Source organism: Arachis ipaensis, chromosome B7, assembly GCF_059453495.1.
Source record: "Arachis ipaensis isolate K30076 ecotype BB chromosome B7, ASM5945349v1, whole genome shotgun sequence".
NCBI classification, from domain to species: Eukaryota; Viridiplantae; Streptophyta; class Magnoliopsida; order Fabales; family Fabaceae; genus Arachis; species Arachis ipaensis.
The window spans coordinates 69281274-69353362 of NC_142442.1; the positions used below are offsets into that span (position 1 = coordinate 69281274).

Genomic DNA, 72089 nt, shown 5'->3' on the forward strand with positions numbered 1-72089 from the left:
GTTCAACCAGTAACCCAACAGTTGAACCAATAATCCAGTGACCCAGTAACCTGACCGGTTTGATCACCGTTTCGGTTCTGACAACTATGCTCATTCTCGCAGAAATACGCATCCACACACTCCTCAACCCAGTCACTCACCTCATGCACTTTTCCGTGCACTTCCTCTCTCAGTCACCATTTTCATCCGCGATTATATCTTCTTTTTTGTGTTCTTTGCTGCATTTGCATCTTCTTCGTTGTTCTTCGCGCTTGTTTTCTTTGGTACATTCACGCGAAGAAGTCACTACTAAACAAACAAAATTTTGGTTAGCTTCTCTTCTCTTCTCGTTATTTGATTTTCATGCATTTTTTCTTTCGTAATTCTCCTTAGTTGTTCAATTTTTGTTGTTTTCCCTCTCCCACATTTTCGATTATGTCTGATTTACTGTAGTTTGATCATAAATAAAAATAGAGAAAAATAGAAAATGTGATGTAAAAGTTTTAACTATGTTCGTTATTCACACTCACTGTATGATGCTTACAATATATATACATATAAATCTATTCTATATTTTATACAGCTAAGTAAAATTATGATGCAATATTCCAAGTCTTCACAATAATTTTTATGCTAACAGAATGTTGAGTCACATAACTAACTTATTTTAGAAGGTTTGAGGAAAAAGACAAAATAGTAGAATGAACTGTCACTTAATTGATTGGACTTTTATAGTATGAGTGGGCTAATTTGATTTTGTTTAGTTATCATTTTGGGTTGAGTTTTGCTTGTACTCTAATATACTCCGCAAGCTAGAGGATAAAAAATCTCAAGAATTTTCATCTTGAATAGTGGTTTGGTTAGAATGAGAGCCAATTGGTTGGAAGAGGTGACGGGTAGCAGTTTCATAACACCCACTTATGTTTTTTTGATGCACGATATGGCAAACAACTTTCAAGTGTTTAGTATGTTCATGATAGATAGGATTCGCAGCAATATGAAAGGCGCTTTGATTATCACAATAGATCCAAACATCCGACCCAATCGTTAGAATCACTAAATTATTAAGTTAAATAGTGGAGTTTTTGAGAAAGAAGAGTCTTTTTTCTAGACTTCCTTTTAAGTATCGTAGTACCCGAAAAGTAGCTTTGTAATGATTTTAGATGGGAGAAGTCATAAACTTAGTTGCCGAGTGATATAGGTAATGTCCGATAGTGAGATAAATTAGGCAATCAATAAGACGACGATAGACAAATGGATTCGGAAGAAGAGAACTCTTATCTTGATATAATCGGGTAGCACTATTCATTGGGACCGAAGCTGGCTTTGCCCCCAAAAGACCAAAATGATCAAGGAGATTTAAACAATATTTGTGTTGTGATAAAGATATATCCTTATTAGAATGAGCAACCTCAATTCCTAAGATGTATTTAAGAGTATCCAAATCCTCTATTCTAGAATTTTTATCTAGTATTCGTTTGACATTAGCTATTCCAGACAAAGAGTTTTCAGCGACTATAATATCATCCTAGGCAAGGTTCTGAGAACCGAACTGGTCATCGAACTACTCTAGTCACTGATTCACTTGTTCACTGGTCTAACCGGTCCAACCGTGATTCAACCGAAAAAATCGTTTTAGAATAAAATAATAAATAAATTATAAATATACATCCTAAAATATAATTATAGCTTTTGGTGAAGATTTTCCTACTAATCTAGTACAGTCAACAAGCACCAAACTAATAAGATGTAAAACTGATTTCACTTCAAAATGGCTTCTTCTAAACTAACATCAAGTACCAAACTAACATCAAGTGAAATGGCTTCTGCTTTGCATTTGTCCAATCCAAAATTCCAAATATATTTCTCAATTAATTTAGTGCAGCAATCTGAAATAAGTTGTAAACATATTAATAAGTGTTTACACAGATCAAGTTTCCATCTCAAAGCAATAACAACTTTTAGAGCAATGAATATCATGCTTTTTAGGACAAAATTATGTGGCTTTGCTTGAATAAATGCTAATTCATGAAAACAAGAGACTAAACAGAGCCAAGAATCAAGAACAATCAGCATCCAGCAACAAATATTATAAAACAAGCATAAAGTAACCACACTAAACCTGAAATCAATAAAGATAAACAAAAATAAAAAAATTTCAATAATGATTTGATTTCTAATTTTTGCAACAGCAAGAATATTTTAACAAAAATTTTAGAAACTGAAAAAACAGCAGTAGCACAAAATCAATGAGCAGAAGCACAAAATCAGTAAAACACTATCAGAGCCATCAAGCAATTATAAACAGCCATAGCACAATGAAAAATAAAAAAATATGAACCAGTAAAAACAGCCTAAGCCACAGAAATTAAAAACAGCCACAACCACAGACATGAGCAAATATGAACAAAAAAATTAGGAGCCATCAGCAACTGGTGAACTAGTAAAACACTATCAGAGCCATCGAGCAATCAGAAAACACTAAAACAGAGTAAAAGAGTAAGTATTAGGTGTTCTGGTTGATACAAATGATATAACAGAGTAAGTTTATTTTAATACACATGATTTAACAGAGTAACAGAGCAATCAGAAGTTCAAAACCATACGATACAAATTTTCAAATTTGTAAAATTTCAACCATCAGCAACCAGCAAATTCAAGAGTATAAGACAGATCCATCAACAACAGGAAATTACAATTTACAAAACATTCAGAACCAAAATTCAAACCAAGATCGAAGAAGAAGAATTGAAGAAAAATGGAACAAAAATTGAAGAAGAATACCGAAGAAGAAGACCGAAGAACAACAATTTCGGAACTTCAAACCAAGAAGACCGAGCCCTCAGTGAAGATGAAGACGAGAAGCCACTAACCTGGGTTCCATGCCGAGAAGCCACTGAAGATGAAGAGGACGTGCTGAGCAACTGGGTTCTGGACACGGAAAAGAGGAAGAAGCGGCGGCGCTGAGGACCTGGGGACGGCGGCGGCGCTGACGACCTGGGACCGGCGGCGGTGAAGAAGGGCTAGGGTTCCCTTTGCTTTAGAGTTCAGAGTTCTCCAGTCCAGGGTGTGAGTGAGTGACGAATGAATTGGGGGAATAAGGAGGGTTGGTTCACACTTCACGGATCTGTTTCTTTTTTTTTGGCGTCGTTTTATTCGAACCGGCCGGTTACCGGTCCGGTCCAACCGATCGGTTCTTAGTCAGTTCGACGGTTTTTGAACGGTTTTTCTTCTAGCGGGTTTAGATAGTGGACCGGACCATTTGTAGCGCCGGTTAAACCGGTTCAACTGGCCGGTCCGGTCCGGTTTTCAGAACCTTGATCCCAGGTGATTTAACAGTTTTTTATCGATTTTTTTTATCACCAATTATTTTTCACAGACCAAAATGCTAATGTTGCTGATTTCTGGTTGGACAGGCCAGTCCGATCCAATTTTCAGAACCTTACATTTTACTTGATTTCTCCTCAAATAATCTCAATATCTTTCCATGTAAAAGTCTCATTATTTGTATGCTAATTTAGTATAAAATTATACATTTTACTATAGTCCGAAAGTTATATATGTCACCACCGAATTGGCAACATTGTTGACTTGTAACAATCTTGCTACATACAAGGCATTTATATTATATCAATCATATAACTTTAATTTAATTAAAATCATATATCACGTGTATAATCAAAATTCAATTATAATCAACATTCTTAAGATTCCTGTTAGTTTTATGAAATAGTTTGATGTTGGTTTAATGTATGATAGATTTAAATATTGTAGTAAAGATAATTTTGATAAATAAGTACTTTGGATGAATGGTTTGAAAAAATTGATAGTTATATTATTGATGAATTAAGGAGAGAGTACAAATACTAGAAAATTTTGTGTTTGTTAATTAGTTACAATGGGTTTCATAATGGCCTATTTATAAGCTTCACAAGTTGGTTCATTATTCTAGATCTAGTTCTTGGATATTATAAATATTTCTAGATATTATCTTCCTAAAAAATGTAGATATTTATTTTAATGAAATAAGATCATGAGAATTCTATAGAATTCTACAAATATGTAGCATAGTCAATACTCCTCCTTGATGCACATTTGTGTAACTCCAAGCATTTCTCGAAATAATTCGACCTTTGATCTTAGTAGTGCCTCGTTAAAGATGTTAGCTAGTTATTCATCTGTGTTGCAATACTTGATCTTTATCTTTTTCTCTAATATAGCTTCTCGTATAAAACGATACTTGATAGCTATATGCTTGGTCATACTATGATAGACTGGATTGTTTACCATTGTTATTGCTGACTTGTTGTCGCACAATATAGTTGTTGATTCTTCTTATTTCTCTCATAGTTCTTCGAATATTTTTCTTAACCGTATTGCTTAACTAGTAGCATTTGCGGCTGTAACATACACAGCTTTAGTACATGATTGAGCCACAGTTTCTTATTTTTTTTATGCCCAAGATAATATTTCTGATCCTAGTATGCATATCCAGAAGTAATTTTTTATTATCAATTGATCTTGTCCAATCATTATCGGTATATCCAAGTTGTTTTGGATCTTCAGTAGATTTATAGTGAATGCCATAATCCTTTGTGCTTTGTAGATATCTTAAGATTCTTCTTGCAGTCCCATAGAATGCTTTTGACTTGTCTTTTGCATAAATCTTTAGAGTAGACTTGTTGCATACATAATATAAGGTCTTGTTGTAGTTAGATAAAGGAGGCTTCCAATAAGACTTCTATATTGCGAAGCATCTGCCTTTCCAGATCCATCTTCTTTTTGTAATTTCTCATTATGGACTAGAGGAGTAGATATTGCTTTCAATTATTCATCTTGAACCTTTGTAGTAAATTTTGAGTGTATTTCTTTTGCGAGATAAAAATTTCGGCTTTATTTGGTTTATCTCAATGTAAAAAAAAATAGTGCATCAATCATAAGTCAGTCATCTCAAATGTTTGCTTCATTTCTTCTTTGAATTCTTTGATCATCGTCTCATTGTTTCCTATGTAAATAAGATCATCCACGTACAAGGAAACTATGAGAGTGTTTGAATTACTTTGTGTCTTGATATAGAATTTGGCTCACTTTTACGCCTCCTGAATTCATGATCAGTGAAATATTTGTCAATTCGACTGTACCATGCTCGCGGAGCTTGCTTAAGTCCATAGAGTGCTTTCTTTAGTCTTAGCACCTTGTTTTCATGCCCTTCTACAACGAACCCTTGTGATTGATTAGCATATACTTCTTTAGTCTTAGTAGGTATACTGATGTGTATATAACTTCTGCCTAGAAGATGTTGGGCAAATTTTTCTCCTTAAGGATCGAGCGTGCCATTTTGATCACAGTGCTATTTTTCCTCTCAAATACTCCATTTTGTTCAGAAGCATATCCAACTGTGAGTTGACACTTGACATCCTCTTCTTCGCATAATTTATTAAGTTCTTTGGAAGTGTATTTAGTTCCTCCGTCGCTATGAAGTACCTTGATGCTACGACCACTTTGCTTTTCTACATGTTGCTTGAACTTCTTGAAGATGTCAAAAATATCTGATCTTTCACGTAGGAAATATACCCACGTCATTCTAGTATAATCATCAATGAAAAGAATGAAGTACCTATTGTTATTGAGTGATAGGGTCTTCATTGGACCACAAATGTCAGTGTGAACTAATTCAAGCATCTCCTTGGCTTGCTAAGCTCTTCTAGAAAGAAATGGTTGATGATGTTGCTTGACATGTAAGCATCCTTCGCAGGGTTGATTAGTCTATGTTATGCTTGGTAGATCTCTCATTAATTACTTTTTGTGTAGCAACCTTAATCCATGAAAATGAAAATGGGCAAATCTTTGATGCTACAGCTATGAATTATCTTCTTGTGCCTTTAATGCAGTTTCTATGATATAACTCCATTTGAGTGGAAAGCTCTTATTTTTCATTTTGGCGATTGCTATAAGTCTTTTAGTTTTTCTTTCACTTATGGTGCATGAGTCTTTTTCAAAGTGTAATATGTAACCTTTCTCCATCATTTGACCAATACTAAGTAGATATGTGTTAGTTTAGGAACTAACAGAACATGATGAACATTCTTAGTTCCTATCTTAGTGTGGACAGTGATTGTACCTTTGCCATTCGCCTACACGATCGTTCCAACTCCAAGTCTGATGCTAGATCGAACAGATTTATTGATGTCACTAAATAGGCTTTGATCACCTCTCATGTGATTACTGCAACCACTATTGAAATACCATATGTCATCTTTCTTCTTGCACTCTTCTTGACATGATGCGTAGAAGAGGTACTCTTCTCCCTCCTTTTCTTTAGAGAAGTTCGCACGATGATTGATCTTCATCCTACCGTCTTTCTCCATATGTCCAAACCTAGGGCTGTCAAACAGGCTAGTCTGGCCCATTTAGGCCCGACCCGTTAAGCCCGTGGGTTAAATGGGCTGGACCATTTAAACCCGCTTTATTCGCGAGCCATAATTTTTCAGCCCAGACCGTTTATGGTCAGTCCGATGGGTTAAACAAGCCAGCCAGTTTATCCTTTTATTTTATTTTTTAAAAAATATTTTGATAAAAATTATCACTTTTAGGTAAAAAATCTTTAAAAAATAATATTTTTTTAGTTGATAGGTCGGATTTTCGGGTTGGATCGGGAGAAATATCGGCTAAAAGTGCTAATTTTTTTTGAAAAAATGTAAAAAAAAAAAAAAACGGGCCACCTATTTAGCCCGCGGGCTAGCCCGTTTAACCCGTCATTTTTTTTGGGTTAATCGGGTTCAGCCCGTTTAGCCCGAAATTTAAACGGGCTTAATTTTAGAGGCAAAGCCCACCCATTTAAATGGGTAGACGGGCTTCAAATTTACATATTGCTTCCTTAGAGATTGGAGGAGGATTGTACGTACCTTTGTGTCACCTCTGAACACTTGCTCCAAATTTTTTCATACTTTTTTAGTTGACGATATTCCTCTTATCCTTGAAAAGATTGTCTTTGTTACAGGTTGTTGGAGGAAGTATAGAGCAATATAATTTCTTTGTTGCTCTTCCTTCAATTTCTTCTTTTCTGCAGCAATAGTGTGGCTGATTCTCTGGCATGATAAACCCCTCGTGGACAACATCCCACAAGTCTTGTACTTATAGAAAAAAAGGTTTTCATTTGAGCATGTCAGTCCTTATAATTATCTTCTGACAATATGGGAACCGAATATTTATAGTTGAGATTATCATGGTTAAGGAGAATTTTTTTAGTGGGTTATAATTTGATAGATATGTATAGTTGATAGGTTAGAAGAAAGATTTTACATCCAGTAGATGACCGAACATAGCTCTGATGCCACTGTTAGTTTTATGAAATAGTTTGATATTGGTTTAGTGTATTATGGATTTGAATATTGTAGCAAGGATAATTTTGATGAATAAGTAGTTTGGATGAATGGTTTGAGAAAATTGATAGTTATATTGTTGATGGGTTAAGGAGAGAATATAAAGGCTAGTGAAATTTGTGTATGTTAGTTAGTTACAATGAGTTCCATGATGACCAATTTATAGTCATAAGTTAGATTCATTACAATTTCTAGATAATTCTAATTCTTGGATATTAAAGATATTTTTAGATATTATCTTTTTAGATCTTTCTAATTACTTAATTTATTTATTTATTTTCTAGAATTCTCCATTATAATATCTAGATATTTATTTTTATGAAACAAAATAATAAAAATTTTAGAGAATTCTATAAATATATAGAATAATCAATAATTTCAAAACCAAAATCAAACTTGAAAATTCAGTTATTATACAATAGTATTATAATATATGTTTTTTGTCATCCAGTTTTACAAATTTCACTTGAATATTAAAAGAAAAAAAAGTTTGTCTAAAATATAATTTGATGTAATCTCAATCTTATCCTTGAAAAATGATTTTTTGCATAAACAATATTGCAAAGAAACTTTAAAACCACAATGTAATGAATAGAAATGCCTACAAATAATGTAGATTATGTAACTGAAAATCAATAGAAAAATGTAGGACAATTACGAGAAAATTGTTAAATACCGTCGAATTTATCAGTAGGTTTACCAAAAAAATCTGATGATAATATGTTTACTGTCAAATTTAGCGACGGAATAAATTCGACAGTATAAATTTTGCCGGTAATTATTTACCAATAGATTTTTTCATTCGCCGCTAATTACTTGTAGATTTAGTGGCGGATATAAATTTTCATTTGGCAAAATTGAGCTTGTTACCGTCGAATTAATCCCCTGATAAATTCGATGGTAAACTTAAATTTTAAATTTTTTAAAAAAATTTTAAATGATAATATTTTCTTTGATGGTAACATTTCTTTTGCAATCTTAACACCCAAACAATTGCACTAAATCACACTTGTATTCTAATATAAAAAAAAACCTTCTATTTTATTTCTCTCCAACCAAACAAAGCTTCATTTCTCTCGTTAGTACACTCTCTATTAAGTAATAATATGAACTATAAACGGGAGGGTTAAAGTAAAGTATCATGAATATATATTTTTTTATTTTTCTTTATCCTATATCTAATTTACTAACTTTGTGATATTATATTATTACTCATAGGTAATTGCTCTAATACAAATGAGGGAGTCACTAATCAAATAGTGTTTCAAGATCCAATGGTGATCACCAGCAAATGTGGAACAAATTGATACTCAGTATTAATCACTATAGCAACAACAATAACTTATGTCATTTTAAAAAAAAAAGCAACTAGCTCACATTTGTCAATTCATTCAATTCATTTGTCTAAATTCGGTGAATTTTCATTTATTGAATTCCAAACTAAAGTAATATGAACCTTTTCTGAAATAGTATGAATAAAAATAAATTAAATAAATTATCAACAATTTATTTAACTCTATCAGCAAAATAGTATCAATTCAATTTTTTGCCACATAAATGACATAATTCAATATCTGCAAGGAACCATTCATATATCTTTCCATATCCAAAACTTTAACGATCAATTGAACTAAAAAAAACTAACATATTCAATATTATTATATACCGTTTACCTGAACATATCACAATTTTTCAGTACCCTCATCTTCAACATATGGTTCAACATTCAATTCAATAATACCTAGATGACATTTAGAGATAGACCAAAAGAGCTTAACAAAAAACTAAATTAGAATAATCTAACAAACAAATAGCTAACAAAAATGACAAAAAATTACCCTATCTAAGCAGCTCAACAACAGCTTATGTCAATGAATAAAAACACTAAATTAAAATTTAGTACGATAATAATAAAGAAAAAAATATAAACATACATTAATAAAGAATAAATGACCATTTGTACCTATGGAAGATGAAAACGCTGACATATGTACCCACACTAGATTGAAATTAAACTTGTACCCACGCAAGATGCCCTCCGTGTGACAAAAGTAGCCTGTCTTGGATCTGCACTTAGTTCGTGGTTATCTGACTCTACGTGGCTCTCCAACCCTCCAAAAGCCCTATCTATGTGGAAGTGAACGTTTATTTTCACCAAGAGTTTGGAAAAAGAAGCACATTTTGTAGGAGATTTGTAACACCCTAGTTTTTAGCACCTCATGATCGTACTAAAAGCCCAAGCGCCACTTACCTTTAAACCACTATATTTTATATTATCTTTATTTAATATTGACCTTTGCGAATACGAATCAAAATTTTAATCAAGAAATCGAAAGGATACTCTATTTTAAATCACTTAACCAAAGAAGTATATATTCACATAGCTTTATATACATAGACTTATTCAAAGTTTATCAAATACAAGTCCTGCCCTTCTAAGAAATCAAAACAATAAACGGCGAGAGGAAAATAGAATCTAGGACTACACCAAATACAGGAAATACGAATACATATTTACATAAAGCTCCGATGCTCAATCGCGGCTCCACGCCAAAGATTCCTGAACCTGCTGCTGAAAGAAAAATCTGTAGGGGGTAAAAATATCATCCTCACATGTTCTCAGTAGGGGAAGTGAATGCCGTAAAAGTAATGAACAAAATGCAAATAATTGACTTTACTCAATAAAACTGTTTTGATCAAGCCTTTAAAAATACTTCTTAATTTTACTTAGATACTCAATTACTTTCCTTATATTCATAAGCTTAGAACAAATCTCAATCACAATATTAGTACTTAATCGTCTCAACACACAAATTAGTAGCACAAGAGACCCACTTAGACACACAAATAAGGCAGAATAAGACAATCAGTGCAATCACAGAGAAATAAAATAAGTAAACACAACCAAATGCAAATGCGCAAACAATATGATGCATGTCTAGTCCTATCGCAGGTAATGAGCTCATTTGTCGGTTTCGACCCGCACCCGACGCAATCCGACTCGCAAGTCAGATAAGGCATTCCAGCGGTATAACCTCTGCAAGGTTCCAAACTCTTGCAGCGCTGATTCTCCAAATGAAGTATACCGAATATGACCTCTGCAAGTACTTGTAGGCGCTTATTCTTCAGCTGAAGCATGTGCCCTTTTCTCTTGGAAGCCATTCTGTAACACCCTAATATTCACATCCTTATGCTCGAGTCATAAGTCAATGATATTATGGTGGTACGACTCTCAGGTGGATTTTTAATATATAGATATAGGTAATTTTCGAAAGGAGTATTAATCGAGAAGCCTGAAAAGAGTAGAAATAAAATCGCGAAGACGTATCACTCACGTTTCGACAACGAAAAGTTAAACTGCTAAGCCAAACGCGATATACGGACAAGGCATAAAGGAGATTAAGAGATAGATAACAGATAGATATATATATATATATATATATATATATATATATATATATATATATATAAGTAAATAGCCACTAGTCGCGACCCACAAAGTTTAGGCCGGCTAGGGTACAGTATGAAAATAGTTGACAACAGTATGTCAGGAAACATGAGAGCTTCTAAAGGCAAATTCAAAGAGTTCAATACATAATATAACCTTTCCAAAACAAAGGTGGAGAGATTCTAATCAAAACACAAGGTAGAGGAAATAAAGACCTTCGCCGTCTCTCAGATGACCCACAACTCACTTCTGAGCACCTGGACCTGTATCTGAAAAACAAGAGATATATACGGAATGAGAACCCCGGGCCCATGGGTTCCCAGTATGGTAAAAGTGCCAAATAAATACAATGCACTGCAATAAAAACTCACTAAGCATCCTAAACTTCTTCACCAAATATCCAGCCTAGATTCTCACTAATCCATGAATAGGCAACTGTCATAAGGGAGTGCTAAATTTAATTCAGGTTTCACATGTTTTCCAACTCGCTAACTCTTCCACGAATCAGACTCAGAATTATAAGCAAAACCATCACCAGTTGTTCTGCCTCCGCAATTCTATATCAATACATCATACACTCGCCTGGAGCTAGTGAAACCACATCACTGCGTCTACCCAGGGAGCTCCAGTTATCTCATTCAATAATCATCATCATCATGCAATCGCATCATCAATTCATCCCATCAAGAACAGCCCTCACACCCACCGACACCAGCATGAGGGGCCTCTCAGTTGTACAAACACAAGCAATACAAGCAAGTAATACACAAATATGGTACAAGTAGAACAAGTAGCATATAGTCAGGTAACATGGCATATATGATGTAGAAATCTAAAACAAATGGCAAACCCAAACAATTCAAACATATGCAAATGATGAATGCCTGCCCTATGGCTGATGATATCATCTGTCGGTTATCAAGCCAACCCGACATGTCCGGTAGCTAACCCGGGCACAGTCTCTCTGTTGCGTATTAATATCATTAGAGGGAATATGTGCCCTGTCACCATTAGAGGGTATCTGCGCCCTGTCGCCATTAGAGGGTATCTGCGCCCTGTCGCCCTTACAACCAGAGAGAAAACACAAACATGCTTACATTCAACATTTTTCATCATTATTCATTTATCATATGCCTTTATACTCAGCCATAATCCATAATGGCTTTGCCGTAACTCGGCAATAACTCAGCCATCCGGCTCACAGTTCAATCCAGAACTAGCCAATTTATCAACATGGCTCCGCCGTATCCGGAAATAACTCAGCCATCCGGCTCATGGTCCAATCAAGAACCAACCATTTATCAATAAATATAGCCCTTCGGCTCATGGCATACACGGTACTTCCACCGCCATCCTCCATATCTCATATAATCATCTTTGATCATCATTGATCTTACCCTTTCCCCTTGCTTCACTCGCAAGTTACCACATCCCCTAGCTCCTTTCTCATTGCTAGGCATATCATAATGATTTAATACATAAGGGGTGAAATCGGAGGCTTAGAAGTATGAGATTTGGCTTTTAAAACTCAAAAATCAACTTTGGCATGAAAGCAGGGCCACGCGTACGCGCACTCCATGCGCACGCGCGGATGGCCAAGAACTCATCGATGCGCAAGCGTCATACGTGCGAACGCGCGGGTTGAAAAATATCCAAACGGCGTGCAAGCGTCAGCCACGCGTACGCGTGGTTGCTCTTGCGCCCAGGCACAAAACTGGCACAACCCTGGCACAACTCTCTGGAAAAATAGCTGGGCAATTGGTGCAGTACATCGACGCACCCGCGCACACCACGCGCACGCGTGGATGGTGTTTTCTGGAAGAACGGCGCGTACGCGCCAAGTGCGCCTACGCGCGGAGGGTCGTTCTGCTAAAAATTTTCTAAGTTAAAAGCTGCAGAATTTACAGATTCAACCCCCAATCTTCCGACGGTCATAACTCCCTCATTTTAAATCATTTTTCACCCGTTCTTCGAACGGCATGGACATCCCGGATCCAATTTCATTTCTAAATAAATTCGGCACAAAACAGAGATCCGTAGTCCAAGTTATGTCCCGTCAAAATATGCCCAAAAACCATGTTTTCATACAAAACCACAAGGTGCCATTTTCAAAACAAGCAATTCTCAACTATTTGCAAAATCAACCAAAACATGCCAATTTCAACCCTTTCTTTGAAATCAATCAAAATATACCAAAATCAACATCAAGCCTCCTCAACTCACACATTGACACTTTCTCAAACTCAAACACATTTACATATCATATACTCTTCCTCATGCCAAATTTCAACAACACTATTTCCAATCAACCATCATTATACATAATCAATATCATACTCACTATCACGTGGTTTCACCCACAAATCAACCTTAATCATTCCTCAAGCATATATCACAACATACATATATCTAATGCATCATCATACCATCAAGGCATCAATAGTCATAATCACATGTATGACCACATAATATGTCTCAACCAAAACCAAATATACCTCATCTATATAATTTCACCCAATTCACCAAATTCCACACTTCAACTCCTCAAACCTTATTATTCAATAACCAACTCAATCATTCATATATTCATTATCGGAAATTCATCCAATCACTTGCGTCATCATACAATGCACACAACACTTACCTTTCTTACCTTCTTCCGGCCTCCGGCCCAAAATTTACGGCCTCCGGCCCAATTTCAAAATTTAAATGCATAAACCACAAACCAATACTCATTACCCAGTACATCAAATTCTCAATACACCAAACATACAAGGCTACACAATTCTCAACCCAATCATTAATTCACATTACATACCAACTATGCATATTAGCACCAACCATTTACACAATCCAAACTTAATCCTAGGGGCATCTAGCCTAGGAATTCTCATCACAACACACGGTACTTAAATGAAACTTAAACCGTACCTCTTGTAGCCAAACCAATTGAGCCTCTTCTTTGGAAGTCTTCACCAACCTTAGCTCCAAGCCTCACCAAAGCTCCTCAAGCAATACCAATCTCCCAATTGTGCACCAACATCACCAAATACACTCAGCCCATATGAAGTAGGGATAGAACTCACTTAGAATCCATGTTGGAGTATCCCACAAAACTTAGATAGAATTGTAGAGGATGAGAAGAGTGACGCGTAGCCACAAACGGCTCGTCAATCGGAGCTCCGTAGCTCAAGTTATGGTGGTTTGAAGATCAAAGAGAGTTAGATTTTCTCTCTTCTCTTCTCTCTTCCCAATTTCAGCGCCCAACACCCCTTCTTTAGGGCAAGATGAGCTGAAATGCTCATAACTAATGTTTATATATGTTGGGTCTTGGGCCCACTTAGGCCCGGTTCACTTATTTTTGTTCGTTGGCCCAATTTTGGACCAAAACCTTTAAGATTAGCGCTCTAAATCGCACTTCAAATATTTCTACCTCCCTTAATTATAATTCCTCATTTCTTAATCCTATTTACTCATAATCAATTTTCTCAGCTGCAGTACCAGACAGGTCTCAGCCGGTATTGCCGGTCAAAATTTCACTGCGCGCTTTTACGCAGAAAACTATGTTTTCCTACTCGGAAAAATTCACTGAATCCAAATATCATATTTAAATCATCAAATTCCAATTGCTAAATCTTCCAACCATATTCGCTCCTATTTAACTTATTATTTAATTGATTTCAAAGAAAGGGTTGAAATTGGCATGTTTTAGTTGATTTTGCAAAATTGTAAGGCCCACATCGGTTGGGGAGGGGAACGAAACATGCCTTATAAGGGTGTGGATACCTCTCCCTAGCATGACGCGTTTTGACGAGTGAGTGTGGGGGGGCTTTGGCCATCATCCCTATCGTCAAAGACAAAACCGTGAGGCCTTGTGTGCCAAAGCAGACAATATCGTGCTAGCGGGTGGTCTGGGCTGTTACAAATGGTATCAGAGCCAGAACCCGGATCGATGTGCCAGCGAGGGCGCTGGGCTCCCTTAGGGGGGTGGATTGTAAGGCCCACATCGGTTGGGGAGGGGAATGAAGCATGCCTTATAAGGGTGTGGATACCTCTCCCTAGCATGACGCGTTTTGACGAGTGAGTGTGGGGGGCTTTGGCCATCATCCCTATCGTCAAAGACAAAACCGTGAGGCCTTGTGTGCCAAAGCGGACAATATCGTGCTAGCGGGTGGTCTGGGCTGTTACACATTCCATATGCATGGGCGTTCCCGCACAATTATTCTCCTTCTTTCTTCTTCTTAACAAACCGAACTCAATCTTAACTTAAAACAAAATCTCTCCTCAAAAGATTGAATTTAAAATAGAGACTCTTTCTTATTTAAATCAAATTTGCTTTTAAATAACGTTTTAAATAAAGTCTTAGAGTTTTATAAAAATTTGGCAGCATTTCTTCTAAAATTTAGACTATGCCACCCTTCCGGGGTCCCTACCAAACCATTTTCAATTCTCAAAAATTATTTATAAATCCAACAAACCATATCCATTATCAAAGCATTTATAAATCTGAAAGCTAACTAGTTTCAATATCAAATTATTTTCAACTCTTCATTTGTTACCAATAAATCAAACCAACACTTTCTCAAACTATTTCCAACAGTTTTAAACCCAAGTCATTCCTTACTTTAGAAATATAAATCAAACCTTTCAATATTAAACCATTTTCTCAATATGTGTAAATATGTAAACCTATTCTTTTCTCAACATAGAAATTATTTTAATTCTATAATTATTGATTCCTGTGGTTCATGTTGAATTTACGATGACTACTTTTTTTTTTGGGTTTTGTTACTGTATAGAAAGGAGATTCTTTTAACACATGTAGAAACCACGTGTCAATCAATGACATAGGTAACGAAAATAACATACCAATGCATGATAAAGCAACAACGTCAGTATGAGATCTACATATTTTTTACTTTATGTCTAATAATGTTAATACCAATGACTACAATTAAAAAGAAAATTTATATATACATAAAAATACAAAAAAACTTTTAAAAAAGTTATAAAATTTTAAATAAATTTCACTATTTTATTTATTACTAATAAAAAGTTACAAATAGAAATTAATCATTTTTTTATCCCTGCTAATGATAACGAAATATAAGTTTTTTTAAAACAATTATATTCTATATAAACGATATACTTATTATCAAATTCTTAATATATATATATATATACTAAACATTTTATTTTAGAGAAATAAAAATATATAAGAAATAAAAATATACTTATTATCATATTTTATAAATAAGAATATATAACTTTTTAATTAAGACTAATAATATGTATTCTATTTGCGGGTATATAACCCTACCCAATTTGATTGGGTAGAGTTGTCTATCCAATTTGCTGCGAATAGGATAGAGTACGAATAGAGTTTGCTTGTGGATATGATCGAATGCAAATTCAGAATATACTCTATCTTGTTCTACCAGCATTCTTAATATATTATATAACATATATTTAAAATTTATAAATTATATTTGTAGTGAATAAATATTAAAGCCAATACTTTTTTCTTGTAAAAACTCAAGATAATCACTAAGTTAATAATTTAAATTATTAATTTAATATATTTGTTATTTAAAGAATAATGTTGTAAGAACTTAGAATTAGAAGAAGAGTGATTAGATATTTATCTTTATTTATGTTATTTTAATTTTATTAAGAATTTGATGATCATGTTATTTATAATTTTATTTTATTATTTTTAATTTTAATTTAAACTTAATTTTTTATTTTCTATTTTATTAATATGTATGAAATATAGAATGATTGAATTTTATATTTACTTAAAAAAAATTTATTTTTCTACAAGTAGGGTTAAGTAAGGTAGAATTGAAAACTTTAGGATGCGGGTAAGGTTAAAGTTGAGTTTTAAAAAATTTTTAACTCGCAGATAGGATTAGGGTAGAGTTTGGATAGGATTAGGGTAGAGTCTAAACTCTACTCTATCTTATCCTTTGCCAGTCCTATAGGATTTGGACTCTACCCTAATCCTATCCAAATTCTACCCTAACCCTATCTACAAATTGAAAACTTTTTAAAAACTCAACTTTAACCTTACTCGCATCCTAAAGTTTTCAATCCTACCTTACCTAATCCTACCTGCAGAAAAATAAAATTTTTTTAAACAAATATAAAATTCAATCACTCCATATTTCATACATATTAATAAAATAAAAAATAAAAAATTAAGTTTAAATTAAAATTAAAAATAATAAAATTGGATAAATAACTCTACTCGATCAAATTGGATAGAATTATATACCTACAAATAGAGTATATATTATCAGCTTTAATTAAAAAGCTATATATTTTTATTTATAAAATATGATAATAAATATATTTTTATTTCTTATATATTCTTATTTCTCCAAAATAAATTTCTTAGTATATATATATTTTAAGAATTTGATAATAAGTATATCGTTTATGTAGAATATAATTATTTTAAAGAACTTACATTTCGTTATCATTAGCAGGGATAAAAAATTATTAATTTCTATTTGTACCTCTTTATTATCAATAAATAAAATAGTGAAATTTATTTAAAACTTTATAACTTTTCTAAAAATTTTTTTGTATTTTTATTCATATATATATATTCTCTTTTTAATTGTAGTTACCAATAAATTTAAGTATTTAATAAACATTATTAAACATAAAGTAAAAATATGTGGGGTCTATTGATGGCAGAACTTCAGTTTTATGGGTTTCATACTGACGTTGCTGTTCTCTCATGTATTGGTATATTATTTCTGTTACTTATGTTATTGATCGACACGTGATTTCTATATGTGTTGGAAAAAATTCCCCTTCTACACAGTAGCAAATCCCTTTTTTCTTAGGCTGGTCACAATAAGAGAAGTTGTAAGAAGAGAAAGGAAGCAATGGGTGAAGGGAATTCTATACCACAAGTGCCTGCAGATGATAAGGATAAGGATATGCTGGCTGAAATGTATTGGGAGGAGACATTAGAAGATGCAGAAGCTGAACAAAAGGTAACTAAAGAGGAAAATGGAACCGCAACACCCCACGCTACCAGGGACGGACCCAAGCATACAAATGAGGGGCACTTGCCCCCATTATTTTTTAATTTTTGTTTTAAAAGATATAGTTATATATAATATGCCCCCACTTCAAATTTTAAATGACCCCACTACAAATAAAATAAATTCAATTAGCTAAAGTTTTAAATTTATTTTTTTATTTTTTTTATCATTTTGACTATTATTTAACCTAATCAAATTTAATTATTGTACCGTCAGTTCTTTATTCTCTTAAACCCTCTTCTTATTTTTATATTTTCAACCTTCTTTTTCTATTCCTTATCTAATGGTCATCTTCTCTTAATCAAAAAGTAAATTTTAAATTCTCCAATTTTTTATATAGCTCTCCAAGACTCTATGTATCTTTCAATTTCATTATTTTTCTTTTTGATATTTTCAATTGCATTTTTTAATTCAAACAATTATAGTTTAGGTATCAATCTAATATTTTATTTTTTTCATGACTTTATATATTTTATTTTATTCTCGATTTATTCATCCTTATTACTTATTTTTTATCTTTTGTTCTAATATATGTACCTATGTTGCATATAAAATTTTAAAATGAACTGATTAATTTACTAATTTAGAATATATTTTTTATTTTTAAAAATAATGATAAAAAATATTTTAATTATAATATATAATTAAACAGATACATAAAATATTTTATCTAATATTATATCAAAATTAAATTAAAAAATATATAACAAATTTAATTATTTTAAAAAATAAAAAAAATTATAAAAATTATGTTTTTATTATTTTATATAAACATACTTTTCATATAAAGATTTAATTTTTCTAGTATTTATATATAATTCTAATTTCAAATTATAAATACTAATGTATTATTATGCGCTAATATGCCAGTTAATTCAGTCTTTTATTATTAAGTTAGTTAGGATAATAAGTTATCTATAATTTAATTAAAATACTTTAATTTTAAATTTTAGAAATAAAAAAATATTTTTTATAAATTATATATAATAAATAGTATTTTAAGAATAAAAGTGTTCGCTAACTCTTTTTAATTTTTATATCTCCATATAATTAATAATATTTAACAAAATTTATTTAATATATATATATATATATATATATATATATATATATATGTATATATATATATATTTTTTTTTTTGCCCCCACTCCTAAAATTTTCTGAGTCCGTCACTGCACGCTACACAAGTAAGTGCATTGCATTATTCAACTCGTTAATCTACTTTGTATAATTTGTCGCTCATCTGAATTGTTTGTTCTTTGAAATGCAGCAGCCTCAACCCATGCAGCCGCCACCAAGCACACAACCACAACCTCCAATAAACAATGCAACAACCAAAAAATAAGTTAAAAGGAGAAGTGTTAGGCGACCTTCTCCGACTAGACAAACACTGCAACCAAGCACATCATCTGCCAACCATCCAACTACAACTCCTTCCATATACAACTCTCAAACTACACCTCATCCACTGCAAGGTGCTAGTGCAGGGACAAGCACATGATTCATGCAGTTCATGCCCACACCTGGTGTTGTGACTCCAATTGCTAGAGGCCGAGGCACAGCTGTTAGAGGGAGAGGTCAAGGTAGAGGTCGAGGCAGGATAGGTGCATTAAGCGGAGGAAAAAATGGTATCTCAAGCGGGAGCAGTAACTCGACCCCAATTTCGTAGACTAGTTATGGTTGTTTTTTGTTGTTTTTGATATACTTTAGAGAGATACATAACTCTTGTATTTTGTTATGCATTTTCATGGTATGACTAAGTGTAGACTTAGTTATGTTGGTTTTGAGGGTGTGATTTGAGTTGCCAATACTTGCATTCTTTGGCTTATGTGATAATCATTGGAACCTGCAGCATCTATATATATAAGTGTTCTCCAAATTATTGTTAATTTTATCACTCTTGTAACAGTACCTTGTTCTGAATTTGGAACAAACTCATATATTGAAAACCAAAACCATCAGGTTACTATGTTACGAATTCAGCTTATTATTGGATCCTTAAGAAGAAAAGAGAGATTCATGTCCATTTTCAATGGCATTGTCTACAAATAAACGCTATCAAAATCATTTCAAATGACAGCAACAAGTTCAAAGCATGCGTGTCTACGTCAATGTATCAGAGATTAAAAAAGCAGAACAATGTAAGGAACACAACATATCATGCCAATATCAGGAACAAATTTCACTATCATGAACAAAGATCCCCAATTTTACATATCTTATAATTTTATCACCAAATACAACTCACAGAATAAACAAAACGCTACCCCAACGCAACAGTTGAAAGCAACACTCTAATTTCCCTAATTTCATCCCTAATTTCAACCTTAAATTTGTCTATCTTCCTAGCCATCATTGAGGATACTTGCTGATTTTCCCCCACTACAGTGACAGTCAATCCATCATCATGCCTTGCATAAGAATGTTCCGACTTTCTCTTGGCTAAACATCTTGCTAGGCTCTCCCATCTTTCTTCGAGTTCATCCACCCAAACAAAGTATTTGGAGTCTCTTGTCTGAGAAAACAAAAAAAAATTCACCCAAATGTCAACTAAAATTCAAAAATAAATTTCTCACCACAACAACAACAGCGTCTGGCCCTTACCGCCCATAGAGGACATCTGATGAACCATCTATTAGGGTTCGTAATTGTGCCAGACTCCATCAACGCAACCTCCCTCCCACAGAAATATCTGCCGTCGAACTTCTTCTCCTTCATCTTCTTCGATCTTGCAGAACTGCTGCGACTTCCATCATTTGCAGTAGAGTTAAATCTGCGCAAAGACATTCCAGGAGTTACGAGATAATTCTTTCTGACCGTGGGTGCATTTGAATTTCAATAATATTTGATTTTGGGGGTATGATTCAAATTGGAAAAGATAAGTTGCTAGGGTTTTGATTTGATGCGTAAGGCCATTTCCACCTTCATATACAAACGTTCACTTCCACGTAGATAGGCCTTTTGGAGGGTTGGAGAGCCACGTAGGGTCGGATAATCACGAACCAAGTGCAGATCCAAGACAGGCTACTTTTGTCACACGGAGGACATCTTACGTGGGTACAAGTTTAGTTTCGATCTAGTATGGGTACATCTATCAGCGTTTTCATCTTTCATTGGTACAAATGGTCATTTATTCCATTAATAGAACAGAGTCAACTGAAAAAAATAAAAACGGGGTTAGAGTTAGGGTTCAAAAAGGTGTTAGATTTTTTATTCAAAATGAAGCAAAAACGATGATGAAATAGGAAAAGGGATGAGGACAACCTACCTGAAAGAGGGAGGAGAGACATAGCTCCAACGACAGAAGGTGCAGCAGCGACACTGACACTGACACCAACAGCAGCAGAGACAGAGGAAAAAGTTCCATTTGAGTCAACGAAGCAGGACCAAAGCAAGTCCACGAAAGCTTTGGAGAAGAATGCAGGTGGTCGGCATTGGCAGACGGGCTGCCGGAAGTAGAAAGAGAAGAGAGAAAAAGAAAGGAGAAGGTTAAAGAGAACGTGTGTGTGATTCGAAAATGAGGGGGAAGTTTGCATTTTGAATTTAGAGCAAGTTTACTATCAGATTTACCGGCAGATAAATCTGACTGTAACGCATTACTGGTCACCAAAATGCAGCATTCCACTAATTGGGATTATCGGCAAAAAAAAATCCGTCGATAAATGTTACGCTAAATTTCGCACATATTTTTTGTTTCCTCTCCAATTATTACCGCCGAATTTACTGTCGAAAATAAAATCCATCGGTAATAATTTGACCGGACGAATTTGACACTTAAACCACTGGTATATTTGTCAATAAAGCCGACACTAATATGCGATGCTAAATCCAATAATATTTAACGTTTTTCTTGTAGTGATTCAATTAATGATTCAAGAATTGATCACAAAAATATGATCAAGTTCTAGATTAATTGAGGCATGCCATAGACAATAAAATACCTTATTGTAGCCTCTAAAAATCATCATGTCATAACCCACCCACACTTTAAAGTAGTAAAAAAAAGTGTAAATCATATCTGGAAGTATAACAATGGCAACACCAGAATCAATTTTAACAATAGATCCCTTCTTTTACATAGTCTTGCACTACGATTTTAGCCAAATTGCATAATTTAAAAAAAAAAAAATCAAAACTCTACTATCAAAATAGAATAAAAAAGCACAATAAAAACAGAAAAAATAAATTTGACAAGAAAAACAGAGAATGAGAATTAAAATTATTGTTCATATTATAAAAAAAAAATGAAACGGCTCAAATGTCACACTCTTGATGAGACTCGATGATTCATAATACATTGAGAAGAGAAGATAACAAGATACGATGAAGAAAAATTCAATGTGATGAGAAGAGAAGAAAGCACAATACAATGAATCGGGATTGATAATGCAATTAGAGTGATTTGAATTTTTGATTGAGCATTAGATGAGTGTGCATCTACAAGAGTATTTACTGGGGTTAAAAAAGTGATTCGACTCACAGGTGACATATGAGATGAGTGACTAATTTATATTAGACTTGTATAAGTATAATAAAAATATAAAAATACACTATGATTGATTAAATAACTAATTTTTGTTCTATAAATAGCATTAAATTATGATGTTAAACTTGTTAAACCGATATTAATCCCCTTCGAAATCTCCCGCTTTATAAACAGTGTGTGACCCTACGAATAATAAACTAATAATAATAATTTACGATATTGTTAGGACTTAGGAAGACACAAAAAAAAAAAATCAAAATATATTTATTAATTATTGTAATAATTAATAAATATTAAATAAGATAAATTTTAATTTTTTTTGTTACCAAACATTTTTAAATAATTTAATAGTAGAAAGGAGGACAAAAAGTATGTAATGGATGAACTTAGCCTTAATTAATGTGGTAAGTGGTAACGAGTTGCAATAAAAAAAGGTTCCGTTTGGCGAGTGAGGCAAGTGGGGGCATTATTGGCATATTGCATCGTCAATTAGTATTACCTGAATTAGGAACAATAGTTCCATTTTTCACAGAACAACCACTCTGTTCCAACGCCAATTCGAAGAAACCACCTCCACCAATGCTAGAATCCACGCACGGTGGAGCAAACTGCAAAATAATGTCTCTCAGCGTCACTAAACCTGCGACTTGTTCCTTCTCATTCACGAGAAAGCTGAAACTGCTGTTCCTCTCAATCATGTGCTCCATTATTTGCTTCATTGTTTCGTTTTCCCTGTTGGTTACTGCTGGTTCCATTGTTGCTTCACTCTCCATGTGGATGAATTCTTCCATAGTTAAAACCCTGTCATACAACAGCGCACAAGCCCGCGTTTTTTCACGTTGAGAAAGTAAGAAAAAGAAACAGGACAAGTTTTGTACTCACGTTCTATTTTTGAGGATTTCATCACTCTTCAGGAGATGATAAACGTCACTGTTCCTCACATTACCCATAATCTTCTTAGTTTGTTGATCTACAACTGCAACTGCACAAGTATTATGGTTCTCCCAAAGCAACTTGAAAGCATCTGCAACAGTTTGGTTCCCATATACACAAATAGGAGGTTCTTGATCTTCAACTCTGTGGACCAAAATAGCAACATACAACATGATGGACCAATCCATTTTACTTAAAGAAGCATATATGCGTGTAAGGACTGTGAGAGTACCGCAAATCTGAAAACTTGTTATCTGCAATGCTATCGAACCACTCTAGTCCACTCGATTGAAGAAGAAATTGGACTAGAGCATTCTAGCACAAAGCCAAACATGCCCTTCATCATCAACCATAAGTATCTTAAAACAAAATTCACAGCACAAAAGTAGGGAGATAGATACATACCTGTGTAACAAGAGCGATGAGTGTAGGATCAAAATGCTTTTGCTGAATGACTGGTAAAACATGGAGGCGATGTTTAGAAAGAAGCAGCAGCGCGTGCATAACGGAGTCATCCATGCGCACTGGGAAATATGGTTTCCATCGGAATGACTTGGCCAACTCGCCAATCTTGGTTTGACCAATCTCATGAATTTGCTCTAGAATGATGGAGAAAAACCCACCGCTCTTTATATCCTTTTGCGTGGGATTTTCCATCATCTTCTTGTCGTATTCCTATGACATTCTATGTATGAGGGACGAAGAGAGCAGATATGTTGGGATTAGTGTTTTATTTATTTATGATTATTTACAATTCGTATACACCAAAATAATAAGTACTTACGAAAAACGTCCGTATAAATAATAGGTTAGTTAAATTTATCGAAAGAAAAATATTTTCTATTACTAATGAATGAATGAGTGAATAGGCTACCCGGAGACACCAGAGAACCATGCTTGGGAAATCAATGAAACCGATGAAGCGATCAGAGAATCTCATGGTAGAGCAGCTCTCTGATTGTAATACATGATCATCCACAATGACTGCACCCAACACGTCCTTTTCGTACAGCATATGAATCGCGTCTTTTAGAGTGTTTTCAGCTTTCACTTCCAAAACTAATAATAATTCGTAAGTAAATGATACATGGTATTGTATTGCTTTCAAACAGAACGCGCATCTGAAGCTAAAGTACCATGTGAATCTGTTATGCCGGATATCGAGCCAACGGGTACGCGATCAAGAAATTGTTGGAGTGCTGAGGCTGAATCATGTTTCCTCTCATCACTCTTGTTGAGGAATGAGCAACTAGTAGTGTGCTCGTTTTCCGACAGGCTCAACACCTCTGATATTCGCCTTGATTGCATTCTGCATATTCCACTCTCACGCTTCCAATCACCGCCATTTAAGGGGCCAAGATTACTCTTCAAAGGCAAAAGTAGTACGTGTCAATCTATTTAGTGCAAGTTACCCTCATGATGACACGGGGCATTTTTATGGCCATTGATGAGGAATAAAGCAGGCGGTTGAAACGTGAATATGGGAAGGATTCCACTATATCTGTTTTTATGGTCATTTTTACCTGCTTTACGTCTTTTCAACCATTTCCTTTTCATTATAAAGCGATTAAGGATTGGCCTTTTCAACCATTGAGAAGGATTCACGTTTCAGCCATTTAAGGGTTTCAACCGTTTGTTTCGGTACGATAATTAATTCATATTTATGATATAATACATACGTAAATAAATAACAAAAAAAATATGTAGATTATATTATTTATGTCAATATTTAATTTTTTTTAAAAATATATATAATATTAATAATTTTATTAAAATATTTTTATAATTTAATAAAATAAAAAAATTTTATTTAATTTAAAAAAAAAATTTAAATATTCTTTTTTTATATCAAACAAAAATTATCTATTTAAATTAATTAAATTTTAAAATTCAACTAACTTTAATTTTATAATTTTAAATAATTTAAAAATAACACAAAAATACTTTTAATTTTTCAACAACACTAAAAAAAATTGTTTAATCTTATTGATGCTCTCTCATAAACTGATGAATTCTAGTCTACATTCATACTAAAAAATAATACCCATCTAAAACAATAAGAAAAAAGGCGCTTCCAATTTTGGGTTTTCTCAAAAGAACGTCTCTCACTTTTAATTCTTAGACTCAAACTCTCTCTTCTCTCACACTGCCACTAGTTGATTAGCGTCTCTCTCAGTCTCACTCGAATCCTGTCTTCTTTACACTCGCTGGCGTCTCGTCGTTTGTCTCGTCTCGTTGCCGGCGTTTCAACATCTCACGGTCTTCTTTGGGCTCCTTGTTGCCGGAGACAGAAGCAACTCGTCGGCTCGTCGTCGCTCGTCATCTTCTAGTTTCGTGTCCTCGTCGTCCCTGAGTCGCCATGGATTGTGGATCGTTGGTGAGTTCCTGCAGCATCACTTCCCATTTTCTGTCTTTTCCATATTTCCCTTCTTCCTGTGTTTTGAGATGATGTTGAATTGCTAATCAATTAATTTGCCTTGTTGTTGATCTAAATGTTGCTGTAAATCATGAATGAAGTAAGATTTGCTAAATTTGTTGCTATAAGTTTAATTTGTAACGGAAAATATCATTGAGCTAATTTTTTGGTTGATGAAAAATCATCAGTAAGTTAAATTTGTTGCTGATTATTATCACTAAACCTTGAATTTGTTGATGTCTTACAGAAATAATCACCTAGTTAAATTTTTTGTTGCTGTAAATCCAAGGCATTATTGGTCAAGTTGCAAATTTGTCTAATGGAGATATAATAGTGAACTTTGAGATCACCCCTTGGAATTCGCAGGATGCTTTGAATTTCGCTATATAAGTTCAATTGTACTCTATTGAATTCTGCTATATTGAATGTTGGTGGTGAAAGTATTTGAAAGTGATGCTTCTGAACCTACCAGGAGGATGTCCCTCATGCATCTCCACCTGAAGATTGTAAAGAATGTGAAGATGGGAATGGAATGGCTCTTGATAAATCGTGCAACACAGTAGAGGAGCAGGTCAAGAGCAATGAAGAATGCAACAGGGAACTGAAGCCACTAAGAGCTCTAGATGTTATAGATTATTTTTTAAGTTTGTGTTCCATTTACATAATTTATTTGGTATAGGCATTTGTTATTGTACATTTAATAGCTATTGGATAATTTCCTCTTCAATGCATTATGAAACTCGTGTTGTGTTTAATGTGTTTATATATTAAATTTTTAATAATTTTATTTAATATTTAATTAAACTAGTTGAACTCCGGTTGAATTTCGATTGAACCTGTAAACCAGTAAATTAGTCATTTCATCGGTTTATTGACCGGTCCGATTCTTACAACTTTGGTCAAAACTCTTGACATGAACTCAGTTTTGGCTTTCGAAGAATGGAGCCTTGGTCATACGTGCTTCACTCACTTCGGTGTTGTTTTGTGTATAAAAACCGTAGAGAAAATAAAAAATTAAGCATGTCTTGTCAAAATATGTAGAGGTGAATATAGCTCAGATCTTCTTATACTTTATCTGACTGATATGAAGAAAGGGTTTATTCTCATTGTACAAAGTATTGTATTACTTGTAATTTAAGATGTATAACGTAATATTAATTTATATTTTATTAATGGATTAATTAAGTGCATTTAAAACACACCCTTTTTATATTGAAAAATCAAATTTTTAAAGATATTTATTAACAAAATCCTTTTTTAGAGTTTACGCATTATAAACTAAATGTTTAGGATGAAAATGTGCAGATGAGCCTGACTCTTTGAAAAATTGGGACCATTTTACTGGTTGAAGATTGGTTCACTTATTATTTGTGAAAATCGTGCATTTATTTGTTGAAATGTTGTAAAGAGATAGGATCATGATAGCATAGATTGATTGTGTGATAAACGGCCCCTGAAAATCGTTACTGAAAGTACTACAACTTATTGGTTCATCAGAATTTATTAAAAAAATCTATAAACATTAGTTGGGTACATTATTCATGATTCATCGAACGGCTGCCCCTTCATGGATTCCCTCCAATCTTCAATGGCTTTGATCATTATAACACATATTGTATCAAGATATTTGCATATCCACCATCATTATATTCATTCATCCTTTTCATAAGATTATTATTAGTATATATGCTGATCAAAACTCAAAAGCCTATAACAAAAGTATGCATTTATATATTGTTAATATATTATGCCACAGATTTGGTTCATAAAATTAAAGCCACCTGATTAGCAAATACTTGTAACCTGAGTCATTAGGGTAGCACCATGAATTTATGGTTGATAGACCCTAATAATCATATGATATCATATGGGGTGAGGGGGTGTATTCAGTGGCAGCTCTGCAATCATAGTCGGAAAAAAATGAAGAGTGATGAAGGCCTTAAAACAGATAATAAGATTTCACAAAAGTTCATTTTATGCAAAGGAACCATTTATGCTACTCCACAATCACATATATACCAGTTTTTTACATTCTAAGAAAATTTGAAAACGTAAAAACAGAATCACATATTTTAAAGTGATCATGATTAATTACCTTAACCCTATCAGAAAAGGAAAATTAAAACAAAAGCTAGGAATTGAATCATGATATCGGTCCTATAAAATAAATGGTAGTTGGCAGCTAGCAAGCGACGACCCAGGACGGTCCACGATCCACAGCGACTCGGCGACGGCGAGGATCCGAAACCAGAAGACGACGACCCGACAAGTTGTTTCTGTCGCCTGCGATGAGGAGCCTAGGAAATACCGCGAGACGTTGAAACGCCGGCGAGTGTGAAGGAGACGAGACTCGAATGAGACCGAAAGAGACGCCAATCGGCTAGTAACAGTGAGAGAGAAGAGAGAGTTTGAGTATGAGAATTGAGAGTGAGAGACGTTCTTTTGAGAGTTGAAGGTGATAAGAAAACCCAGAACATGAAGCACTTTTTTTTTAGTTTTTTAGATGTTTAATTTTTTTAATATGAATGTATGAGATATTGAGATAAGTCTCAATATAGTCCCTGAAATTGCACCCGAGTCTCATAGTAGTCCCTGAACTTAAAAGTTACCCATATTCATCCCTGAAGTTGCATTCCGGGACTCAAACTTGTCCTTCCGGCAATTTTTGCCCACCTGGCGCTACCGGAAAGCTGAGTTGGCAGGTTTTGTGACACGTGGGCATTACAACGGCTAGCTGATGTGGCAGAGTAAACTGTTCGGAATCAATTTGGTCCCTCAAATCAAGTTAAAACCCTAATCCCCAATTTTGAAGCCCACAGCGCTCTGTCTTCTCTTCTCTTTGGTTCTCTGTTCTTGTCTTCCCCATCTTTGAAGCCCGACTGTTATGGCAAGCGCGAGCAATGCAGCTGGGAGCTCAAACAACCCACGATCATTTGGAAGCATCATGAGGAGAATGAATAGAAACAAAGAATCGTATTTGCCAGAATTGTGTGGCTGCGGGTCGAGACCAGTGCTGCGGTGGTCAGGGACGGATTCTAATTAAGGAAGACCGTTCTTGGGTTGCCCAAGCTACAATATAAGTATTATTGTTGTTGATTGTTGTATTTATGGATAAAAAATTTGCTGACTGAATTTTCTTGGCTGTGCAGACTATGGGTAAGAAATGGTGTGGATTGTTTTTGTAGGTTGATAAAGTTTTGGAAGATGTCATAGCATGTGACGATAGAACAAGGCATTCAGTTGACAATGAAGAATGGAAGATGAAAATTGTTTGGAAATTTGGTAGATTAGAGGCTGAAATTAGGGTTCTAAAAATGGGGAGATTTTGTTGTTTGTGTTCATGCTGCTGATTGTAGTTGGTGTTCTTGTATTAAAGTTGGATAGACAACAGGGTCAACTATATCTAGCAAAAAATAAATGACATGCATGTTATATGCATATGTTGTTCATGTACTTGTTCCTGTCCTTTTGTTTGAAAGAAATGCAAATTAAAGTGTTTGATTATATGCATACTTCTATTCCTGCACTTCTGTTTAATGAAATGGAAATGAACAGGGTCTGAATTACTTTTAATTTTGTAACACAGGACAAAATATAACCAAAAAGCTAACAAAACTCAATTCAAGAAAGTCATAATTCATATTGGTAATGTTTCATCCAAAAAAGGCATTATAGAGGCAAAACACCAAGTATATCAAAGTTGTTAACATTTTGACCTCATAAGTTTCAGATACTGAAATCCCCAACATTAAGACAACGTTTAAGAAAGCATACATGGTAAAAGACTTCAGCAAAATAGATACACAAAGAAGTTTGCAAGTGATGAGCGGATAATTTATACGCTTTTTGGCATTGTTTTTAGTATGTTTTTAGTAGGATCTAGTTACTTTTAGGGATGTTTTTATTAGTTTTTATGTTAAATTCATATTTTTGGACTTTACTATGAGTTTGTGTGTTTTTCTGTGATTTCAGGTATTTTCTGGCTGAAATTGAGGGACTTGAGCAAAAATCTGATTCAGAGGTTGAAGAAGGACTGCTGATGCTGTTGGATTCTGACCTTCCTGCACTCAAAGTAAATTTTCTGGAGCTACAAAACTCACAATGGTGCACTTCCAATTGCGTTGGAAAGTAGACATCCAGGGCTTTCCAGAAATATATAATAGTCCATACTTTGGCCGAGTTTAGACGACGCAAAAGGGCGTTGAACGTCAGTTCTATGCTGCAGTCTGGAGTTAAACGCCAGAAACACGTTACAAGCCAGAGTTGAACGCCAGAAATACGTTACAAACTGGCGTTCAACTCCAAGAATGACCTCTCCACGTGGAAACTTCAAGCTCTACCCAAGCACACACCAAGTGGGCCCCGGAAGTGGATATATGCATCAATTACTTACTTCTGTAAACCCTAGTAACTAGTTTAGTATAAATAGGACTTCTTACTATTGTATTTGACATCCTGGATTGTATTTTTAATCCTGTGATCTCGTTTTGGGGGCTGGCCATTCGGCCATGCCTGGACCTTTCACTTATGTATTTTTAACGCTAGAGTTTCTACACTCCATAGATTAAGGTGTGGAGCTCTGCTGTTCCTCATGAATCAATACAAAGTACTACTGTTTTTCTATTCAATTCAACTTATTCCGCTTCTAAGATATTCATTCGCACTTCAACATGAATGTGATGAACGTGACAATCATCATCGTTCCCCCACGAACGCGTGCCTGACAACCACTTCCGTTCCACCTTAGATTGGATTATCTCTTGGATCTCTTAATCAGAATCTTCGTGGTATAAGCTAGATTGATGGCGGCATTCATGAGAATCCGGAAACTCTAAACCTTGTCTGTGGTATTCCGAGTAGGATTCTGGGATTGAATGACTGTGACGAACTTCAAACTCGCGAGTGCTGGGCGTAGTGACAGACGCAAAAGGAGGGTGAATCCTATTCCAGTATGATCGAGAACCTCATATGATTAGTCGTGCTGTGACAGAGCATTTGGACCATTTTCACAAGAGGATAGGATGCAGCCATTGACCACGGTAATGCCTCCAGATGATTAGCCATGCAGTGACAGCGCATCGGACCATTTTCACAGAGAGGATGAAAAGTAGCCATTGACAATGGTGATGTCCTTACATAAAGCCAGCCATGGAAAGGAGTAGGATTGATTGGATGAAGACAGCAGGAAAGCAGAAGTTCAAATGGACAAAAGCATCTCTATACCTTTATCTGAAATTCTCACCAATGATATACATAAGTATTTCTATCTTTATTTTCTGTCTATTTATTATTTATTTTCGAAAACTTCATAACTATTTTATATCCGCCTGACTGAGATTTACAAGGTGACCATAGCTTGCTTCATACTAACGATCTCTGTGGGATCGACCCTTACTCACGTAAGGTTTTATTACTTGGACGATCCAGTGCACTTGCTGGTTAGTTGTATCGAAGTTGTGAATGAAAAAGGATTTATTAGGACGTGCGTACAGAGTTTTTGGCGCCGTTGCCTGAGATCACAATTTCGTGCACCAGCAAGCCTTGTAGCATTCCCCTGTGTTGCACCTTGCATAGGGTTAGGTGGGGGATTCCTTGCTGGTTGACTGCTTCCTAGTGGATTGCTACTCCCTAAAGTTATTTTTTCATCATGCTTGGAGAAATTTCCTTTTAGAGGAACCACATCATGAATTTCGACAACCATGTTGGTTGGCCAGCCATGAACTTTGAACTTCTCATAGTCTGGGTCACCAGACCACATCGGGACCCAACTTTTTGATTCCTTCACTTTTATAAAAAGCTGTCAGACACTTGTTTTTGAGCACCAAAATAGTCCCTATACTTTTATAAGTGATATCAAACTAGTCCCTAAACTTATATAAGTGACATCAGACTAGTCCCTAAACAGCAATGTTACATACGAACAGGACATTATGCAGCATGTATAACCACCATCAGCCCAGGAATAATTCAGCATATATAAACAACAACTTATTGAAGGTATTGAAAATAGTGTATCTGTGAAACAATGACTCCATTAGTTATTTCAAGAAAGCAGGTATTGAAGGCGATTGATAAACAAAAATAAAAGAGAAAGTATACCTGAGTGGATTGAGCTACAGCAATTACTCGAGAACTGAACCTCACCGAATAGACAACTGATCAAAATTCCAGTACATAGACATAAGCATGGAATTTCATAGAATAAAATTGAACAGTGGTTGGCAGATAGTTGCCACTCATTTGGCCTCCAACGATAGCCTAGAAGAAGTACCTGCTGCAAGATTCCACCCTTGCTCTCCAACTTGTCAAATCCCGCTCAGATTACCTATGCGAATTTAAAATTAAAATCAGATATCACTGCTAGTAATAGATTGGAAATGTGAAAGGATAGAATAATCAATTATTGTCCACTAATAAGAAAGAAATAAACATTATTGATGTCACATCAAGAAATCAAATTCAGCTGTGCTGAGAAAGTGTTACATCAAGAACATTATTTTGATGTAATTAAGGATAGCAGTTCTCTAGACACTCACTTGAATCTTGATGGATCAAACTATTAAAATTTATATTCCCTTTCCAATAACTAATCCACTAGTCCAAACGAAATTCATCAAACAGCTTGACTATTCCAATAGCTAAGTTAATTTGATTGGCAATTGCAAAACTTACTTTATAATTAAAGTTAACACAAAAATATCTGAATGTAATTTTATTGTACCATATATATGCAAGACATCAATGATATATTACATTCAGTTTAACTAAACTAACCCAATATAAAGAAAAGGAGTTAGGTAAATTAGTCAAATTCAGAATTCATTATCATGACACATTAAGTTCGTTTAAGAAGATTAATATGGATATCCCGAATGAGGTACAAAAAATTGGTGAGCTACAAGAAATTTCAAATCTCAAAAGATCTTTAGTTCTAGTGTGATCGTGCAAGGTCAAAGTTCAACAAAAATAGGCAAGTTGTACAACCACAAAGGATGCCTTAAAATTAAGATAACTCTGTCCTTAAAATTAAGATAACTGTCTATCCAAATTGCAAAAACCCGTTGCACTACTCTCTTAAATAGTCCCTGCATCAACATGTTCAAAATTTTATCCTACAAAGTATCATTGCAGAATAAACACAATGAAAAAACAAGGCACATGCTCACCCACAACTTCATAAAATAGCAACAGCAAAACTTTATCAGCAAGTGCATTAGTGAGCCTAATTTCCACAGAATAAAATCTTCATCCTGGACAGGCCCAAAATGAAGAGTTGCAGTTGCACACAACATACTACAAACTCTCTTTAAAAATATGCACCATAACTCCTTATTCAAACACAAAACAGTACTAAAAAGCTAAATTACTAATTAAAAGGAACTGAAATGCCAACAGAGTAAAGCAACTACATTCATATATGCAATTGGGTTTCTAAGTTCTAACCAAATATCCATCCTTTTATATCCATAAATACAGCATTCAACAACAATAATACTTACATTGTAGTTTGGGCAACCCAAGAACGGTCTCCCTGGATTAGAATCCATCCCTGACCACCGCAGCACTGGTCTCGACCTGCAACCACACCATTCTGGCAAACGCGATTCTCTGTTTCTATTCATTCTCCTCATGATGCTTTCAAATGATCGTGGGTTGTTCGAGCTCCCAGCTGCATTGCTTGCACTTGCCATAACAGTCGGACTTCAAAGCTGGGGAAGACAAGAACAGAGAACCAAAGAGAAGAGAAGATAGAGCGCTGTGGGCTTCAAAATTGGGGATTAGGGTTTCAACTTGATTTGAGGAACCAAATTGATTCCGAACAGTTTACTCTGCTACATCAGCTAGCCATTGTAATGCCCACGTGTCACGAAGCCTGCCAACTCAGCTTTTCGGTAGCACCAGGTGGGCAGAAATTGCCGGAAGGACAAGTTTGAGTCCCGAAGTGTAATTTCAAGGATAAATATGGGTAACTTTTAAATTCAGGGACTACTATAGGACTCGAATACAACTTCAGGAACTACATTGAGACTTAACTCATGAGATATCAGGGTTCATGAGCAAGCATTAATAAAATTGAAAATTTTCTTTTAGTGTGATGAATAACTAAAGATGTTTTTGTTTTATTTTTTAAATTATTTAAAATTATAAAACTAAAGTTAGTTGAATTTTAAAATTTAATTAATTTAAATAGATAATTTTTGTTCGATAAAAAAAAGAATATTTAGATTTTTTTTGTAAAATTAAATAATTTTTTTTGTTTAATTAAATTATAAGAGTGTTTTAGTAAAATTATTGATATAATATATATTTTTCTAAAAAAAATTAAATGTTGACATGGATAATATAATCCACATGTCTGTTTGTTATTTATTTATGCTTTTATTGTATCGATAGGTATGAATTTATCATTGTATCGGAGTAAACACCAAAAACATTTCATCAAACTACTTAACTTGAATGCATCATGATTTTCATTCATTGCTTTTATTATTAATTTTACATGGTAGGGAGTGGGGGAAAGGGGAAGCTTCTATTATACATGTACAGCAGCCCCCTACCATCCCCCAAACTGTGTTCATATGACGGTGCTATCTTGTATTGTTGCCTTTTCCATTACAACGGTGATTCCTGATCGAATGTAGAACCCATCTGCTGACCTATCTGCTTCTTCAACTCCCTATACAGAGAAAGCAATGCATTGGTTCGGTTAGGCATACACACACACACACACACACTGGACCGGAATAACTGCTAACTCATCAAAAGGGTAGCTATGCTTACTTCTCTGTTTGCAATGATGACATCTTTCCCGATCTTTGCATTCTTGTCAATAATGCAGTTCCTAATTTTGGTGTTCCTTCCAATCCCAATTGGGACTTTCCCTTCTGCCATCAAAGAAGCAATTTCGGCTTCTGTTTGGTAATAGTCTGCTCCCATCATTACAGTGTCCTGTAAAACATGGTTTCATCATAAAATGAGTGTTGTGCTGCATGGACTGGACCGTCCTTGGTCAAGAATTTATGGTAACTTACCTGAAGCTCAACGCCATAATCCAACCGCGAACGTTCACCAACAATGGAATGTTGGACTGTAGATTCTCTAAGGAAACATCCGTGAGAGATAATTGCATCCACAATCTGCCAAAGAAAAACTCAAATACAATGAGTGAGAGATCTTATGATGATGTTTTTTATACTTAAGATTCTATAAGATAGACTATTGTACCTTGCAATTCTCAATCTTTGTTGGTGGTAGGAATCCTGGAGATGTGAAAATGGGTTTCTTGGGATCATAAAATTCGAACTTTGGATTCTGCAAGATAGTAGCACAAAGCAGATATTAGCTCTAATAAACTGAACTACAACAAACAAATTTTGTCACTCTAGCAGGCTCATTGTATCGCAGAATGAGGATAAGAAAATGAGAAAAATGGCTTGGCTAAACCCACCTCTTTGGTAAGAGCAAGGTTAGCATCAAAAAAGGATTTTATTGTTCCAATGTCTTCCCAATAGTCTCCAAAAAAGTATGACTGCAAAAATTCAACTTTACATTGTTAGCTCCTGATAAATGGCAGATAATGTTCCTTGTAGAATGGATAGAAAAACATTTCGTAGAATTTCTCTTACATGGACATTGTATTCCTCCACGGCTGAAGGAATGATTTCAGATCCGAAGTCATTGGATGCAGGATATCTCCATTTCAGAAGATCGAGTAAGACATCTGTTTTGAATACATAGACCCCCATAGAGGCAACGTATGGTGACATTGATGCATCTTGAGGTGACAACCCAAGAAAAGAGGTATCTACATGCTGCAAAGAATCAAACATAGATACAAATGAAAGTTTAAGATTGCAAATGAAGTCCATATAATCTGTGTATGTTTTAAGTCTATACTAGCAAAGCTTTGCCATGTTAGATGCATTACCATTGCTTTTAGATCATCATCCTTTGGTTTTTCTGAAAATTGGATGACTCGGCCTGTGTCATCTACTTTGACCAGTCCATAATCTGATGCACGGCTGAACAGAAAGCAGGCAAATGGCAATTAAACAGAAAAAAAATAATAAATTTGGAATTTTTATTTTGAAAAAAAGTAGTTGCTTCTATTCACTTTAGAGTGAAATTTAAGTAAAATACTTGTATTATAATAGCAGAAAAAGACTCAAAATACCTTTCTCCCACAGCAGCGCAAGAAACTGTGATATCAGCATTTCTATCAACATGACTCTGTTTATTTGTTGTAGACACATGAGAAAAGTTTGGAAAATGATATGAAGTAATTATGAACCTGATATAACAATCTGAATATATACCTGCACGAGATCCATGTAATCCATTCGGTATAGATGATCTCCGGCCAAGATCAATACATTCTCAACATTTCTGTTCTTGGCATCCTACAAAAAATATTCTATTAAAAAACAAAGAAGAGAGGGCATATAATCAATTGACAAATAAAATCAGTTCCCCACCTCAAACACCCATGTAAATTGCCTCACAGCATCAGCAGTTCCTTGGAACCAATTCTTTCCAGCTTCTCCTGGTGTTTGAGTAGCAGCCAAAACCTGTTTGGCACTTAGTTGAATTTGATTAGTCCTCATGAATAGAAACAAACTCTAGTGGCTTCTATTTGTCTATCAATAAAAGCTAGTAGAGTTGCCGCCCAATGTCCATGTTAAGGGTGGTGACATACCTCCACAAAGCCATCCCCAAAGCTGATGCCATTTCCAAAATAGGTGCGTGCAATGTGACGATTTAGGGAAGCAGAGTTGAACTGTGTCAGCACAAATATCTTGTTAATGCCACTGTTGATGCAGTTACTCATTGGAATATCTATGAGCCTGTAGCATCCACCAACAGGTACCTGCAAAATGCACACAAAATTAACGTTGTACCGCCAAGATTAAAAGGGTAAGACTGTTGCGCTTACAGCAGGGGTTGCAGCTCGTTTGGTGAGAGGAAAAAGATGAGCCCCTGATCCTCCTCCCAGTATGATGGAAACAACATTGTTTGGGTCAGCCCCAACCTTTTTCTTAAGGAAAGATGGCACTTGTAGTGTCTGATTCTGAAATTGAAGTGCATAATAAAAATAAAAATGCAGCCAAGGAAACAAAGAACATAATTCTACAATCATTCAAAAGAATAATCTTTTTTTTTTTCCCGTTCCAGAACTGATCTTACCAGGGTTTGTTTGGTGGAATTTTTTGAAGTAAGAACAGCAGAAACACCGCCAGGCTTGACCCACTTGTGGGCAGCTTTAACGACACGGGGGCTGCTATTGAAGCTCCTTTTGATTCTTTCACCGAAGAAGCCATTCTCTTGATGAAAGATATCACCTTTCTCTGTGTTTGGTAAATGGGTATTGGCTTGGAAGGTCACACATGCAGACGCCATTGCAGAAAAGAAACCTCCAGATGAAACAAAAACCAAACAAATGAAGTAGGAAGAGTTTGATACAACGAAAAAATGGGGATCCCGAGAAGCAATCAGAAGAGGTAATAGTTAAGAATTTTGAAGGTAAATTATTGGAGGGAATGTGAATGTGAACGATCGAGTGGTTTTGAAGGCTAGTAATGGCCGCCTTTATTGGCTTGTGAGCCAGGGAGAGAGACCCTAATTTATTATGACTAATGAATGAATGACTTATTTTTATGATATAATAAGGTTGGGGAAAAAATCTTCTGGTTTTGGTAACGTGAAATCCCCTAAAAGAAAAGACAATAGTAGAAAAATAATGAATGACCCGTATTGATTGTTTTTTCCACTATAGCCCATGGCTCTGAATTCCCTTAGTCCAAGTTTCTAGGCGTCTCTTACACATGGCCAACCCATTAACCGACGAAATGCAATGCCATTTTCGTATATAAATTAATCTTTATTCTAATTCCTACGGTTGTTATTTGGTTTTACTCGTTCGCGTGTCACCATTTCCATTGGAAAGTGGGGTTTGTACATGTCACATGTCCAAGTATGCAACAGTGCATGCTAGCTAGAGCTATGCATTGATAGATCGAGATTTTTTACTTTTGTTGAGCTTGATTATGAACCAAGCTAATCATATGTTAGATGTAAGATTGGTATGTGATGTTGATTGATATTTAAGTTAAAAGTTTTTTTTTTTGATTGTTCATGTTATCTTCCATTTTAACATATTGTCAATATGAATTCTATTTAATAATTAATTGTTGGCTAATGAATTGCAAGAATGACAATAAATAAGATAGGAAAGAATTTGAATTTAATTTTAATTTTATCTGTAGGTTGAAAATATTATAATTATAATTTTATATTCGTAGATTATCAAAAAGATACAACATTATTATATAACTTAATGATAATTTAAAATAAAACTGATTTTATAGAAAAAAATATATTAAATTATCAATTAATGATCTTCTCTTTGCCGTTAAAAATTTTTTACATTTAATGAGAGGTTCTTGGTTCAACATCTACTTAAAATATATTTTTTATATAAGTATATAATATATTTATATAGGGTTGCTACATGTCCAAAGTGAAATTCAAACTCTTCGCACTTATTTAATCGAACGAGTAAACTAATCACTTAACCAATTTAAATTAGTTATTTAAGTTAAGAATTAATTATTTAACTGAACGATTATGCATGTATCTTAATCCTTAATACAAACATAATCATTTCCATCCAACCAGATAATTTATTACAAAAATGTCTAATAACTAAAGAAAATTAATTAAAAATAATCATAATTTACTTTATTTAGTATTTATTAATTGTTACGACAATTAATAAATATTAAATAAAATAAATTCTGGCGGTTTGTTTTATTTTTCTAGCATTTCCGAATTTATTGAGCGGTTGATTTTGTGGGGGATTCAGATTTGAATTAGAAATTTAAAGATAGAATTTTTTTTCATTTTATGTCTTATTAAATACACTACAAGAAAAAAGGCCTATGGCCACGCTTTTTTCTTGCCACGCTTCAAAAGCGTGGCCAAAAGTGGTCAATGGCCACGCTTTTATGAGGGTGGCGATAGATTATAGATTTGGCCACTTTTTTTATTGCCACGCTTCAAAAGCGTGGCGAAAAGTATCAACGGCCACGCTTTTGTATGGGTGGCAATTGGTTAGAGAAACGGCCACGCTTTTTTTTGCCACGCTTCAAAAGCGTGGCCATAGAGAGAAACAAGGACGTTTTGAAAGCGTGGCGACAGGGTTTCATTACGGCCACGCTTACAAAGCGTGGCCATATCCTAGTACTCTTTTGGCACGCTTTAAAAGCGTGGCCAAAAGTTTCTTTTCTGCCACGCTTCAAAAGCGTGGCCGTAGAGCAAAACAGTGACGTTTTAAAAGCGTGGCGAGAGGGGCTCCAACCCATTGACCCTAACCCGGCCCCTGACCCAGCTCCCAACCCGGTCCCCAACCCGGTCCCCAACCCAAATACACTAACCCTAATCACTCGAAACCCTAACCCTGGAAGAGCGCCTCCCATTACCCCCGCACTTCGCCCTGAACCCTTCACCCTTCGCCCTTAGCCTTCGTCACTCGAAACCGCTCATCGAATCCGCTTATCGCACTGTTAATCTTCGTCACTCGCCCTTAGCCCTTCACCCTTCTTCATCTTGTTAATCTTCATCTTCGTCTTCCGCTCATCGAATCGGCTCATCGCACTGTCTCCTACCTCGGCGACCTTATGGCCTCCTTCAGTTCAAAGATGTCCGTACTCTCTCTCTCTCTTTCATAAACTCTTCCTCACTTCAATTCCCTCTTTGATCGCCGTTTCGTTTACTAGCTTTTGATAATTAGGTTTTTCTTTACTTTCCTTCGTTTTCGATTGTTATTTGAAAGATGATTTGTGTGTGCTTGTTGATCTGAGGAAGCTGTAGTTCCTGTTTGAGAATGACTTCTGCTTCACTCTCATCGTGCTCAATTCGGCGGCGAAGGAGGAGAATCCAGCTGCGAGGGCGTTGGTTTCTTCGAGCAAGGCTGAGGCTGAATCCGAACAAGGAGCACAAAGCGGATGAGTACGAAGACTTGCAATTGATGTACTGCCCAACGGTTTTCACCGCGCTGGAGAGGTACCTTCCGCCGAACATGCTCAATGCGCGACGAACACAAGGTATATGCTCCGCGCAGCGCAGACCAGAGTATGGTGCCTCTTTCTTTCTTTCTTTCTTTCTTTCTTTCTTTTAAGTTTTATTTTTCAGTTAATTTTCAGTTGAGGCTGGTAAATTGCAGAATAGTAAACCTTAGGATTCCTTACAATGAACAGATTTCTCCAACTGAAATTTGAGGTGCGCTTGGATCTAATCAACTTCTTCCGAGAATTTATATCGCTTTTGTGTTGTTGGTCGGAATTCTTCTGTTTAGTTCTCTTTTCGTGAACGTGTCTTGAATCTGGTTGTGTTTGGAAGCCCCTTCTTTCACTAGTAATTTCTTTTTCTTTTTAGTCCGTACACACATACACACACTAACCAAAGAAGTAAAAACTATATGTTGCTCCGAGCTGAGTTAATTTCTGTCTTCGTCATAATCATTTTACTTTGTTTACTCATTTGTGCAAAGGGGTTATGTTTTATTGTTTTGCACTTATCTTCCATTTGATGAGATTTATATGAATACTTTATTTGTTAACCTTTTATCATAAAGTTTGGAGAGACACACTTGGATTATTGTTGCACAACAAATTTTATTATGTGAAAGATGTTCTTTTGAAATTGGAGTCGTGATCTGATCCTTTATTTTAGCAAATCTAGTTTTTCACCTTGTTGGGATGCACCCACCAGATACCATGACATCCAATCCAAGCATTGGTGTAGGGGAAGATTAGTATGAGTCGTCATATATGAAAGTTTACTTTGACAGGCTTTTCAGTTGAGGCTGTTGTGGTCAAGATCAAGCAACACACAAAGATTGTGTTTGTTTGACAATGGATATTTGGTTGCTGAGATTTTGCGTTTGATAGATACATATTTGGCTGCTATAAATTATTTTAACATTTCTGATCTTGTTTATATATTTTATATTGACTGCTTGGGTGATTCCTTACAATGAACAGATTTCTCCAACTGAAATTCGCGGTGTGCTTGGATCTGTTAATCAACTTTTTATATGTATTGGGATTCTTGCAGCATTAGTAGCCGGTTTGCCTCTTGCAGGAAATCCTATATGGTATTGATCTATTTATTTTTCTTCTAAATACAAATATCAAATAGAGATAGTAACATATATATGATTGTTAACCTTGAAATTTTGTTGGCAGACAATGTTTGGAATTTTGGTTATGCATGACTTAACAGCAGCAAGTCAAGGTTCTTCTGAACCTGAAGCAAAATGGTTTGATCTTTTTAGTAGCCGGTATCGGAAAGGTATTCAATAATTTATGATTAATCCCAAATTCCATTAACCAGGAGAAATAAAAATCTAGTGTAACTAAGCACAAGTTTGGTGCTCCCTTTTCAAAATATAAGATTGCTTTCAATATTTAGTTTACTCTGAAATTAATTGATGCTTTGTGAATTGGTGTTGCAGTTGTCAGTGTTGGAGCAGCACTTTTCTTGTTACAGCAGTTTGCCACATCAATGGAAGATTTGGAACCTTACGACTGTTCCAATACACCATATGGTTAGTCTTATGAGATCTCTTCTTACAAGCTTTTATAGTGTGCAATCAATTAGTCTTTTCACAATTCCATCACTAGATTGTTAAGAGATTTGGAACCCTTTCTTTTTATCTTTTCGTCAACCTTCCTTCCTTTCTTGTTGAATAAGAGGAGATAGATTGATGTAGTTTTTTTTATTTAGCAGATATGAATACTTTTCAAATGGTTTTGAATATCTTAAGAGATAGTTAAGTTCGAGTTAGCTATAGATACTGTCATTTTAAATTTGCTTGATCTGGTAAATTTTGTGGTTGAATGTATACTAAAGAGAGATTTGAGATGACAATTCATATATCATATCACAGAAAAACGTTTCATTTTTATCAACTCATGATTAATTATTAAATGGGTCAACATCCTTAAGCTTGCTTTGTTATATGCTTATTAAAATGGAGTTCTGTAAAACCATTTAATTTCTTTATTTTTTTGGGGGATTAGGACTCGAGGTTATTAAAAATGAAGATTTTGTTCCATGCTTTTTCTTTATTTATTACTGAAATGAAAGTTTCTTTCTTCTGGTGTTAAATGACCCAAAATGAATAAGTTCTTTTCAGCTGGAAGGCAAAATTCTAATAAGTTCTTTTCCTTCTCTTCTCTTTTGGCCTCAGATCTTTTCTTGTTTTTACCGAGACTTCCTCCTTGTCATGGTTTTGGAGATTGCAGGAGGAGTCATGGATGAACTTGCAAGCCCTATAAGTCCAGTTTTAGAAGAGAGATAAATTGAAATCCTTTAAAAATATTTGAGGTAAAATTAAAACTTGATATAGTTTTGCTCTCTCTTGATTAGTGACTACTGTAATACTATAGGGTAATTTCTGACTATCTAGATTGCATTTGCACCCCTGTAGTGGAGACACTTCTCCCATTTGTATTACCATGTTGCAGTTATGAACATAACTTTTCTTGTTAATGATTTGGTTTGAAATCTATAGTTTTGTACGACATTAGTCATGTTTTTTGGTTCAGGGTTTCTTTAATAATTGAAAATTACGGATCAGATAGTTTTTGCATTATATTCTTGATTTAGAGTTCACGTGACTTTCTCTAATCATATGATATCTAAATATTTCTTTGCTTTTGCATTGATGCATTTATTCTTATAGAGCTGCTCATGTTTATTCGGAAGCTAGGAGGGTGCATGCTTTCAATGACGTTATGTCATCAAATCTAAGGTGAGATCGAATCCTTGTTCTTTTATTAGTGTTTCATTTTCTGTGCTCTTCATTTTCTATTTGAGTGAACATTTTTATTTTACTGTATTAATAGTACATGAATAGTTGACTCAAGCTTCCTGTACAGTCTAAACCCCAAGCAGTATTATATATATATATACTTGATTTTCTGTTTGATTTCTCAAGCTTTCTGTTTCATATGCTGATTCCTTTCATGATTTGTAAATGTTGGACACTAGATTTCTCAACCAAGTAAATGTGCAATGCAGGTTTAGTCGCACAAAATTCTAAATCAACTGGATATGGGTCGCGGGGTCAGTGTAGGTGGTGGTCAACTGGATATATTCTAAGATCTATATATGATCTTGCTTGCTTAGAGGATGAAGTTGATTTCCTCGCAGCTCAATCAGAGCAAGACCGACTGAAAAGGAATAATGTCAAATTCTGGCATGTTTTTCGATCAAAGGAAATCAAATTGGCTTTCCTTGTTGGAGGAGGACTTCTGGTAATAATGCTTGTTTCCTTTTCTTTTATTCTTTAATCTTCTTTTAAAGTTTTTTTACAAGATAACACATGTTTTGGTTTGCGGCTTTGAGTAATAAGCTAAAAGAAAATAAAGCTAGTGTTGCCTAGAATGGAAAGTGAAGCTTCAAAATAATTTATCAATTTTGTATTTGGTTTTGCCATCTTTTGCAGGTAAAAAAGTTCACAAATGTTTCCGAAACAATTATGTATGATCTAAGGGAAGAAAGTTTAAGAGGGCTAGAGGAAAGAAGAATAGCAAAGGACTTAGGATTTAAGTTGTATTGTTTCTGTATTTTTCTTCCGTTTTTAGTTTTAGAATTTAAACTCGAGATTTATTTTGTATTGGAGTATTAGTTTTTTAATGTATAAAACAATTATAGCAAAAATTATATATGTCACTAATTATTATTTGATTTGTTTTGTAATAAAAATTGCATATTATATTTATAAGTTTGATAATAAAAAAGAACTGAAAAATTTATATTTTGTATTGATGAAGGTAAAAATTAGAAAAAGGATTTTTTTTTTAAAAAATTTTATAAGGCTATTGCCACGCTTTTAAAGCGTGGCCGTATCTCTGGTTATGGCCACGCTTTTAAAGCGTGGCCATATCTCGCTATCGCTACGCTATAAAAGCGTGGCCATATCTCTCTGTCGCCACGCTTCAAAAGCGTGGCCATATCTCTCTATCGCCACGCTTCAAAAGCGTGGCCATATCTCTCTATCGCCACGCTTCAAAAGCGTGGCCATATCTCCTACATACGGCCACGCTTTAAAGGGTGGCTATTTGTAAAAAGCGTGGCAAAAGAAAAAGCGTGGCGATAGGTCACCAAAAGCGTGGCAATAGAGCAACCGCCACGCTTACATACGCCACCCTTTCAAAAGCGTGGCGGTAGCTCAAAAAGCGTGGCAAAAAGCTATCGCCACGCTTTTTTCAACTTTTCGCCACGCTTTAAAAGCGTGGCAACAGAGCTGTTTTCTTGTAGTGATAATTTAATAGAAGAGATTATTATGCACTCTATTTCCAATTACGTGAGCAGTCATCAGCATTGCTAGAGGTCATACTGCTATTTTTAATTTTTTTGAGTTCTCTTTTTTATTTAGTTTGAATAAAAGAAAAAAAGGTAAATTTTCTGCTGTATCCACATACCATTTATCTCTACAAAATACGAGACTAAATAGAACGATTTTTTTAGAAGGTTTTTTTATTAAAATAAATAAAGAAAAATCATTAATTCCTCAATTACGCATGCATGAAAATAATTTGAAGAATACGCAGCCCATGTCATGTAAATCATCCACGAAATGGGTTTGCTTACCAATTCCGAAGAGCCGCCCATGAAATGGAGAGATTGACTGACAAATCTGCGTGGAAGTCCAACTCAACTATGGCATCTATGAGATGGGACATGACAGTGGCGGCGGCAGCAAAATGGGTATTGCAGCTGAGGCGACTACGAATTGAGGCAAGGCGTGACTGACACACGCAAGATGGATCATCTCTATTGCGGCGCTCACGAAATTGCCACAACAATTGCGGCAGCAACGAGATGGTATGGATTTTTGTTGAAGGCTGCAAGTTTCCAGTGCGTCAGTTCCGTACATGCATGCATTTGGTGCATGGAGTGGCAAGGTTGGGGTTGATGAATTGGTGTGTGTATGTAAAGGGCAGACAGGGTAGGGGACCAAGTGCTTCATGCATTGAAAAATAGTGGAAGAGAGGCTTAAGAATTGTAAATCGTGGAAAAGAGGAAAAAAAAAAGTGAATTTTGGCTAATATTTTTGTAAGAGGCCACTTAGATAAAGATGTTAAAAACGTCTTTTTTTTTAAGATATTTTTTAAAAAATTAAAATTTAACATATATAATTAATTAAATTGTGTTATTTTTATTAAAATTAGACTGGACAAATCAATCTAGCCAAAAAATTAATAAATTAAATTTTAAATCAGTCTAAATTAATATTTTTTTATAAAAAATGACTATAATATCCCTAATTAAAATATCCCTATATATATATATATATATTAAAAACTCTAAATCCTAATCATATGACGACGGAAGAAAAAAAAAAAAGGATAGAATTTAGAATTTTCAAAGCTAATATATATAATAAGAGTATTTTAGTCATTTTCTATAATAGGAGTATTGTAATCATTTTTTATGAAAAATAATATTAATTTAGACTGAATCAAAATTTGATTAACCATTTTTTGGTCAAATTAATTTATCTGTCTTATTTTGACAAAAAGTAACAGATTTAATCGATTATATGTGTTAAATTTTAATTATTGAAAAACATCTTTACAAAAAGACGTTTTAGACGTCTTTATTGAAGCGTCCCCTATTTTTGTGTTATGGTTTGAATATAAAAATGTAACATGGGCGATGGTATTGGTATGAACGTGGAAGAAAATCTTAATCGGTTAGACGAAGGGCATATTATCGCGCATTTGATTCATAAAGTTAGTGTCGTGTGGTTAATTTTGTCATTAGTCTCTATCATTATTTAATATTTGCTAGTGTAAACTTAAGTGTGGTATTCCGATTTCGATGTTGCAGCCCGCACGTGTTCTGACGCCGCATGGCACACTTATTGATGTTTTCATGTCGGAGCGGTGGATCCAAGCATGGATCTCAGGCGGCGGAGACTTGAACCATATTTACGACAAGCAGGATTCTATTATGCGTCATTAATAAGGCATTTTGAGTATGACAATCCGCTGAGTAAGTGCATTTGTTGAACGATGGCGACCCGAGACGTACACATTTCATCTCCCGTAAGGTGAGTGTACCATAACACTAGAGGATGTGGCTATGCAGTGAGGGTTATCCATTGATGGCGAGCCTGTTAGTGGTACTCTAAGGTCATGGAGCAAGTTTCACCAGAGAGATATATGGCAATGGTGCAAAGAGCTACTTGGTGTTGTTCCACCCGGACATGTAGGGACAACGAAGTACAACATAAGGCTGAAGTGAATCAGAAGTTGTCTTCAACAGATGCTGCTTGATGCAGCAGATGATGTCATGATCCAGTATGCTCGTTGCTACATTTTGTATTTGTTGGGCGGCGTGCTACTACCGGACAAGGCCAACAACACAGTCCACGTTCGCTACCTACCTTTGCTGGCCACGTGCTACATATGAACGTGGACTGTGTTGTTGGCCTTGTCCGGTACTAACACGCCGGCCAACAAATACAAAATATAGCAATGGACATACTGGATCATGACATGATCTGCTGCATCAAGCGGCATCTGTTGAAGACGACTTCTGATTCACTTCAGCCTTATGTTGTACTTCGTTGTCCCTACATGTCCGGGTGGAACATCCCTAAGTAGCTCTTCGCACCATTGCCATATATCTCTCTGGTAAAACTTGCTCTATGACCTTAGAGTACCACTAATAGGCTCGCCATCAATGGGTAACCCTAACTGCATAGCCACATCCTCTAGTGTTATGGTACACTCACCCCACGAGAGATGAAATGTGTGCGTCTCGGGTCGCCATCGTTTAACAAATGCACTTATCAGCGGATTGTCATACTCAAAACTGTTAGGATTTAGTTGAATTAGTCCCACATTGTTTAGGATAGCAAATGGAGTGGGTGGCCTAGGCTATAAATATGAGGCTAAGTCCTCCATTTGTTTTTGCACCAGTCAAAAACACTTTAAGCTTGTATATGATTTTTCTTTTCCTCTGTACTCTTTGATTAGAGAGTGTTGTGAGGTGTAGTTAGATATTTGCTTTGAGAGAGTGTGGGTGTACTGGGGTGCCGGTGTTAGAGAGAAAGAAGTCTATGTGTTGTAACAATTTTCACATAGTGATATTCTCTGGTTGTCATTTGACAACGGCCGTGGTTTTTTCTCCGGTAATCGGAGTTTCCACGTTAAATTCTTGTGCTGTGATTGTGTCTATTTTATTTCTCTGTCAAAGGTGTTTTCTCAAGGGGGAATGGTGTCTTATTCCCAACAAGTGGTATCAGAGCTTCGGTTCGATGGGATTAAATTTTGTCCTGTGGCTTGAGGTTGATCTTTGGTTGCTGTTGTTGTTGTTGGAAGGCAGTGTGACACTGTGAGAGTGCAGTTTGGAAAGGTTCTGGCTAAGGAAAGACTTGGTATTTAAGTGTGTCCATTGTGACCCACCTCTCTTTCCTGGGGACCCTTCCTAGTGCACAGTTGAGTTATACTATTCCAGTATACGGTTACAACAATGTCAGGATATTCAAGTGCTGTGAAGCTTGAAATAGAGAAATTTGATGGAAGAATAAATTTTGGCTTGTGGCAAATACAAGTCAAGGATGTGTTGATACAATCAGGTTTGCACAAGGCGTTGAAGGAGATCTCTGGTTGCTCTCTCTATGAGAGAAGATGATGTTCTCTAGAAGATAAGAAGTATCCTCATGGTATTACCGCACTGTCATGGATAAGGATAAGTTGTGACAATCGGGTCCACAATTGCACACGGGCATTGGTTGGCGTTGAGATGCAAGGTGTGTGGCGGAGTTAGGTCGATGGCTAAAGAACTTCCAGGAAAAGCCAATTTGGAAGTTGCACCATGAATTTTCAGCAAGGTTTCGATCTGTACCAAGGCGAAATGCTTGGAGTGGTCTAATTCCAAGTGAGTATACTTTCATGGTGGAGTATGATAATTCTCTGAACTATGATTGTCGGTATAGACAATGGCAGCAGCAAAGCATTGTCGGTGTTGACAATGGAAGCTGAAGATGTGTGACTATTTCAATCAAGGTGGAGATTGTTAGGATTTGGTTGAATTAGTCCCACATTGCTTAGGATAGCAAATGGAGTGGGTGGCCTAGGCTATAAATATGAGGCTAAGTTCTCCATTTGTTTTTGCACCAGTCAGAAACACTTTAAGCTTGTAACTGATTTTTCTTTTCCTCTGTACTCTTTGATTAGAGAGTGTTGTGAGGTGTAGTTAGATATTTGCTTTGAGAGAGTGTGGGTGTACTGGGGTGCCGGTGTTAGAGAGAAAGAAGTCTATGTGTTGTAACAATTTTCACATAGTGATATTCTCTGGTTGTCATTTGACAACGGCCGTGGTTTTTTCTCCGGTAATCGGAGTTTCCACGTTAAATTCTTGTGTTGTGATTGTGTCTATTTTATTTCTCTGTCAAAGGTGTTTTCTCAAGGGGGAATGGTGTCTTATTCCCAACAAAAACGCCTTATTAATGACGAATAATAAAATACTGCTCGTCGTAAATATGGTTCAAGTCTTTGCCGCCTGAGATCCATGCTTGGATCCACCGGCTCCGACGTGAAAACATCAACAAGTGTGCCATGCGGTGTCAGAACACGTGCGGACTGCAACATCGAAACCGAAATACCACACTTAAGTTTACACTAACAAATATTAAATAATGATAGAGACTAATAACAAAATTAACCACACATGACACTAACCTTATGAATCAAATGCGTGGCAATATGCATTTTGTCTAACCGATTAAGATTTTCTTCCACGTTCATACCACTACCATCGCCCATGTTACACTTTTATATTTAAACCACAATACAAAAATATTAGTCAAAATTCACTTCTTTTTTTCCCCTCTTTTCCAAGGTTTACAATTCTTAACCCTCTCTTCCACTATTTTTCAATGCATGAAGCACTTGGTCTCCTACCCGCGTCTGCCCTTTATATACACACCAATTCATCAACCCTAACCTTACCACCCCATGCACCCAACGCATGCATGTACAGGGACTGACGCTCTGAAAACTTGCAGCCTTCAACAAAGACCCATACCATTTCGTTGCTGCCGCCATTGTTGTGGCCATTTCGTGGGCGCCGCTATGGAAATGATCCATTTTGCGTGTGTTAGCCACGCCTTGGCTCAATTTGTGGTCGCCTCAGCTGCAATGCCCATTTTGTTGCTGCTGCCACTGACATGTCCCATCTCGTGGATGCCATAGTTGAGTTGGACTTTCACGCAGATTTGTCAGTCAATCTCTCTATTTTGTGGGCGGCTCTTCGGAATTGTTAGACAAATTCATTTCATGGATAATTTGCATGATATGAGACTGCGTATTCTTAAAATTATTTTCATGCATGCATAATTGTGGAATTAATGATTTTTTTATTTATTTTAATAAAAAAGCCCGGTTGATTGCCCTGATCGGGTTGCTTGATTGCAAGTGTTTCAAAACAAAATTAAGATTGAGAAGAACCCTTATTCCAATCCCACTCACACACACGCTACTACTACTAACATGGTTCTATTCCTCACTGAGGATTCTTGATCCAAGGCCTCGGCTGCATTTGAATTGAGTATTTGAGTTGATCATAGATCGATTTTCTTCCTATGTTATGTTTTTGTCCTGGTGGGGCCCAAATCAAGTCGTTAAAGAGAGTGGGTCCATGATAGTATCTGTGTTAGTGTGTTTATGGTTCTGGATCCTCTGCAACCCACCATCTCATGCATCACTAATTAATCATTTAGTACGGTCCAATACAAAATTTCAAATCGTTGAATAATTAAAATTAACTAATTAATAGATTTTGTTTGAAATCAATTTGGATTGGTTGATTGGTCAACTTATTCGTTCGTTTAAGCAAGTATTGGAGGTTAGAATTCTGTCTTGTGCATGCTGCAACTCATTAGTCAGCAGCAGATTTTGAATAGAGTTCAGATTTACAATAAATTAGTGCTTAACCTAAAAAATATCGTGATTAACCAAAAAAAAAAATTTTGTTTGAAAGTAGTAGGAGTTTAACTACCTTGTAAGTAGATTTTATTTTTAATTTGAATTGCATTGGATTCAAATTATTTAGTTGACAATAGAATAAAGAAAAGATGACGGTAATAGCTCTGTGGAGAAAGTATATACAGAATAATGGTTGGGATGGATGAAAACAATGAATGAATATACGAGAATAATATGAGGATCGCGTGGAAGGAGGCATGGGCCCATGATGGAGGGATGGGCTTCAATGCATTTTAAGAAAGAAAGAAAGAAGCACATGGTTGGTACTTGGTAGTCAGTTGAAGAGTGAAGCACCACCGTACACGTGTCATGACTTCCCCAAAAGAGCAGAGCATCCTACCTGATTCTTTTGTTTGAACCTGTTATGGAAATGGAATGGGTTTGATTTGAATGTTAGGCTTGTTATCAAGCTAACCAGCTTAGGCCCAAGTGGGTAGTGACATTCATATAAGTTAACTTCTACATCTTTGTCAAGACCACAAAACAAAAAAAAGAAATACTTCTACATCTTTGTGTGTGTTTTGTTTTGTTGTGCCTTTTATTTATTTTTCCACTAAACTAAAATCATGTGAAACACCCACTTCAAGAACTTATTCTAATTCCACCATATAGCCATTGAAAATGTGATGTATGCGTTGTGTTCTGCGTGCATTATTGCCTGAATGATGGATCCCACACGATTAAGACAGACCTTATTGCATCTCACTCCACCTCTTAAAAGTTAGTACGTTTTTGTGTGTTTTCAACAGTTCTCTTTGGAATTATTCGGACACATTTGGAACCTTCTTTTAGTGAGAAGAATAATAATTATGACTAATATGATTTGCTTAATTTATTAATATAATGATAAATGCTCCAAAATTTCAACAAAAATTTTGTTTTTAGCATTTTCTAATTAAAATTACATTATTTGGACAAGTTATACTCTAAGATTTTAGCTGGCTAAAAAAACCTATACGTGCTTAGCATAAATGTGCAATGCAATGCAATGGAAAGTATAGTAATTAATTAATGATGATGATATGATGAGTTGGTCATTGTTTAAGAAAGAACTGAGTGCCATGCATCTCGCTCGCCAATGCCAACGCCAACGCCAACTCCTTCTAAAACAGTTTTGCCTTTGTTCAAACTAACTAATTAATTTTGTTATTACACTCATGACTTCGTCAATATTTATAGTATATCAGATGAAATCAAGAGTCAAACACACGTTAAATGATATCAATCAATAAATATAATTATAAGTCTAAAATTGTCTTGTGTGTGGTTCAACCAACCTGGCTCCCCGTTTTGGCCAACTATCCTTTCAGATTTGTTCGGATGATCATGATCTTAAATTTGTGTTTTTCTCTTCATTTGCAACTCCTACATTCTGGTAGGGAAAGGTATCTATCTCCTATCATTCTATCTTCTTCTTCTTCCTCCTCATCTTTGTTGTGTTTCTGAAAACATGTGATTCATGGCTATGCAGGTGCACGCGAGGGCTCACATATTGTGGGGGCATTTGATAGTTGTTGTGCCTTAGGGGCTCTCATCCGTGTTAAGCTTATCAATTATCATATTTTCATAGAACCCAAATCATGAGCAACACTATAGTATGCCCTTCTGATCAATCAATCAAACATGGTGAGTCTAAATTACATTTCTTGCATTTCCATAACAACAATGTTCGTGCCTTGATCATTAATAGATTTATTTACATAATGGAATTTCTGGTCTGTAGATCCATATATTATATCATAGGCATATGAAGATCTTTAATTAGCTTGTGAATTTCTTTCTTTCAAGTTTCAATAAATGAATCCTGTCTTTGATTAAGAAACACAATAAAAAAATAATTTCAAATTGTTTTTTGTTTCCCTTGTTGCATTCATAGGTCCAGAAAGTGAGTATTCTGATGAAGAAAGGAAGAAAAAGCTTGGTTCCGTGAAGAAGTTGGCAATTAGTGCCTCAAAAAACTATAGGAATTCCTTGAAGAAGGGACGGCGACACAGCAGGGTGATGTCGGTCTCTATCGAGGATGAACTTGATGCAGAAGAGATGAAGGCGGTCGACGCCTTTCGCCAAGTACTTGTTTTGGAAGAGCTCTTGCCCTCAATGCATGATGATCATCACACAATGCTAAGGTAGCTACATGGTTTCTTGTTCTTCAAGTTATTTATTTTTTTTAGTGAACTACTTATAATTTTCTTGCATGATGATTCAGATTCTTGAGAGCAAGAAAGTTTGATGTGGAGAAAACAAAACAGATGTGGGCAGATATGCTTAAATGGAGGAAGGAATTTGGAGCAGACACTATCATGGAGGTATTCTTATATATGCAAAGAAATTAAAATATCTTTCTACTATATGTAATTTATTTGTGTATACTTTTCTAAACAAAAACATTTTTATGTTGCTAAGAACTTTGAATTCAAAGAAATAGATGATGTTCTGAAATACTACCCACAAGGGCATCATGGAGTTGATAAGGATGGAAGACCTGTTTACATTGAAAGATTGGGTCAAGTTGATTCTACAAAATTGTTGCAAGTAACAACTATCGACCGTTATCTTAAGTACCATGTAAAAGAGTTTGAGAGGACCTTCAGAATTAAAATGCCAGCGTGCTCTATTGCTGCAAAAAAGCACATTGACCAAAGCACAACAATTTTGGATGTGCAAGGAGTGGTATGTATAATAGTAATTGCTACATATGTTCTGCTCTTCTGAACAAGTTTCATACAATAGCTAACTAGCATGCTTCCTCAGGGACTCAAAAGTCTGAACAAAGCTGCAAGGGATCTCATTCAGCGTCTTCAGAAGATTGATGGTGACAATTATCCTGAGGTATTGCTTCATTTACGTAGACATGTTATTTGTTTTATATTCCCTTAGCTTAAATAAATAGCCTTCTAAAATTTTCCTCTAACTAAATGTTTCTTTTCACATATAGTCCCTGAACCGTATGTTCATCATCAATGCTGGACCAGGATTTAGGCTCCTGTGGAATACCGTTAAGACATTCCTTGACCCCAAGACCACCTCAAAAATCCATGTAAATATTTTTAATATATTTAATTTATACTAAAATTGATTTTTATAACATCCTCGCTATCAGAATACCATACTTGAGTCATGATATTGCTGATGGCAACGATATTACGGTGACTTACCTGTATAACTACTATATATATGTATATAATTATATAAGTGAATATACGTAATACTTTTGCTATTAGTGATACCATGACTTAAACATTGTCTTCTTATAGTAAAGATGTTACAATTTTAGCTAAGCTCATGGAAACTCAAACATGTTTATGATGCATTGTTCAGGTGCTAGGTAACAAATACCAGAGCAAATTGCTTGAAATCATTGATGCCAGGTTAACCCTTTTTTCTTTTCTTGTTTTTTCATTTATCATTTCATCCCATATTCATTTCTACAGAAAACAAGCTAAAGGCAATCTCTGTCACATATTTTAGAATTTAGAAGTACTAACTCACTTCCATGAATAACACACGATTGTTTTTCTGTTGTATTTGCCAGTGAACTTCCAGAGTTCTTGGGTGGCACTTGTACTTGTGCTGATAAAGGTGGTTGCATGCGTTCTGACAAGGGACCATGGAATGATCCAATGATCTTGCAGGTATAGTTCACTGCTAAAAGATCAATTTCTTTACTCATATTTCATTACAAAAGGGGCTGGGGAAAAAACAATAAAAACTGTTCCTTTCAATGACTTAGATGGTACAAAATGGCAAGGGCAGATACAATACAAGAACCTTATCTGGGATCAATGAGAAACCACTTTCAGAAAATGCGGTAACACAAGAGCAGGTACTGAAAATAATTTGTTCTGAAAATTCTATGTATTTATTTCATTTGTGAGAACCGTTTTTATTACTTTGAACTCTTTGTGTTTTCGCCAAAACAATCTTAAAGGGATTCAAAGAATCTATCTTAAAGGGATGCCAAGAAGCTGTTCTTGTAGCTCCTACTGAACACGCTGCATACTCAAAAATAGTGGAATCTGAATACACTGCTTTTCCAGAAGTAAGTTTCCTATGCTTATATCAGTAATTGCTTCCGTGATCCTATCGGAAAGTAAAAGGACACTGTAGAATACATGATAGAATGGAAAATAAATTTCTATCATATTAATTAATTTCACTCTATATATATGACAGGCCTTAAAGCAATACAGTGTGTATAAGTATGAAGACCTTGATCCATCTTTGAAGAAGTTAGTAGACACTAATAAATATACACTTTCCACAGGTATTCATTCTTGATAATATAATCAGCAATTTTTTGTCATTAACAAGCAAGCTACACAGATTATGCATTGTTTTTTTTCTCCTTCTTAAACAGCTGAGAAAACTAAACTTACTAGTCAGTTAGTTGGTGGATTAATGGCCATTTTCATGAGTTTTATAACAATGGTCCGCTTCACGAGGAACATGCCAAGGAAAATCACAGAAGCAGCCCTATATGGTGGCGCAGTATACTATGATGGTGCTATGATGAGAGCCCCCAAAGTCTCAATTAACGATCACATGACCATGATGAAGCGCATGGCTGAACTAGAAGAAAAAATGAATGCTCTCAGCATAAGGCCAATCATGTCACCTGAAAAGGAGGAACTACTAAACAGTGCTGTAAGCAGAGTTAGTACTTTGGAACAAGATTTAGCTGCAACCAAAAAGGTGCTTATAGTCTTCCCTTTATGGTTTATACTACTTGAATTGAAATGACATGTTTAGTTAGATGGATAGCTTCATGTGCTTTACTTCCTTTGTTGCTGGGTTTAGGCACTTGATGAAGCCCTTGCTAAACAAATTGAGCTCCAATCCGAAATAGACAAGAAAAGGAAGAAGAAAAATAAGTTGAAGAAGTTGGTACGTCTTATTATATGCTTTAATTTATATAAACGTATAAAGTCCTCTCTATTTTAGTGCTTTCACTTACACATACACATCTTTTGGGTTTTTTGCTTTCAGTTTTGCTACCGTGAGTGAGGTGATGCCTTTTCTCTGAGAGCTCCAGAGCTTTAAAGTTAGAGGCTTCGTTACGTCATAGGATGTCTTCTTTGATCAGTTTACTCCTTTACCAATATTTTCTCTTGAGCTTTATACATTACCTGACCAGCTCAAATGTCTGTACATTATGAAGTGTGCCTATTCCTTGACAGTTGTGTATGTGTTGTATAAAAATAATAATATAAATATAAATATAAACAAAATGTCCAATTTTTAGGTGAAAAAGAAAAAAGATTAGTTTTGTTTGCTTTCCAAGTTATTGTGGGAAAAGATCAAAACAAATAACGTGTAAGTTAATATATAATAAGCGGAAAATTTTTTATAGAGTAACAAAACAGGATTTCACAGTAAGACTAGACTGCATAGCTTCATAGGTTAGTATAAACAACTTTTTTTAGATGTACATTGTGTATTCATTCAAGTAAGATTCAAGTGGATAAGGAAAAGTACAGGCAAACAACTCTTTCCGTAAGCTATGAAGTGCCGACATTTTATTGAATTATTGTGTGTGTCGGATACATTTTGGATATGATATTCATCGATATTCGTCCGATATTACGGTGTTTAATCGTGTCTTAATAATTTTTTTTTTCAGACACACCTAGACACACCTAAATATCATCACGTGTCGACGTGTCGACGTATCCAACCTTATTGTTAACATATATTCTTAAAATAAATTTAGATATAGTATATATTATTATTTATTAAAACAAAATATTTTAAATACTTGATATAATTAAAATAAGATATTAAAAATAATTTAAAAATTTAATTTATATTTTAATATCAATAAAATATCAAAATATCGTTACGATTTATCTAAAAAATACTTTATATTTTATATGTATGCGTGTCCTCGTGTCATGTAAGATTTTAAAATTCACGTGTCGACGTGTCCCGTGTCCATGTTAGTGTCTATGCATCATAGCCTACAAGCTAACATAAGCCAACTCTATTATAATTTAAATTTTATAAATAATAAAAATTTAAAATTTAAAATTTAAAATTCAAAAAAGATTCTTTCTACATTTATCCTAATCACATTTATAATACACAATAATAACAATTCATAAAAAACCTAATCTCTTTCCATTCACTTGGAAACAGAAAAATCTTTCCCTCTACAAACCCGCCTTCTCCACGCAGTTTTTGATGCTGCTGATAAACCCCATATTTAGGGTTTATCTTGTGTTGAATTTAGAGGGTTTTGTCAACCTTTCTCCCATTTACCCAATGAAATAGCATGGTTTTGTAAATTCTCCTTTAATTGTGCTTAAGAGTGAAAACATGCTTTTTAGGTCCTTAATTGTTTAATCTTGATTTACCTTTGATTCCATTAGATGCCTTGATATGTTTGTTAAGTGATTTCATATTTAGGAGGCAAAGATTGGATCAAGGGAATGAAGGAAAAGCATGTAAAAATGGAGAACTCATGAAGAAATGAAGGAATCGCAAAAGCTGTCAAGCCGACCTCTTCGCACTTAATCGATCATAACTTGAGCTACAGAGGTCCAAATGACGCTGATAAACCCATATTTTATGATATATTTTATGCTTAGTATGAGTGATTTATTCAATCCTTCACCCACTTATTCATATTAATTGCATGGTTTTACTTTCCCTTCCTTATTATGTGATGTATGTGAAAAACATGATTCCTATGCTTTAAAATTAATTATTTTAATTACCTTTATTTCCATTCGATGCCGTGATTAGTGTGTTGAGTAGTTTCAGATCTTCTAAGGCAGGAATGACTCAAATGATGGAAAGGAAACATACAAAAATGGAAGGAAAGCATAAAACGGAGTTTGTGAAGAAACCGGCAGCCACGCGATCGCATGGACGACGCGGCCGCATGCCAGAGCGAAGAGAGCGCGACGCGAACGCATGACTGACACGACCGCGCGCCTCGAGCGAAACACATATGACGCGGTCGCATGACTGATGCGACCGCGTGACAAGGAAAACTCTGAATGACGCGACCGCGTGACCCACGCGGACGCGTGACAGAGGCCACGCACCAGAAATTGCAGAAAACGCTCCCAGCAAATTCTGAAGCCCTTTTTGGCCCAAATCCAAGTCCAGAAGGCATAGACCAGAGGTTATGAATTGGGAGAATGCATCCATTCAAGGAGAGTCTCCACTTTAGTTAGTTTTCATGATTTAGATTTAGTTTAGAGAGAGGTTCTCTCCTCTCTCTCCTCTCTTTAGGATTAGGATTTAGAATTAGGATTTTATTCGCTTTCAGGATTATCTCTTTATCAAGTTCAATATTCCCTTTTATTTACTTTTGCAATTTAATTTATGAATTCTTCTATGTTACAGATTACTCTTTGAATTAATGTTATTTGAGGTATTTCAGTTTATTATTACTTTCCTTTATTTACATTATTGTTATTCCCATCTGAAAACATTTTTATTCCAGTAGATTTACTTTTCTCCTTTTAGTCTTGGTTAAGAAATCAGTAACTCAGGAGTTATCAAACTCAAACATGATTGATAATTGTTATCTTTGTTAATTAAATTGAACTTCAATAATCCCAATCTTTTCTTAGGAAATAAATAGGATCCGAAGATCAAACCAATTAATTCCTTGACCTTCCTTTATCTTAGTAAAGGTTAACAAAGTGGAATTAAGATTCAATTCTCATCATCATTGATAAGGATAGCTAGGATAGGACCTCTAATTTCTAATACCTTGCCAAAAGTTTATTTACAGTCATCTATTTATTTTACTTGCCATTTAAATTACTTGTTCTTCATTTACTTTATTTGCTAATTAAACCATTCGCTCCTCATTCTCAAAACCCCAATTTACAATCTCCATAACCAATAATAAGAACATACTTCCCTGCAGTTCCTTGAGAAGACGACCCGAGGTTTGAATACTTCGGTTATCAATTTATTTGGCTTATGCTACATTCATGTTATGATTTTCTTAATTAATATTATTTGGGGTATTTCAGATTTAAGATTGCTTTGCTTTATTTATATTGATGCTTTTAATTTAATTTAGAATTTTTCCTCTTGGCTTTGGTTGAGTCGTTGGAGACACTTGAGTTATCAAACTCATTGTTGATTGGAAATTGGAATTCTTCAAGAATTAATTCGAGTTCCAATAAATCTAACTTTTCTCAAGGAAAGACTAGGATCTGAGGAATAAAAATTAATTCATCCACTTAACTTACCTTCATAGTTAGAGGTTAACAAAGTGGGAGAAAAATCCAATTCTCATCACAATTGATAAGGATAACCAGGACAAGACTTTCAGTTCTTATACCTTGCCAAGAGCTTTGTTATTTATTATTTTAACGACTTGTTATCTTACATTACTTGCTCCTTCTTTCCAAAACCCCCAATTTACAAGACTCATAACCAATAATAAGAACACCTCCCTGCAATTCCTTGAGAAGACGACCCGAGGTTTGAATACTTCGGTTATCAATTTATTTAGGGGTTTGTTACTTGTGACAACCAAAACGTTTGTATGAAAGGACTTTTGAAGGTTTAGAAACTATACTTGCAACGAGGATTTATCCGCAGATTTCTAGACCACACAAAAGTTCTCTCATCAAAATCGCGTCACTTGCACAACATCAATCCCACGCGATCGCGTCGCATGGATTACACAACACCCCAAAAGGAGACAGAGAGTTGCGCTGAAATGACGCTGGATTCGTTCGTTTAGCACAATTTCCAGCGACGCGATTGCATGCCCCAGGCGATCGCGTCATTCACTCTTTAGCTATTCCATGCGATCGCGCCACTCACGCGATCGCGTCGACCCCTATATTACTCCAACCACGCGACCGTGTGCCCCACGCGATCGCGTGGATTCAAATTTATACCCTCCCAGTCACGCGAACCCTATCAGTCGCGCCCCCACCCCCAAACCCCTCTTCTTCCTCTCTTCTTCTCCAACCAAGCACCACCACCTGGCCACCATCACCCACCGCCGCCACAGCCGACCACCCCCCAGACCCCGCCGGCCACCCATCCCCCTTCCTTTCCCCCCCCCTCTTTCTTCTTCTTCCTTCTTCCTTCTTCTTCCTCCCTCCACCGCCACTGCCCTCCTCCGTGATCACCACGACCGCGACGTCGTCACCACTGCCCAGCGCCAACCACAGCCCCCCTTCCTTCCCCTATAACCCCCTACCCCCATTCCCCTCCCTTTTCCCTCCCTTCCTCTGAACAGCAGCCACCGCCGCCGTGCCACCCTCCTCCGCCGCGCCAGACACCACCGCCACCATCCCCAGCCACCTCTCTGCCCCACTCTCCTTAATTCGCCTACCAGGTTCCGACGAATGCCACCCTTCTATCAATTCGTAGTTAATTCATGTTTTTCTATTTATGTTCATATTTAGGTTAGTTAGATATGCATGTTGTAGTGGATTCTAGGTTGTTAGGTAGCCTAGGATGTGGTTAGTGGATTTAGGTCTGTTTAATTGCGCTGTTCGTGTTTCTTGTTTCATTATTTTCGCAATTCTGCTGTTGCTGTGATGTTAGTTTTGTTCATATGCTGTAATTTCTTGCTTCATGCTGCTCTTTACTCTAATTTTTCATGATTCTTATTCCTTATATGTAATTGCAGCTTTATTTTTGATTCATATGAACTATTCTGTTGCTATTTATTTTCCGGGACAATCCAATTTTAGCCGGAATGCTGCCCAAATTTCTGTAAAATGTTTCCATTCATGTCTTGGTTTTGGCATTTTTATCTGTGCTTTCCTTAGATTTAACCAAACCAATTCATGAAGGGCACGCATTCTTATTCTCTTTGATTTCCTGGTTCATAAATTGCATTTTTGATGTTTGATTCCAATTTTTTCTATTTCTATATCTATCTGAATCATCATCAACCTATTTGGTTATGAGTTACCTGTAGCTTCTAATTATGAATGCTTGTTACTTAGAAACTTATCCTTATGCACTAACTCACTAATTTTAACTTACTGAACTCTTTTTCAATTCTAACCAAACTAACCTTTCAAAACATCTCTTCTGTTTTTTCACTTTCTTTTAACCTTCTAACCATGGCATACTGATAATTTTTTCCTAATTAACATGCCTTCTATTACATTTTGGATTGTGAATTCTTCCTTTCGAACTTTTAACTCCTATACAATCCTTAATGCACATTTACTTAACTCATTTTCCTTATCCTATTGCTCCTTTGCCACTTTGTGTTTTTTGTGACTATTTGCCTATTTGTTTTCCTGTTTTTATTATATCTTGGTTTTCTATTTTTCAGGATGTCTGCCACCCAGAGAAAGGGAAAAGCAAAGGCAACTACTGACAAACGTAAAAGAGGAGAATCCGCCATGTCCATCATGGATATCATGCACGATGACTCCTGGCGGGAAAAAAAATTTACCCCGCAGGAGAAGGCCGACCAGCTACTCCCTGCCACTGATCCAGTAAAATTTGCAAACCGATACTGTGAGCTGAAGTATCCGGTGTTTGCAACCTCCAGGAATCTGTCTCCTGGAGAGGACTTTGAAGATCCCAGAAGAACTCCAGCAATACACCTCTGATCAGATCAAACAAAGAGGCTGGTTCTTCCTGGAAAGAAACCTGACTGAGGTCAATGCATCTTGGGTAAGGGAATTCTACTGCAATTACTTCAAGACTTCCCTAGATGCAGTGAACCTTAGGGGGAAGCAGATTCTGGTCACTGAAGAGGCCATTGAAGATGTTCTGAAACTTCTGCCTAAATCTGATCAGCTGGATGATTATCAAAAAGCTGAGGAAGATATGCGCTTCATGAAGTTTGATTGGGATGCAGTCAAGGCCAGGATAGCCCTTGACCCGACCGTTCCTTGGATTATGGGTCAGAACACCACCATGCCAAAGGGAATCAAGCGGATTTACTTGAATGATGAGGCTCGGCTATGGCATCAGATACTTAGCAACTTCATTATGCCGAGTACTCACGAGACTGAGATACCAGCCGCTATGATCACCCTCCTATGGTGTGTGGTGGAGGGTAAGGACCTATACCTGCCATGCTTTATCCGGTACTATATGGCCAGGGTCCACATCCGAGGCACTCTTCCCTTTCCTTATCTGATTACACAGCTAGGCCGTCGAGCTGACGTGCCCTGGGAGGATGCTGATGAAAAGCCACCTGCTGCAGAATGCAAGAAGATTATCCCTCACAGCAGGAACTTTCTGGCTTTGGGCTACAGATCTCCATTCCTCACTGCTACTGCTGAGACAGCCACACTATCTTCCGGCCCCTCTTCTTCCACAGCTACCCCTGCTACCACCACTGCACCTCCACCTGCCTCAGAGCCCATCTATCACCTAGTGCACCGCCTGTTTCGACGGCTTGACCAGATGGAGCGTCGCAACAAGCGACGCTATGAGCACCTGAAGCTGATGATACGATCTGGCGACATCCCCTCTGAGCCTGACACACCATCCGAGGCATCTGAGGAGGAGGCAGATGCGCCCGAGCCTGCGACTCATCCACAGCAGGAGGCAGAGCAGGCAGGCACCCAGCAGGCAGCACACCAGCAGGAGACCCTGCATCAGATTCAGGCTGTAGACCCCGAGATCCCTATCCAGTCAGCACCTCCTCTGCCACAGGCAGCTCCTCCGACCACCACCACAGAGACTCCAGCTACCCGTCCTTCCAGTGATGACACCCCTTCACACCCTGCTTGAGTGAGTATCAGGGACGATGCTACATTTTAAGTGTGGGGAGGTCGCCATCTCTGGCGTTCTTTTTTTTGGTGAACCACTACGTACTCTTTTTATTTATTTTGCTACTTTTCTGTATTTTTATTTTTATTTTCTCAGTACTTATATATATTGCTATTTTTATGTATTTATTCTATGTTGCACTTTAGTTCATATTTTAGCCATTTAGTTTTAGTTGCAATTCTAACTTATTAGTTATAGAAATTGTGGATTAATTAGTATAGTTTACCCTTTTTTAGCATAAGATAGCTTAGTTTAAATTGAAAAATATAAAAAGGAAGTAAACTAGGGACTTGAACATAATAGAAACAATCCACACACCTGTATATATAGCATTACATGTTAGTTAATTAACAACATTTCATCAAGGAGAAACACTAGAACTTTAAAGCCACCTTAAGTTTTACATTGAGAATAATGGAAATTTTTAACTAAACCTGCATGACATACATAACTGATAAATGATTTTTGAGCTAGAGAACACACAGCCTGTGAGTTTTAAGCTTAATTGTATGGTTACATTCAAACCATAATATTTTATTCCTGTGTGTTCCGCCCTTCTTTTTTATTCTGATGTTCTTTACTTTGTTTTAATCTATATGTCCGATTATAGAATATAACTATATACCAAGAGAGTGATTGAGGCCATTGTATGATTTTTAGCTCACTTATCCCAAAATAGCTTACCTTTTACATCACCCTTGTTAGCCCCTTTGAGCCTTTAAATCCCCTTTTATTCTATAAACCACATTACTAGCCTTAAGCAGAAAAACAAAATAAAAATCCTAAGTTGAATCCTTGGTTAGCTTAAGATAGAAATTGTGTATGGTTTACATGTGGGAAACCTATTGGGAATATGGATGATAAAAATAAAAAGGTAGAAAAGTTGAAAAGAATAAAATAATTCAAATAAAAATTTTGGGAAGCATGCTCATGCGAAATCAAAATAATTGAATTACCATGTGCATTAAAAAAAAAGTGTTATTTTTTAGTATTTGAATAAAGGGGACACAAAAGAATTCCCCAAAATGTGAAATAAGGCAATGCACATAGGATAAAAAAATAATAAACATTGAAACATGAGCATGTAACATCAAAAGTGGGAAAAAGTGGGAAAATAGGTAAAGAAGCTTTGCTTTACAAAGTATGTATGTTAGGTGAGTGATGAGCAGATAATTTATACGCTTTTTGGCATTGTTTTTAGTATGTTTTTAGTAGGATCTAGTTACTTTTAGGGATGTTTTCATTAGTTTTTATGTTAAATTCACATTTCTGGACTTTACTAGGAGTTTGTGTGTTTTTCTGTGATTTCAGGTATTTTCTAGCTGAAATTGAGGGACTTGAGCAAAAATCAGATTCAGAGGTTGAAGAAGGACTGCTGATGCTGTTGGATTCTGACCTCCCTGCACTCAAAGTGAATTTTCTGGAGCTACAGAACTCGAAATGGCGCGCTTCTAATTGCGTTGGAAAGTAGACATCCAGGGCTTTCCAGAAATGTATAATAGTCCATACTTTTCTCAAGTTTAGATGACGCAAACTGGCGTTCAACGCCAGCTCTCTGCCCAATTCTGGAGTTCAGCGCCAGAAATGGATCAAAAACCAGAGTTGAACGCCATAAATGGATCAAAACTTGGCGTTCAACTCCACAAATGGCCTCTGCACGTGGAAAGTTAAAGCTCAGCCCAAGCACACACCAAGTGGGTCTCGGAAGTGGATTTATGCATCAATTACTTACTTCTGTAAACCCTAGTAGCTAGTTTATTATAAATAGGACTTTTTACTATTGTATTAGTCATCCTGGATCTTTTGGATTGTATTCTGATCCTGTGATCACGTTTTAGGGGGCTGGCCATTCGGCCATGCCTGGACCTTTCACTTATGTATTTTCAACGGTAGAGTTTCTACACTCCATAGATTAAGGTGTGGAGCTCTGCTGTTCCTCAAAGATTAATGCAAAGTACTACTGTTTTTCTATTCAATTCATCTTATTTCACTTCTAAGATATTCATTCGCACTTCAACCTGAATGTGATGAACGTGACAATCATCATCATTCCCTATGAACGCGTGCCTGACAACCATTTCCGCTCTACCTTCGATTGAACGAGTATCTCTTAGATTACCAATACGGGGGACCGAGTCTGAGATATTGGGATCTTCGTGGCATAAGCTAGAATGATGGCGGCATTCAAGAGAATCCGGAAAGTCTAAACCTTGTCTGTGGTATTCCGAGTAGGATTCAATGATTGAATGACTGTGACGAGCTTCAAACTCGCGATTGCTGGGCGTAGTGACAGACGTAAAAGGATAGTAAATCCTATTCCAGCATGATCGAGAACCGATAGATGAATAGCCGTGCCGTGACAGGGTGCGTTGACCACTTTCACTGAGAGGATAGGATGTAACCATTGACAAGGGTGATGCCTCCAGACGATTAGCTGTGCCGTGACAGGGAATTTGGATCATTTTCCCAAGAGAAGACCAAAAGTAGCTCTTGACAATGGTGATACATTACATAAAGCCAGCCATGGAAAGGAGTAAGACTGATTGGATGAAGATAGCAGGAAAGCAGAGGTTCAGAGGAACGAAAGCATCTCTATTCGCTTATCTGAAATTCTCACCAATGATTTACATAAGTATTTCTATCCCTATTTTATTAATTATTTTCGAAAACTCCATTACTATTTTATATCCGCCTGACTGAGATTTACAAGGTGACCATAGCTTGCTTCATACCAACAATCTCCGTGGGATTCGACCCTTACTCACGTAAGGTATTACTTGGACGACCCAGTGCACTTGCTGGTTAGTTGTGCGAAGTTGTGAACCATGGTATTGGCATCATATTTTTGGCGCCATTACCAGGGAAAGAAAGAGCGATGAATTTTACATAATCAAAGTGTAATCACAATTTCTGCGCACCAAGTTTTTGGCGCCGTTGCGGGGGATTGTTCGAGTTTGGACAACTGACGGTTCATCTTGTTGCTCAGATTAGGTAATTTTCTTTTTGTTTTCTTGTCAAAAGTTTTTCAAAAATATTTCAAAATTTTTTCACCTGTTTTCGAAAAAAAAAAAGAAAAAAAATTTTTATTCAAAATTTTTAAGAATGAATTCTAGTGTTTCATGAAGCATGTGAAGCCTGGCTGGCTGCAAAGCCATGTCTAAATTCTTTTGGACTGAGGCTTCCAAACCATCAGCATAGAGGCAAGTTACATATTTGATAAGTAATGAGCAGTATATTCTGATATCTTGCTGAAGCTTGGCTGGCCATTGGCCATGTCTAGTGTTTTGGACCGGAGCTTTCATTGAAAGCTTGGCTGGCCAGTGAGCCATGTCTAATTCCTGGACTGAAGTTTTAGACTAAGAATGCAAGATTCCTGGAATTCATATTAAAAATTTTGGAATCCTTATTTTCCTTTTTCAATTAATTTTCGAAAAATCCAAAAAAAAAAAAATACAAAAAAATTTAGAAAATCATAAAAATCAAAAATATTTTTCTGTTTCTTGTTTGAGTCTTGAGTCATGTTATAAGTTTGGTGTCAATTGCATGTGCATCTTGCATTTTTCGAAAATTCATGCATTCATAGTGTTCTTTATGATCTTCAAGTTGTTCTTAGTAAGTCTTCTTGTTTGATCTCTGTATTTGCATGTTTTGTGTCTTTTCTTGTTTTTCATATGCATTCTTGAATTCTTTATGTCTAAGCATTAAAGAATTCTAAGTTTGGTGTCTTGCATGTTTTCTTTGCATTAAAAATTTTTCAAAAATATGTTCTTGATGTTCATCATGATCTTCATAGTGTTCTTGGTGTTTATCTTGACATTCATAGCATTCTTGCATGCATTCATTGTTTTGATCCATAACTCTCATGCATTGCATCATTTTTCTTGTTTTTCTCTCTCATCATAAAAATTCAAAAATAAAAAAAATATCTTTCCCTTTCTCTCTCTCATAAATTCGAAAATTAGATTTGACTTTTTCAAAAATTTTTAAAATCAAGTTGTTTCTTATGAGTCAAATCAAATTTTCAATTTGAAAATCTTATCTTTTTCAAAATCTTTTTCAAAAATCAAATCTTTTTCAAATTTCTTAGTTATTTTCGAAAATTCCAAAAATATTTTTCAAAAATATTTTTCTTATTTTTATATCAAATTTTCGAAAATAACAATAACAATTAATGTTTTGATTCAAAAATTTCAAGTTTGTTACTTGCTTGTTAAGAAAGATTCAAACTTTAAGTTTTAGAATCATATCTTGTGATTTCTTGTGAATCAAGTCATTAATTGTATTTTTAAAAATCAAATATTTTTTTTCAAAAACTAATTTCTATCATATCTTTTCAAAAATATCTTCTTATCTCACCTTTTCCAAAAATTTGATTTCAAAATATCTTTTCTAACTTCCTAACTTCTTATCTTTTCAAAATTTGTTTCAACTAACTAACTAACTTTTTGCTTATTTCTTATCTTTTTCAAAACTACCTAACTAACTCTCTCTCTCTAATTTTCAAAAATATCTCCCCCCTTTTTCAAAATTTCTTTTTAATTAACTAATTAATTCAATTTTAAATCTTAATTTTCGAAAATCACTACCCTTTTTCAAAAACAATTTTCAAAAATCAACTAACTCTTTTTCAAAAAAATTATTTTCGAAAATCCTCTCTCTCTCTCTCATCTTATTCTATTTATTTGTTCATCTACTAACATCTCTTCCTCACATCACTCATCAAATTCGAACCCCCTCTTCTATCTGTGTTCGAATTTCTTTTTTTTTTCTTCTACTCAAATAAGGGAACCTCTATACTGTGGTAAAAAGGATCCCTATTATTATTATTTTTCTGTGCCCTCTTCTTTGTCATATGAGCAGGAGCAAGGACAAGAATATTCTTGTGGAAGCAGATCCAGAACCTAAAAGGACTCTGAAAAGGAAACTAAGAGAAGCTAAAATACAACAATCCAGAGATAACCTTTCAGAAACTTTCGAACAGGAAGAGGAGATGGCGGCCGAAAATAATAATAATGCAAGGAGAATGCTTGGTGACTTTACTGCACCTAATTCCAATTTACATGAAAGAAGCATCTCCATTCCTGCCATTGGAGCAAACAACTTTGAGCTGAAACCTCAATTAGTTTCTCTGATGCAGCAGAACTGCAAGTTTCATGGACTTCCATCTGAAGATCCTTTTCAGTTCTTAACTGAATTCTTGCAGATCTGTGATACTGTTAAGACTAATGGAGTAGATCCTGAAGTCTACAGGCTCATGCTTTTCCCATTTGCTGTAAGAGACAGAGCTAGAATCTGGTTAGACTCTCAACCCAGAGACAGCCTGAACTCTTGGGATAAGCTGGTCACGGCTTTCTTAGCTAAGTTCTTTCCTCCTCAAAAGCTGAGCAAGCTTAGAGTGGATGTTCAAACCTTCAGACAGAAAGAAGGTGAATCCCTCTATGAAGCTTGGGAAAGATACAAGCAGCTGACCAAAAAGTGTCCTTCTGACATGCTTTCAGAATGGACCATCCTGGATATCTTCTATGATGGTTTATCTAAGATATCAAAGATGTCATTGGATACTTCTGCAGGTAGATCCATTCACCTAAAGAAAACACCTGCAGAAGCTCAAGAACTCATTGACATGGTTGCTAATAACCAGTTCATGTACATTTCTGAGAGGAATCCTGTGAGTAATGGGATGCCTATGAAGAAGGGAGTTCTTGAAGTTGATACTCTGAATGCCATATTGGCTCAGAACAAAATATTGACTCAGCAAGTCAATATGATTTCCCAGAGTCTGAATGGAATGAAAGCTGCATCCAACAGTACTCAAGAGGCATCTTCTGAAGAAGAAGCTTATGATCCTGATAACCCTGCAATAGCAGAGGTGAATTACTTAGGTGAACCTTATGGAAACACCTATAACTCATCATGGAGAAATCATCCAAATTTCTCATGGAAGGATCAAAAGCCGCAACAAGGCTTTAATAATGGTGGAAGAAACAGGTTTAACAATAATAAACCCTTTCCATCATCCACTCAGCAACAGACAGAGAATTCTGAGCAGAATCCATCTAGCTTAGCAATTCTAGTCTCTGATCTATCTAAGGCCACTGTGAGTTTCATGAATAAAACAAGATCTTCCATTAGAAATTTGGAAGCACAAGTGGGCCAGCTGAGTAAAAGAATCACTGAAATCCCTCCTAGTACTCTCCCAAGCAATACAGAAGAGAATCCAAAAGGAGAGTGCAAGGCCATTGACATAAACATCATGGCCGAACCCAAAGAAGGAGAGGAGGACGTGAATCCCAAGGAGGAAGACTTCCTGGGACGTCCAGTGACCAATAAGGAGCTTCCCTCTGAGGAACCAAAGGACTCTGAGGTTCATCTAGAGACCATAGAGATTCCATTGAACCTCCTTATGCCCTTCATGAGCTCTGATGAGTATTCCTCTTCTAAAGAGAAAGAGGATGTTACTGAAGAGCAAACTGCCAAGTTTCTTGTTGCAATCATGAAGCCGAATGCCAAATTATTTGGTATTGAGACTTGGGAAGATGAACCTCCCTTGTTTACCAATGAACTAAGTGATCTGGATCAACTGACATTGCCTCAGAAGAAACAGGATCCTGGAAAGTTCATAATACCTTGTACCATAGGCACCATGATCTTTAAGGCTCTGTGTGACCTTGGTTCAGGAATAAACCTCATGCCACTCTCTGTAATGGTGTTGAACTCCTATATCCAAACTCTAAGTTTGGTGTTGGAGAGTTTCAACAATGCTCTGAACATCTGTGAGGCTCCATGAGAGCCCACTGTCAAGCTATTGACATTAAAGAAGCGCTTGTTGGGAGGCAACCCAATTTTTATCTAACTATATTTTTCTTAGTTATATGTCTTTATAGGTTCATGATCATGTGGAGTCACAAAATAAACAAAAAAATTAAAAACGGAATCAAAAATAGCAGAAGAAAAATCACACCCTGGAGGAAGCATCTGTTTGGCGTTCAACGCCAGAACAGAGCATGGTTCTGGCGCTGAACACCCAAAATGGGCAGTATCTGGGCGCTGAACGCCCAGAACAAGCATGGTTCTGGCGTTCAACGCCAGAAATGGCCAACAAATGGGCGTTGAACGCCCAAAATGGGCACCAACCTGGCGCTGAACGCCCAGAGTTGTGTGCAAGGGCATTTTACATGCCTAATTTAGTGCAAGGGTGTAAATCCTTGAACACCTCAGGATCTGTGGACCCCACAGGATCATCTCAGGATCTGTGGACCCCACAGGATCATCTCAGGATCTGTGGACCCCATAGGATCCCCACCTACCTCCACTCACTTCTTCTCATCCCTCACCACTCTCTTTCACACAATCCCATAAACACTCTTCCCCAAAAACCCTTCACCAATCACCTCAATCTCTCTTCCCCATCACCTTTTCACCACTCACATCCATCCACTCTTCCCCATAAACCTACCTCATAAACTCCACCTACCTTCAAAATTCAAAACCAATTTCCCACCCAAACCCACCCTAAATGGCCGAACCTTAAACCCCCTCCCTCCCCTATATATAGCCCTCCATTCTTCCTCATTTTCACACAACACAACCCTCTCCTCTCTACTTGGCCGAAACACACTTCACCCCTCTTCTCCATATTTTCTTCTTCTTCTTCCTCTATCCTTTTTTTTATTGCTCGAGGGCGAGCAATATTCTAAGTTTGGTGTGGTAAAAGCATAAGCTTTTTGTTTTTCCATTACCATTGATGGCACCTAAGACCGGAGAATCCTCTAGAAAGGGGAAAGGGAAGACAAAAGCTTCCACCTCCGAGTCATGGGAGATGGAAAGGTTCATCTCCAAAGCCCATCAAGACCACTTCTATGATGTTGTGGCCAAGAAGAAGGTGATCCCCGAGGTCCCTTTCAAACTCAAAAGAAATGAGTATCCAGAGATCCGACATGAAATTCAAAGAAGAGGTTGGGAAGTTCTAACAAATCCCATCCAACAAGTCGGCATCCTAATGGTTCAAGAGTTCTATGCCAATACATGGATCACCAAGAACCATGATCAAAGTAAGAACCCGGATCCAAAGAACTATGTTACAATGGTTCGGGGGAAATACTTAGATTTTAGTCCGGAGAATGTGAGGTTGGCGTTTAACTTGCCCATGATGCAAGGAGATGAACGCCCCTACACTAGAAGGGTCAACTTTAATCAAAGGTTGGACCAAGTCCTTATGGACATATGTGTGGAAGGAGCTCAATGGAAGATTGAATCCAAAGGCAAGCCGGTTCAACTAAGAAGATTGGACCTCAAGCCTGTGGCTAGAGGATGGTTGGAGTTCATTCAATGCTCAATCATTCCCACTAGCAACCGATCTGAAGTTACTGTGGATCGGGCCATCATGATTCATAGCATCATGATTGGAGAGGAAATAGAAGTTCATGAAGTCATCTCTAATGAACTCTACAAAATAGCCAAAAAGTCATCCCCCATGGCAAGGCTAGCTTTTTCTCATCTTATCTGCCATCTATGTTACTCAACTGGAGCTTTCATAGAAGGAGACATTCCTATTAAGGAAGAGAAGCCCATCACTAAGAAAAAGATGGAGCAAGCAAGAGAGCCCATTCATGAAGCTCAAGAGGCGCAGGAAGCTCATCACCATGAGATCCCGGAGATGCCTCAAATGCATTTTCCTCCACAAAACTGTTGGGAGCAAATCAACACCTCCCTAGGAGAATTAAGTGCCAACATAGGACAATTAAGGGTGGAACATCAAGAGCACTCCATCATGCTCCATGAAATAAGAGAAGATCAAAAAGCAATGAGGGAGGAGTAACAAAGACAAGGAAGGGACATAGAAGAGCTCAAGGACATCATTGGTTCCTCAAGAAGGAAACGCCACCATCACTAAGATGGATTCATTCCTTGTTCTTATTTCTTCTGTTTTTTGTTTTCTATGTTATGTGCTTATCCATGTTTGTGTCTTCACTACATGATCATTAGTAGTTAGTAACTATGTCTTAAAGTTATGAATGTCCTATGAATCCCTCACCTCTCTTAAATGAAAAATGTTTTAATTCAAAAGAACAAGAAGTACATGAGTTTCGAATTTATCCTTGAACTTAGCTTAATTATATTGATGTGGTGACAATGCTTCTTGTTTTCTGAATGTATGCTTGAACAGTGCATGTCTTTTGAAGTTGTTGTTTAAGAATGTTAAATATGTTGGCTCTTGAAAGAATGATGACTAGGAGACATGTTATTTGATAATCTGAAAAATCATAAAAATGATTCTTGAAGCAAGAAAAAGCAGCAAAGAACAAAGCTTGCAAAAAAAAAAAATAGGTGAAAAAAATAGAAAGAAAAAGAAAAAGCAAGCAGAAAAATCCAAAAGCTCTTAAAACCAAGAGGCAAGAGCAAAAAGCCAATAGCCCTTAAAACCAAAAGGCAAGGGTAATAAAAAGGATCCTAAGGCTTTGAGAATCAGTGGATAGGAGGGCCTAAAGGAATAAAATCCTGGTCTAAGCGGCTAAACCAAGCTGTCCCTAACCATGTGCTTGTGGCGTGTAGGTGTCAAGTGAAAACTTGAGACTGAGCGGTTAAAGTCAAGGTCCAAAGCAAAAAAAGAGTGTGCTTAAGAACCCTGGACACCTCTAATTGGGGACTTTAGCAAAGCTGAGTCACAATCTGAAAAGGTTCACCCAATTATGTGTCTGTGGCATTTATGTATCCGGTGGTAATACTGGAAAACAAAGTGCTTAGGGCCACGGCCAAGACTCATAAAATAGCTGTGTTCAAGAATCATCATACTGAACTAGGAGAATTAATAACACTATCTGAATTCTGAGTTCCTATAGAAGCCAATCATTCTGAACTTCAATGGATAAAGTGAGATGCCAAAACTATTCAAGAGGCAAAAAGCTATAAGTCCCGCTCATATGATTGAAGCTATGTTTCATTGATAGTTTGGAATTTATAGTATATTCTCTTCTTTTTATCCTATTTGATTTTCAGTTGCTTGGGGACAAGCAACAATTTAAGTTTGGTGTTGTGATGAGCGGATAATTTATACGCTTTTTGGCATTGTTTTTAGTAGTTTTTAGTAGGATCTAGTTACTTTTAGGGATGTTTTCATTAGTTTTTATGTTAAATTCACATTTTTGGACTTTACTAGGAGTTTGTGTGTTTTTCTGTGATTTCAGGTATTTTCTGGCTGAAATTGAGGGACTTGAGCAAAAATCAGATTCAGAGGTTGAAGAAGACTGCTGATGCTGTTGGATTCTGACCTCCCTGCACTCAAAGTGAATTTTCTGGAGCTACAGAACTCGAAATGGCGCGCTTTCAATTGCTTTGGAAAGTAGACATCCAGGGCTTTCCAGAAATGTATAATAGTCCATACTTTGCCCAAGTTTAGATGACGCAAACTGGCGTTCAACGCCAGCTCTCTGCCCAATTCTGGAGTTCAGCGCCAGAAATGGATAAAAAACCAGAGTTGAACGCCATAAATGGATCAAAACTTGGTGTTCAACTCCACAAATGGCCTCTGCACGTGGAAAGTTAAAGCTCAGCCCAAGCACACACCAAGTGGGCCTCGGAA

The 72089-nt window shown here is 36.0% G+C and overlaps 3 protein-coding genes and 1 non-coding gene across 6 annotated transcripts; 1 reads left to right on the forward strand and 3 right to left on the reverse strand.

The window, feature by feature from the left end:
- Positions 1–11028: 11028 nt before the first annotated feature.
- LOC107609947 (SNF1-related protein kinase regulatory subunit gamma-1-like) lies at positions 11029–24625 on the reverse strand. Of its 3 annotated transcripts, XM_016312012.3 has the most exons (9): positions 24427–24625; positions 24165–24349; positions 23696–23965; positions 23523–23605; positions 23240–23434; positions 22857–23158; positions 21140–21317; positions 20794–21027; positions 20509–20644 (listed from the first exon to the last, which is right to left on the reverse strand). In XM_016312012.3, the coding sequence occupies exons 1-7, from the start codon at positions 24596–24598 to the stop codon at positions 21244–21246; spliced, it is 1281 nt and encodes a 426-aa protein (XP_016167498.1). In that variant the 5' UTR covers positions 24599–24625; the 3' UTR covers positions 20509–20644; positions 20794–21027; positions 21140–21243. The 3 variants fall into 3 exon arrangements, with proteins under 3 accessions (XP_088348771.1, XP_020961597.1, XP_016167498.1); XM_021105938.2 differs by lacking the exons at positions 20794–21027; positions 21140–21317 and adding an exon at positions 20065–20386 and having other exon boundaries at positions 20476–20644; XM_088492645.1 differs by lacking the exons at positions 20509–20644; positions 20794–21027; positions 21140–21317 and adding an exon at positions 11029–11078.
- A 9500-nt stretch (positions 24626–34125) lies between these two features.
- Positions 34126–37546, reverse strand: LOC107608961 (glucose-1-phosphate adenylyltransferase large subunit 1). Its single transcript, XM_016310754.3, has 13 exons — positions 36891–37546; positions 36640–36774; positions 36403–36573; positions 36182–36274; positions 36023–36106; positions 35881–35936; positions 35635–35728; positions 35333–35518; positions 35155–35235; positions 34932–35018; positions 34739–34843; positions 34488–34655; positions 34126–34383 (listed from the first exon to the last, which is right to left on the reverse strand). Exons 1-13 carry the CDS (start codon positions 37101–37103, stop codon positions 34282–34284), a joined length of 1575 nt encoding a protein of 524 aa, XP_016166240.1. The 5' UTR covers positions 37104–37546; the 3' UTR covers positions 34126–34281.
- A 13320-nt stretch (positions 37547–50866) lies between these two features.
- Positions 50867–55030, forward strand: LOC107608960 (phosphatidylinositol/phosphatidylcholine transfer protein SFH3). Its single transcript, XM_088493336.1, has 15 exons — positions 50867–51159; positions 51246–51400; positions 51651–51900; positions 51981–52080; positions 52178–52444; positions 52526–52603; positions 52710–52811; positions 53093–53142; positions 53307–53406; positions 53505–53597; positions 53703–53813; positions 53948–54038; positions 54132–54466; positions 54572–54658; positions 54761–55030. The coding sequence occupies exons 2-15, from the start codon at positions 51355–51357 to the stop codon at positions 54776–54778; spliced, it is 1728 nt and encodes a 575-aa protein (XP_088349462.1). The 5' UTR covers positions 50867–51159; positions 51246–51354; the 3' UTR covers positions 54779–55030.
- Positions 55031–66896: 11866 nt separating this feature from the next.
- Positions 66897–67004, reverse strand: LOC148552922 (small nucleolar RNA R71). Its single transcript, XR_015893694.1, has one exon. It is a non-coding gene; the product is annotated as a small nucleolar RNA R71 (small nucleolar RNA).
- Between the last annotated feature and the right edge of the window lie 5085 nt (positions 67005–72089).

Coding starts and splice junctions, on each gene's coding strand:
- LOC107608960 (XM_088493336.1), top strand. CDS start 51,355: ATGAGCAACACTATAGTATGCCCTTCTGATCAATCAATCAAACATG. Junction 53,143..53,306: donor CTTGAAATCATTGATGCCAG/GTTAACCCTTTT, acceptor TGTATTTGCCAG/TGAACTTCCAGAGTTCTTGG. Junction 53,598..53,702: donor ATGCGGTAACACAAGAGCAG/GTACTGAAAATA, acceptor ACAATCTTAAAG/GGATTCAAAGAATCTATCTT.
- LOC107609947 (XM_016312012.3), bottom strand. CDS start 24,598: ATGCAATCAAGGCGAATATCAGAGGTGTTGAGCCTGTCGGAAAACGAG. Junction 23,435..23,522: donor AACAAGTTTTCAGATTTGCG/GTACTCTCACAG, acceptor TTTGGTCCACAG/AGTTGAAGATCAAGAACCTC. Junction 21,318..22,856: donor AACTATTGTTCCTAATTCAG/GTAATACTAATT, acceptor TACTTCCGGCAG/CCCGTCTGCCAATGCCGACC.
- LOC107608961 (XM_016310754.3), bottom strand. CDS start 37,103: ATGGCGTCTGCATGTGTGACCTTCCAAGCCAATACCCATTTACCAAAC. Junction 36,574..36,639: donor AACGAGCTGCAACCCCTGCT/GTAAGCGCAACA, acceptor TGCATTTTGCAG/GTACCTGTTGGTGGATGCTA. Junction 36,275..36,402: donor TTGGGGATGGCTTTGTGGAG/GTATGTCACCAC, acceptor AGTGCCAAACAG/GTTTTGGCTGCTACTCAAAC.